Genomic DNA, 71,354 nt, shown 5'->3' on the forward strand with positions numbered 1-71,354 from the left:
CTCGATGATTGACATCAGGCTATCTCGGTTCCTCAAAGGCTGATCCGCGCTCAAACAGTCTCGTTAATTCGAGCCAGACGTCAGTCATCAGGATCGTTGCGCGTGCCCGTCCTACTTCAAAAGGGGGAAGCGTCGATCACCGAAACCATGATTTTCTAACAGTACAACGGCAAATCAACTCAAAGAAAGAGCCTATTTTTACTCCTCTGACGAGCAGGAGATGATCATGAACGCATATGAGGAATTCAAGACCATAATCATGGCGAAATCTAACGCTGCGAGGGCTAGACGAGAAGCATGGCAAAATATCGCAGACTTCGTTAAATGCGCAAGTGTTGGGAACATGTATAGGTTAATTTTAAGTGCCTCATCACCCCAATCAATCAGATGATATTTCTTTAAATGTGCTGCTGGCAGTAGGCTTAATGGAATGCATCATCCAATGAGATCTATAGCGACAATAATTATCTCAACTCTTTCAGAATAAGTAGATAAAAACAAGCCCAAAGAGTATCTAACTGATACGAATTAATATATACTTATGAGGATATATGTACTGTATGTGCTTATGTATCATGTACTATATATATATATATGTGTATATACATGTATGTGTAAATTACCATATAGAATAGGAGTTTGAATATGTGTGTGTGAATCTGTGTATGGGCGGATCAGTGTGTGTGTATTATTCATAATAAGCGGTGAAAATAAATTATGTGTAATTCTCTCTATTCTTATCATGAGTCCACCTTAATCATGTTCTACAATAATGATATCTATGGTGTACTAATAATACTGTCATATCATTATGAGTGCTTTCAACCATCATGTAGTTCAACCAGCCATCAAGAGGACACGGGAGCAAGTAAACACTAAGCACACAAACATTATTTAGAATGGTGATCAATACAACATGTGCCATGGTGATGTAATGAACACATCCATAAGTTTCTTAATCGCCAAATAAACGTTATGAACAGCACGGCATGCAGCGGCTTTCCCGATGTTCTCCACGTCACCGACACTGTACAAACATGAACCACTCGCAAAAAAGCGCGAGGCTGTGATACAGTCCGTGAGACAGTAGATGGCGTGTGGTGTTCAATGTACGGCTCGAGAAGGTCTTTAAATAAATGATTCCTTGTCGGTAGAATCGATAGCGCTCGTACAGGAAGTCATCATGATGTGATAACGGATCTTGGCGATCTCGAAGAACTCTCTCCCTATAAAACGCTAATCTGACTAATATCGCTTCCTCATCGATGGATCTCTGAGGAAGGGAGCTGACACTTTTCCCCGGGGGAGTGGCAGCTTATCCAGCGGATCTAGCTCAAGCCTGCTCTGGAGCAGGTTCAGGCTTATGGATGTGTTGCTATGGTGATTTTTCCAAACTTGCTTCGTGGAACCGAAAAGCCTCACTTATGTAATCTCATCCTGAAAATTATCCGGCTAACTCAGTTAGCCACGTACGAGGAATAGGGCCCTGGTTGAGGGCTGTTAGCATGGCCGCTCGTCTTTGTGTTTGCAGCTGCTCTGCTGCAGATACCAGCCTGCTGATAGGACGGCAGGAAAAAGAAAAAGATAGCATCCAGATCCTCCAGCAGCCTTGACAGAGACTCAGTGAACTCCTGCAGTTAGTCACAGGTGGACCTGTTGACTATTCACCCAACAGCCCTGTACACAAAACAATCCATCTGGTGTTTTGTGCCAATTTTGTGCACGCAGAGCATTGTCATACATCCATTTCTCAGAGCTGTGAGCTCTATGGAGGGACAAATAGGCGTCACTGAAGTAATACCACTTTACATTACAACATGTTACTTACATGTACTGCACTGAACCAGACAGAATGACTTAGTAACTGTGAGGAATGAGCCAGGCTAAACTTCACTGGTTCCTATGGCCCTTTTCCATAACAACTGCTTTTATATTATGAAAATTGAGGAATCAAAGTTAGTGACAAGTAGAATATATTATTGAAACATGAAACTAGTTTTTGGACAAAAAGGCTTGTTTGTCTTATTGACAGTGAACGTTGGTTTTAATCATGATTGGGATCTTTCCCAAACCATAACCACGTATTTTTTGGTAATCCAACCACACCTTAACCCAGTGTTTGTAGATACAAAAAATCAGAAGCATGCATCATTTATATTCATCCCCCCAGTTTGGAAACAAGTGCCTTAAACATATATAACCATAAAGGCAAAGCTAGCCAGGTAACAGGCTAAAGAGTTAGCTCGGTTCAAAACATGTTGCCATTTGGAAGCATACATATGCTGCCCCCTTGCCCCTGTTAACCACCTTCAACAATATTGGAGAATATGGTTATAAAACAAGCCAAGTTCAATATTATTTATACAATATTATTACACATTAAATGCAATAGGGGCCCCCTAAAGGATAATCCAGCCCTGCAGAGGTGGCAGATCAGAAAGCAAGCGTTCATGTGAATCGTTATAAATCATTTGTAACAGTTCTGGAAGGCAGTAAAGAAATGCTGATTGAGGCAAGAGGGAAACAACAAGTATCATTTTTTGTCCATTAGATTGGAGCACTTGTTGCATATATCCCAACCTTAACACATCTTACACCCACATACTGTGTGATACAGGGCTGATTATCCCACAGCCACAGGTGTGCAGGCATTGTTTTTATGAAACGCCTTGAATTCATGCATATATATGGTAACAGTAACAGCAGTGATCACAATGCATGACAGATGGAATGTCGTGTCACGAAGTCTGCATTAAAGGTATATTTGTACATTTTTATGAGACCTGCTGGAAAAATAATTGGAACAGAACACCAAAAAGGGCAACAGTATTCCTTCATCATAGATCTGTTAAGATTGTAAACAAATATAATCTGAACAAAAATGTTGCCAGTCCAACAATTCCCCATTTGGGCTGACAACAATAGCCTACTCATGGCCATGAGAATCCGATGTGAGGGGGGGGGGGGGGGGGGGGGGGGGGGGGGGGGGGCTTTATTAGAATAGCTCCGCATGGGAAGAGATGGGAGTAAAAATCACTATCTGGCTGTGACGCAGGAGAACGCTCTCCCCTCCCGTCTTATCCAGCCCACGGTCAACAGCTGTTACTATGTTGTGGAGACGGAAGAAGCACCTTCATGGCTGAGAAATCTTTTCAAAGAGCCTGTCAAGTTTGAATCTCACCTACAACTCTATAATCTGGTTCAATGTAATCCTGCAATCCAATCTACCTGTTTAACACATTTGTATTTTGATATAAATGTTTGAAAAGCTGCATTCTTTTCTGAATGATCAATGCACTACTCTTGTGAATGTCACATTACTTAGTAACTCGTTACAGTAACTAGCCGGCTTGGGTTTTCTCCGGGTCCTATTTTTCAAGATTTCATGATACATTTCAGTGTAGCCTGTTTATTTCATAATTATAGTGCACTGTAGATATCTTTCTAAAACCTAACGTTTCCACATACAAACCTGTGGCGCTAACATTAGCGGAGTACATTACAACTTGATCAGCTAGCGGTAGCACTTCTATGCTATGCTAGTTACTGAAGGTATATTGAATGTAAACACATGCTGCTTTTGCTTTTTAATGATTGTAACAGTGAATAAAGACCTCCCCAGCTTCACAGGAACACTGTTGTTCCTTAATTGTATTGTCTTCTGTCTTGATCTCCAGGTGATGTGCTGGTTTGAACTGTAAAGGTACAAAAGCAGAAATGTTCTCCAGTGCAACAGACTCACGAGTGTGAAAACAGACAATGAATCTAAGGAATCGAGTGAGACGTGTGTTGACCTATAATCTAGTAACACTTTTCATTTTAAAGTACATTTGATGTGTGTGTGAGAGAGATAGAGCTAGACCTGCAGCCCTGTAACTAAGTTTAAAGAATAGAACTTTTCCACTAAATGTGTGTTTGAGTTGAGCTTGTGTGGGAAATATAGAGGAAGATCTTAAGTACTGAGCATGATCTTTCATTATCAAAGAGTACAATAATAATGTTGTATTTTCTGTAACTAAGCAACCAATTTACTTCCCATTTATGTACAAAAAGAGCGGCTATAGTGACTGGAGGTGTGCTTTTTTTTCATATCTACGACTTTAAGAGTATTTATCATAAACGTCACCTGCTCTGCAATCTGTTTAGTGAAAAAGCAGGTATTTGGAAGTACTCACTATCTGTGGCCTTTTATGGTACAGCCTGAAGAACCAGCTGTGCCGTTACTTCCCAACAGTCCAAAATCCAAGCAATATCCTGTCCTAAACCACAGTTCTGGGCAGGCTTTAGCCAGCTGGTTGGCAGTGTTGTCACACTCCTGAGTTAAGTGCTCACAGTAGACATACCGAGAGAAATGGACACTGTGCTTTACCTTTCATATGCTTTTTAGTTACTGGGCTGTGTTGTATCAGTGAAGATGTGCAGATAATGCACCTGGTCCCAGATAAAAGCCACTACTTCCTCTAGTGCTCATACTCCTTTATCCTCAATGAAAACTGATACTTTCTTTGAATGTATTGACCCATATCAGGAGTTTATTAAAGGAAGAGTTCCCACCAAAATCAAAAACACTTATTTTTCCTCTTACCTGCAGTGCTTTTAAAGAGATGTCTGCCCTCTCTCAGATATAATGGGACTATATGATACTCATCTTGTGGTGCTCAAAGCACCAAATAAATGCATTTGAAAAATTCAACAGCCGGTCTCTGTACGACTGCAGTAGGAGCTGTGTCCGCATTCTCGGCAATAAGTCAGACACGTTCCCGGTGGGTGTTGGCCTCCGCCAGGGCTGCCCTTTGTCACTGGTCCTGTTCGTGACTTTCATGGACAGGATTTCTAGGCGCAGCCGGGAGGTGGAGAACGTCAGGTTCGGGGGTCTCGGGATCACCTCTCTGCTGTTTGCAGATGATGTGGTCCTGTTGGCCTCCTCGGATCGTGACCTCCAGCATTCATTGGGGCGGTTTTCAGCCGAGTGTGAAGCGGCGGGGATGAGAGTCAGCACCTCCAAATCCGAGGCCACGGTGCTCTGCCGGAAACCGGTGGATTGCTCCCTCCAGGTGGGGACGGAGTGCCTACCTCAAGCAAAGGAGTTTAAGTATGTCGGGGTCTTGTTCACGAGTGAGGGTAAGATGGAGCGGGAGATCGACAGGCGGATCGGTGCGGCTGCAGCAGTAAAGCAGGCGCTGCACCGGACCGTCTTGGTGAAGAGAGAGCTGAGCCGGAAGGCAAAGCTCTCAATTTACTGGTCGGTCTACGTTCCTACCCTCACCTATGGTCACGAGCTCTGGGTCGTGACCGAAAGGACAAGGTCGCGGGTACAAGCGGCCGAAATGAGTTTCCTCCGTAGGGTGGCCGGGCTCAGCCTTAGAGATAGGGTAAGGAGCTCGGACATCAGGAGGGAACTTGGAGTCTTGGAACTTGGAAGACCCAGAACACGCTGGAGGGATTATATCTCCCAGCTGGCCTGGGAACGCCTCGGGATCCCCCAGTATGAGCTGGAAAATGTTGCGGGTGAGAGGGAAGTCTGGGTCAGCCTGCTTGGCCTGCTGCCACCGCGACCCGACCCCGGATAAGCGGAGGAAAATGGATGGATGGATGGATGGAAATTCAACAGCAATGTCTCTTTCCAGAAACCCTGACCTGGTTACTCAAGATAACCCAGAGACTTTGTTGTGAGCAGTTTAATGTAGGTACTCATTTCTCTCAGTACAACTACATCCATCGACCATATAACCGTGCAGGAGGAAGCATCTACTCATGGACGAGAGACACAGCACAAGATGTAAACATCAATGGCCAGCGTTAGCTAGCTCAGAGCTGGCAGTATCGAGTAGAGATGCACGCTTCCTTCTGCGTGGTGACACGGTGGGTGGGTGTAGTTGGACATGTAGAAAATAGTTCCAACATGAAACTGCTCACAACAAAGCCTGTGGATTATGTTGAGCCTGTCACATCAAAACAATGTAGATTGATAAAAAAGCACGACAGGTAAGACGAAAAAGTGTCCCTTTAAGTGTAGCCATTTGTATTATCAGACTGCTGTCCACAGAGGGCTCAGGTGGCCTTCAAAGCTCTTGGTAAGAGATGATAACTTCAGTCATGTCAAAGTAAAATGAGTCAGCTGTCTATGGTCGCAGCGCTGCTCAACGCCAAACACAAAAGCTTGGTTTGTGTTGTGTTGTGATTGTGTTATTAAATCAATTAAATCCAAAAGTGTGCGTGTGAGCAACGTGCAAAGTGAAACGCCACCAGAGGAGGAATGGCATGGTGAGTGTTCTCCTTCAAATCAAGTCAGAACAGGAACATCACCAAGGATTCTACAGTTTTACTATTTATTACAATCTTATGTTGTCATCGTGAAATAAATAACGAACGCACACAGAATAATAAACCCCATACATTTGACATGAAAAGTAAAAATCAGTACAACTGACAAGTTGTATCAGACCCATTCAATAAGAACTCACACACGGTACTGTAATTCAGTCAAAAGTGCTATAATAAGTATAAAAATGAATGTGAACCGATGCTGTGCACCAGATAACACACTACACATACTTTGCAGGTGTCACATAAGTCACATAAATCATAAATATATGATAATCGGTGTGTTAAAATAGACAATATTGTTAGCTAACATCTCTTGTTTAGCTCTCTGTTAGAAATAGCACAGAAATCAAGCACATCTAGACGCATTATCAGCTGATCTGACCCATGTAGCTCTTTTCCGTCACAGGAACTAGAGATAAACAGCCAGAGAAGTGGACCTGCTCAGCAGCAAACAGCAGACGGACACAGTTAAGAGACGAGCTGATGAACATAGTGGAGGAGTTACTGTATATTTGTAAAGAGGACACAAACATCACTCCAAATGAATTCTAATGTTGCGTCTTAATTGCTAAATGTGCATGTCTCTGTTTTCTGACACGTTCATCACAACAACCCTCATAAACAATAAACCATTAGCATAATAATTCCTCGTTTACTCGTAATAAAACCTGACCAGGTTCTTAAAACAGGCTTATACCCACCGATAGTAATTATATATATAACCCATGTAATCTTGAGACAGGTCGTGCAGGATTGTCTGAGGAATTAAGGTGACATATTTGAAAGAGACAAAGTCCACGTAGGGAGGAGGTCAGGGTGGATGGACGGGTCAAACAAACACACAGGAGACCGCTGAGTCCTGTGTGAAACAGAAAGTCAGCGTTGACTTATTTTTGTTTAACTTAACTTACGTACTTAACTGACACCAACATTATTTAGATCTTTTTATGTTAGAAACGTACTTATTTTAAGTTAACCAAAAACCCAATATTTTCTACTAACCAAGTAGTTTTGTTGCCTAAACGGGTTCTGCACTGCGCTTTTGTTGCTTTACGTTTGTAGGAAAACGCAGGAAAAAAGAAAAAAGATGTCATATGAACCGTTGTACGAGGATATGTTGACTAATTTGCTGGAAAAGGCCTCATAGACAGCCGCAGTGAAACCTACTTGACTACTGGCAAAAAGGAAAATGACTAAAAATCCATAGCGCGTCATGTGGTACACTCCATTTGTCTAGACTGGGATGGTAAACAATGCAGTGTTGTCGTTTGTTTGACATTTAGCAGCCTTTTACAAACACCATTTTCCACAAGCCCAAGTCCATCGTGGCTTAAACATCACCAGAGTGATGGATTGAGGCCAGGGTAATGCATGTAATGACACTTTGATCCAGAAAGACAGAGGAAAGAATGGCTCAGTGAGAGATTCCATTGAGATCCAAAGGCTAGCGTAACAGCAGCTAGCCCAGAGAAGCAGTACGGACCTCAGTTGTCTGGATGTCAACCAGCAACTCTTTGTTCCCCTCCAAATCAGTTTGTGATCCCTACTTGGTAGAGAATGTACATCACAACAGTCAGTACCAGTCTTTCAAGCTGGCTGGGTCCAATACGGTAACTATAAATATTGAGCTATTTCATGAGGTCAAAGGTCACGATTTAACGGTCACCATTCTTTGAAGGGGACTCTTAGAGGTCGAGGGAGGCCCGCTGGTTGTGGTCTTTGTTTTAATCCTCCTGCGAGACGATAAAACTTTGCTTTTCCGTCGGAGGGAAGGCTGTGTTTTCTTTCTGTAGGCTTCTCTCTTTGGACTGTCAGGAGCTCCTAGGTGCTCAGAGAGTCTCTTCTGAAAAACTGCTTGGAACTGCTGAGTCTGCAAGACAAAAGATAAGAATAAGGAGTTGATTCAAGGACATGTTGTCTGGCTGTAGTAGGTAAACTTGGCCCTGTGTGGGGGCCACGTTAGGATTTACCAACTTTATTATGATGCACTTTTTGGTTTTGCGTTAGCTATTGAAGTCACCTTTGTCACATTTGGATTTGTTTTATCATATATATTAAACTTCTACTGACTTTCAAAAACTAATGTATACATTATTACTTTTCTCAAACTATAACTAGATAAGAGTTTTGTTTCCTGCGGTGGTTGTTGCTTTATGCTAAGGGTCAACGTTGCATTCTATTTTACTTCAGCCAACAGAGGAACATAACTGAATATTGGTAGTGCAGCCTTGTATTGCTGTGGGTCCCTCTAGGATCCGGTCTAATTATCACCTGATCTAATCGGACTGGGTCTGTCCTCGGGCTCCTTTCAGATTTGGTTTCTCTTTGTTAGAAAATGTATTTATGCATGTTGGGTTTGGGTAGGATTTCCATGGGTCTGTTAAAATCTGCCCAGACTTTGGCACCCATGAGAACCTCTACCGCCGTGGACTTTCAGCACCGATTCCATAGAGGTCACCCGTTGGAGCATGCAAGTACAAAGGAATGCTGAATATTTTTAGGCAACCAAAATATTATAATTAACTTTCCTGAACTGAAATACACTGGGAAAGGGTTAAAAAAAAAGAAGACAAAAACAGACAACTCCCAGATCGGACAACGTGTGTTCGCGACCCGTCAATCACAAGGTAGCCCCGCCCTAAATCATACCATGCTTTATGGTCTATTGACTCTAAATGGACCATCATTTGCTAAATGAACATCATGCTGTATTGAAGAAGACTTGAAACTAGAGATTGAGACCATAAACTCATGTTTACAATGTTTACTGAGGTAATAAATCAAGAGAGAAGTAGAGTCATTTTCTCATAGACTTCTATACAACCAGAGGAGTCGCCCCCTGATGGACATTCCAGAGAATGCAAGTTTAAGGTACTTCGGCATTGGCCTCACTTTTCAGATCCGGAGGTTGCCATCTGACACCAAAGACTGTCCTTGACAGAAACAGGGGTTACCCTCCCACTCCATGTAACACAAGTACATGTCATCATGTGACCAAAGTTCTAAACTTAGATCACGCGATGACACCTGAGTCAACTCCAGTCCCCGCTCAGGACCATAAGATAGGTTTGACAGCCCTGGGAAAAGCTAACAAATGAACTCTGAGTTAAGATTACGTTATCCAGCTACCGCTCAAAGGTCAAGACTGAACCCTCATGCTCAATCAGTCGAGGTCATACCGTGTCCAGCTGTGTAGTGGTGTGAGGTGCCGTGGTTGTGGTGTGAGGTGCCGTGGTTGTGGTGTGAGGTGCCGTGGTTGTGGTTGGGTAAGCTGTCGTCTGCTGTTGGCTCTTTGGTTTGGCACAGTACATCTCCAGAAGCTGAAGTTCACAGCCAGCCGACCGACAGCACTGGTCCACTATCCCCTTCCCCCTGGGCCGAGTGCCGTAACCAGACCACGTACCCTTACCTGCAGAGAGAGAGAAATGTCCAACATGGGAATCTTTTTTTCTTTTTCTAATAAAACCCTCTTAACTTTAAAGAAGAAAAACAGGCCAAATTCAATGTATTTGGAGGCCTTTTAAGCCAAAATATGCATGGTAGCAACAGATAAATGAAACGTTTTTAACGTTTGCATGCTAGTCCATCCCCCTCTCCCAATTGCAATCGTCATTACACCCCACAACGTGTAGGTATTGGATGAGTACAAAGCCGGTCCTGGAGATGGTGCTAGAAGAGAGACATTTGGACCAAAAGGGCCCATTCGATGTGCTCCTCTAGGGAACATGCTCAGCCAGTTTAACGACAATCCATGCATTGCATTTGAAGATACTACACTGTTTTAGGGGGAAACGTATTCCTGATGGTTGCAGTAAAGGACGGTCTAAAATGTTTTCAAAATCACCAGGGCTCATCATTTTGGGAACCATGGATATGAAAAGACCACTTCATGTCAATCTGGATGGTAGTTGTCACGATAGCTTCTGACAAACAACAATTATCGACTGATTGTCGAATGTGTTTGTTTTGCTCATTGAGCTCATTCTCATTTTTTTAGTAATAGTATTATTGATAGGCTGATATTTACACCAAAATAAGGCTATATATCATGATTTATTTGGAGAAACCAAGCAATTCTATGTAAAATCGGATATTCAGCACCCCCACACAGACGGAATGGAATGATCCTTTGTTTCCTTACCACACATTTCCACCACTGCAACGATTCGACAGAAATCGTTAGTCGAATCAGGCTCCTTTAGACCGTAACGTCAAATAATCGACTATTTGTTAACACGGTGTCAATGTGAGCATGTTAGCATATGCACGATAGCATTTAACATTCAATGCACTAAACTACCACGTCTGAAATATGTAGTTCTACCGAGGGGAATCTCATACTGTGAGTTCTCTGCTGTTTGTCCCTGTCCACACCTTCTCTTTGTTATTACTGTGAAAGCTGCGCTGCTCTCAGATAACACGTGTTTTAACAACAGAGCTATCGCTCACTGAGGCACAGTGTTCTGGTGAGCGCGCTGCCATTTTGGTGGATTGCCACCGGTCTGATAGCGTGAGGAGTAAAGTGGCCTTGGTCAGAACAGAGCAAAGGTAATCAAGTGAAAGGTCATGTGGGTAATTCTCTGTGTGCAGTACTCTAATAATTATTACCTGTATGTTAAATGAAATGCTGCAACCTGCCTTACAGTATAAGGTCCAAGGTGAAGTGACCAATCATGTCAGCTCATTTAAATGCCACACATTTGTATCCAATGATGAACCAGTATTGGATAAAACAGTAGAATCAAATGTGGCCCAGACCGAAAGACCAATCACGAGATATTAAAATTGCATAAAAAGTCTGTCCAGTTGGCTGCAGCTCAGATGAGCATTGTTGTGGCTGGTCTTTGTGTAAATAAATGAGCAGGCTGTTGTTGTGGAGCTGATAACTTGCTCAGAGTTACTGTAGTGTGGGCATGATGACCATGGCCATATCTGTTCTACCCCTCTGCTGGTGTAACTGTTACCACACAGGGTAGAATAACCTTGATAGCACTCGGTGCTGTTATCTTTTTGTATCTTTATCAAAAATAGACAATAGAATCAAGGTGCATTTCTGTCATAACAAGACAGAATCTACTAATTTATACTTTCAGTCACAGTTAATGTTTTGAATCATTTTTTTCCCTCCATATATTACATCTGTAAAACACAGAAAAACCATACCATAATAGCTACATAGCCTATAGGGACATAATGCATAGGTGCTTGTTTTGTGCGTGCAATGGGAGAAAGCCAAGATAACGTAAAGTTGGTTTGAAGTATGTATGACAAAATCAAACGCACTCTTCAGCCGCTCGTCATCGTGCAACGTGCAGCTTCAATATTGCACCGTGTCCAAAACATTATGTGTTTATATCTGAAGGTTTCCAGACAATGAACCCTAACCATTTACTAATAACTAATAACTTTTACTGCAATGGTTTAGTATATAAAAAAAACATGTTCTACATCAGATGCAAAAACAAGTGGATAACACGGATGTGGACCTACCCAAGTAGATCCCACGGTCCCCACACACGAATATGAGGTCGCTGAGGAGCTCCGTGCCACAGCGGAGTCGGGCTGCCTCCGAGGAAAGCGGCCAGCCGGCCAGACACATGGTGGAGTAGAACACACACATCCGAACACACACCACCTGGAGAGGAGAGGGGGAGCTGTTAATACACAGAGCATCACACACATGGTTGGTTCTAAGCTCATAACGAAGACACAGAGGAACCTGCTACATCGACAACACTCCTCTGTGTTGTTGAAGTGGGGACACGCAAATAACACCTGATGAGTTTTTTCTACCGATTCTGAGATTTCTTTTCCCTCATTTTAATAAGAAAGCTAGAATTAAATAGAAAAAATAAATTACGTTTTTTTGACAACAGATTAAATGGATACAATGAAAAAGAAATAACCAAATATTATTGAGACATGCTCAACAGATACATCTTTCAGAGTCAAACTTTTCAAATTGGACTTTAGGCCAACGACAGATCAGACAAAGAGATATTCCTTAAATGTTGGGCTTCAAACCCGTGTTTAGACATGTTGGTAAACTTTATAACTGGAATGATGACCAACAGTAACTTTTGGGATTGTTACTAGAACCTCAAGACGTTGTGGTCACTGAATAAATTGGTGTGCTATGAATATATTCTCCAGTTGTTTCAGAGTAGATTAGTGCTGAACTAACAACTCTCTCGTTAGTCAGTGAATGACTCTGTTCTAGGTGCACGAGCCCATCTAGCAATCACACTGCTGTCAAGCTGTGTGAGGTTATGATTATAAACTGTATACTGTTGTAAAGGAGTTCGAAATATCTCGAGAGATAGCCATCACGACTCCATCTACTGAGGAGGACGGTGAAATGTGGTTGAAAGCTCTGGAAAAAGCAAGAGCAAAAAGCCAGACCGAGAGATTTCTTGTTTTTGGTCAGAATGGTAATTTCAAAGTTGTGCAAGATGAGTACATTTATAAAATATCAATCAAATACATTTCCCATCTGCATGGTGAGTCAGACCTGGACTCAGTCAGTCTGGGACTAAAGTCCATGAGCAGGTTCCAAAAGCTACAATCTTAACAGCTCAAAATCCAAAGTGCAGTTTATAAACAGATGAAGTCGTGCTTTATTTATGGCACCATCACTTCAAAATGATTTCCTAAATTGTTTCTTGGAAACAAATATTCTTTAAATGTTGGTGAAAAATAAAGGCGCAATACTCAGACAGTTCGGATTTTATGAGCACTCTTAGATTTTCAAGGGAAGAACCGGGTCCATTTTCATCCATTGTCTATTTATTGTTGGAAACTTTAAAATCTAAAAACGTCCCATTGTTTATTTGTCTGACTTTCATTTTTCCTCTAACCTGAACCCAATAACAACCTTCCTATGAGTTTACACTTAAATAAAGTGGAAATGCAGGATTGGACCAATAACAGACCCGGTTGGCAGAGAAGACACAGGTTGAGACTCTACAACGCAGAATCAACGGGCTTACCTTCAGCATGGGAGAAGTGCGGCATGAGGAGAGCATCCTGCCTGTGTGGACGGACTGATGTGGACCTGCAGTCTTATAGTCAGCAGCAGGAGGGGCAGGTTTCCTCCCTGCTCTCCTTACGCCGGTCCACACTCAAATCTCATCTGGGACTCCTATCGGATGATTCAACACGCTGTGTTCCTACCGTGTATGTAACAGGATATTCATCTGAGTCACAGACACGATATACTTATTAACAAACAATCTGGAACCAACTTGTAACAAATACAAAAGTCCTCCAGGAAATCCTCCCCTCATGAAAAGTTCACTTTGTGTTGGAGTTTTTTTATTGAGGTATTTCTATTATTTTGTCCACCCAATTTCTATCAGTGGGTAGAATTGTTTGGTCCTCTTCATTCCATACGGCGGCCCTGAGAGAGCGACGCGCTGCAGCTTTAAGGAAACATGCAATGAGACTAAACAAAAGCAAAGGAAGACAACAGCAAACATCTGCAATAACATGTCGACACTACAACTAACTTATAATGTTTGCATGACCCGGAAGTATCATGTGGCAGCCAAGAACATTTCTCTAAAGGCGAAGGAAAGGTACTTCAATGCATCCTTGAGCGCAGGACACCCCAGACCACCCTTTACCAAAGGAAAGAGGATTCTGCCGTCACAAAGTTCCTCGCTGAAGGTTTGAAGGGATGACGTCTTCTTGTTTCGCCCCGGTTTCTTCTACACAAATCCAATAGGATTCTTCCATCAGATTCTTTATTATTGCAGAAAATAAACTGTTTACAATACTTACAAGTTTTGTTCAGCAAGATAATCTTCACAAATGTACACCAGTTATTATATTTGAAGCGTGAACTGAATCATTAAAGTAAAAAGCTAACGTTGGGCTATAAAGGAACTCCACCAGGGTCAAGCTGCAGGAGGACTAGTGTTCTAGTGAGGACGCTGGTTTTATTTATTTATTCTATGCCGGAGAACAAACTTTAACGTCTCTTCAGCTTGTGTTTCACCGTGGTGCTGTGAGTCCCGCTGCTCGACCACTATGCAACGCTGGATGCTTTCTCTTTTCAAAGCAACTTTATAAACACAAGGAAAATGAGTGCAGTGACAAACAAAGGATTCCTGTCCAAAACACAATCAGACCTTCAAAGGAGGCCGTTCTCAAAGTCTTCACAACAAACAATTAAACAGCAAAGTCAACGACAGGTGGGCTCATCGGGGTCCACGCTTCACAAACGGACATCACAGTCTCCTGGTTGAGTCACCGATACCACGGATGACTCCGCTGTGCACAACTAGTAACGCAACAAACTGCTATCATTCTAAAAATGTCTCATACAGCGTTTGGTTGTACCAGCCAAAAAAACAAACAAAAGAAGCGAAAGCCAAAAAAGAAGAGGGCGACGGCCAAAACGCTGAAGTCAAAACGTCACGTCAGGGGTCACAAAACCAGAGCACGTGTCAGGAAGGACAACTAGTTTATAAAAGGTCTTGTCATTAAGTTAACCTGCTCACTAGTATCCTGGTATTAAGATCGGATCCTGATCTCTGATAACGTTACATTGTAAACCACTAATCTGAGTCTAAACTGACAGGAAAACAAATGTTCCGTTACATTACGATGCGTTCAGGCTCTGGTCAGTATAAATGAGAATTGGGCTATGGTCAATTTTAACATAATCATGGTGCGTTCACATGTATATATACATAATGAATTATGAGCTGTTTACACTAGTTCTTATAATACATCATTACAACTACTAATGACTAGATTTGTTTCATCCATGAAGAAAAACCCATGAAAAATGACGACAACAAAGTGAAAGGAGAACATTTAGAATGTTTGATGGTTCACTGACTTCAGAGCGGTTGAAATGATTTTTGGGACGGATGAATCCTTGTAGACCAGCTTCTATAACCAAACAACAAAGAGATCTGTATCTGTTAATATGGATCATCAATGATCAGCAATTAGTGTCGACGGCAAAACAACGGGATCAGGGATCTCTCTTTTGTATTTTGTGCTGCTCCGTCATCCGACCCGAGCGTTTTAGGATCCGGTGCACCACTAGTGATTGTGCATGTTGTTGAGAGCGGCTACACGCTGCTCCAGCTTGGCCTTCATTCGAGCTATCTTCTCCTCCTCTGCCAGCTGCTTAAAGTCAAACTCCTGAGGCTTTCTGGTGGACCAGCTCTGGTTGCCACTTTGCTCTACAATACCAACCGTGTTGTCAAGTTCACCGCTGTCAACGGGTATATAATCAGCTTCTTCATCATCCGTCACCATCTCATGTTCACCACAGTTGTTGTTGGCCTCCTCCTGCTGCTGCTCCCCCTGAGGCTGAAGCCACACTGTGCCTGCTGCTTCCTCTGCAGCCTGCTGTCCATCGCCCTCCTTATGACGATGGCTGCCGGCGGACTGAGGGACGTGATGTGTGGTCGTGGTTGAGGATACGTCACTTCCCCTGTGCATAGTAACCTTCTTGTTTTCACCGGGTGCTGCTTTAGGTGTGGTGCGTCTCTCCTTGGGCCTGTTGTCATGTAGCAGCTCCTGCAGGACAAACAGTAGTATCACATAGGGATGAGATCCACAGTTGACAGCCGAGGATTCTAACTGAAGCTACATGGAAGCAGAGCACTGCAGAGACAAGACCGGGTGTATATGGAGACAGGACTGTATTCCTAATGTGAGCCCAAAGGTGCCCGAGCATTTTAGAGTGGCTTGAACTCAAGGCTTCGAAGCCGTAGTCCACAAACCGATGGATGACACAGGGACTACGTCCACTGCTTATAATCAGTGTATGGTCACAGTCATAGCGCCAGGCGTTTCCCTACTCTCTACCTAGTTAGTACTGATACCCAGCAATAGCAAAGCTGTATCTTTAAAAGATCTAATCATTTCTGTCTATCAACAATAACCTGGAGAAAGTTATCTGTCTCTAATTCAAAATTAAAGTTAAAAATGATATTAAAAAAAACAACCTATTAATCACTTATAAGGCATTAACTAGAGTGGATCTCATATTTGTGACCCACTATGCCCTCGCTTAAAGGACGCACACATGAGTGATGAGCAGATCGGCTCGAACATGGTCCACATCCAAATGTACGCATAAATCCTCCACCTAGGACTAGGAGACCTGTATGGACATGTCACTCCCTCTCTACTGCAGGGACTAGTAGAGAGGGAGTGATGTGTCCATACAGGTATAATTATTATTATGATGACACTCACCTGGTCTGTGGTGGAGTGATTATCTGGTTTGGTGAGACGATCCTTGAGCTGTTTAGAGGAGGTCTGGGGCAGAGTGACATGTGACTTCTTCCTCTGTAGTTCTGCAGGTCCTAGAGAAACCGGGGGGGAACGGCGCTGCAGGAGGACAGACACGCCTCAGATGAATGTTACTGCACACAATATCTTTCTAGAACTTCATACAGTCAAAAAACAGCTGTATATATGGGGCCATTTCCAATAAGCATGGTCAAAGTGAGGCAAAGGGAAGGTGCGGAGAAGGTTTTGAATCCCACTCGTGCCAGGATGAGTTTGTCCTGAGGACGAGGCTAGAGGAAGGCTCATGGAGTCACTCAAATCAAAAGGGTTCATGCTCTGTGGTGCATGAATGTTTCAGCTGTACTTTGTGTTACGTGCTAATTAACGAATGTAAGCATGCTAACTAAGGTTGTGACAATGGAGAACATTATACCTGCTAAACATCACCGGCAACATTGTGAGCATTTAAAGACGCTGACGAAGCACCACCGTGCCGCCTCAAGGCTGAAGCTTTACTTGTCAGCTGACCTGCTACGCGTTTCCCACATTTACTGTTGTTTTTACTAGTTTGTAGCAGTGTCTTGAATGTAGTCATTAACTGAAATGTCATGTTACCTTCTTGAGGCTTTTAGAGGATACATCTGATGTTGAAGGAATGGAAGACTGGGACGCTAGCTGTTGTTCACGTGTCTCTGGTTGAGTCCGGCTCTCATTGGGATTCCTGATGGACAGGTACACGTGTCCATTGTAGAGGATGACGGCATCTTTGTACACCCGCGGTGCAGAACCCCGAGGTAACGGGGAGGCGTGAGATGTGTGCGCGGAGACCTTTTTTCCAGGCATGGTGTCCTTCAGCGCCTTGTACACCGCGTGGTTGGCGGCGACGAAGCTCATTTGGACGGGACCCGGATTAGCCCGAAACTCTCTGCCCAGCAGCGAGGACAGGTTTTCTATCATGTTGGTTCCTGCATGGGTGGCCACTTTCTGGCCTTTCCTCCGTATGACTGCTGGACAAATCCATATGCCTTCTGGAGAGTCTGAGAGCTTCACGGAGCCCTTAGAGCCAGACCGCGGGAGGCCCATTCTTCTGAGCACCGACCTCGGTAAACTCCACAGAGGGATGCTTTTTACCTCAGCCTCCAGTGGGATGTAGATTTCAAGTTTGCCAGGGAGATCCATGCTCTAAGTTTTTCCCTGTTGACACATTAAGAGTTATAGATGCCAACAACACCAACACTTCCCATGATTTCCTCCCAGCTCAATACTGAAACATAATTTGGGGATGGGACTTGATTTATCGTATTATCTTTTATGTCTAAACTAAACAGTACTTGCATTTATTAGTTTACAAGTTGAGATGATTCTTTACTTGACGGTTTCGATAATTGATAAGCGGTTTCAGTTGACACATTACACATACACTATTTTCACACACTGTCAATGTGAAGATTTGTCATTTTTCTGGTACACATCACTAATGGAATAGCCTTTTCAAATCTTCAGACAAAGTGAAGATTCTGATTCTCAGTAAATTGGGATGGACACACCCATCAGAAGGGAGTCACTATGCTGGAACTATTATTATTATTAGGACATTCAGTTTTAATGGGAACTGGATGTGGACATAATCTGCCAGGATATTGATCACTGACAACTTTTACTTTGAAATGTATTCCTCAGTTATTATATACATTTTTACACCACGTGCTAAGCTTGTATAAGCTTTTTGTTATCAGAAAATGGTCAGATATGGTATATCTGATTAATACAATCAAATGGACAATGTTGTCAGCTTTGGTAAGTCATGTTTAACTCAAAACCCTGGAGGACTCATAGGATAGCGTCTACTAGCATGTAACTTTAGGACTCAGCATCTCTAGAATAGCAGCTAGTAGTTACCTGTGTCCCCATATGAAACGTGCTGCTCTGTGGTAACAACATATTTGGGAGAGAATGACACAATGGAGTTATATTCTATTTTAGGCATCTTGTCAGTAAGGAAATTCATGATTTTATGAGCAATACTGGTGAAGACTTCCTGTGTTGGCCTACTAGTTGGGTGTCATAATTAGCATGCAGGTGTACCGGACTGACTCGGCCTAACGTTACCTGCACCGAGCAGAATGATGTCGTACCGAAACGGAAGTTCACCTCAGGGTTTAAATGGCTTGGAAACAATATCAATGTTTCTCTATCTACAACAATAAAGATACGAGGTTAGGGCGAAGACAGCCCTTCTCTTACTCGACACCATTATGCTCGGATTCTCCACCAAAAACAACGTGAACACGCGCGCCTTCATTGGAAACGCTAGTTAACGTAAAGAGAAGTTAGCTAACGTCACCGACACTACTACTGTAGACACTACTACTGAAAATGGAGGTTGCTGTGAACCAAATGTCAACTAAAAATACCAACCGTACTTAAATAAAAAGAAGCCCGAATAGTGTTGCCCATACCTTGATCAAGCATAAACGTATCCAGCTTTAAATGCTCCGACTCGTTTTTTGTTGCAGTTTCACTTCGTCGTAAAACAGTACTTCCGGTGCCGTACAGAATAAAAGTCACCTAAATCACCTAAACAAATATGAGCGTACACATGCAGAGACTGCATATCCCATAGTGCTTATTTTACCACAAACAAACATGTAACTTTAGTGAGTAACATTTGGAAAAATATAATCAGGACTTCACAATTGCCCATGTTATACAATAGTGACACACGAGGACTAAAATGCATTGGACATTCCTTCTTTAGTTCTTAATGCATGCGTCATATTAATCCTGGCCTGTTCTTAAACCTGAATTATGTTTAAATACTCATGGTGTCCCAGGGGGGTGAATATAAATAAACACTGTGGGGCAGTGCAGTTGTACTGAGGATCACCGATCACGATCAATTAGTATGACTATCTACTATCAACTTACACTAGATCACTTTAACTATTCTTTTATTCTGAAGGCCGCCTGACGGCTAACGGACAACTCGCAGTGCTTACGACTCTATTATATACGATTTCCTAACATCTTTACTTCCGGTTTGGAGAAACTGCTCTTAATACCAAAAGTCATCTCGTCATAACATTTTATAATTAACAAAGCTAAATTATATTTTGTCTTTATTGTCAGTTGAAGAACCTCAACTGAATTGTGATACCAACTTAAAAGTCTTGCCTTATAATTTTGTATGGTTTATTTTATTACTCTTGCACGGTGCATTTTTCATTTCTATTTCTATTCTTTATCCTCTACTGTATTTTTAAAATAGAATTGTCCCCCCCCCCCCCCCCTCCTTTCTCCCTCTGTGCTTATTTCTAACATATTTCATGGCGACCACGACAGAAAGGAGATCTTGCGGTTTTAAAGGAATGGGGAAGGCAGGGTTCTGTAGAACAACAGGATCCATCATCAGATCCACAACCAGCAAAAGCCATGGACACCTGGAGAGTAGCTGTTGAGAAGCAGTGCTTTTGAGGAAAGGGTTGGACCAAAAGACCGACGACTGACCGACCTAACATCATCACCGCCAGACGTTATATAGTCTATAGTTAGTTTTGCTGTCCACAGCTGAATTTATTTGCCTTGGTGCCTTAATAAAATATAAATATAACATTAGTATTTATAAATATCACCTTTAACAAATCCTTTTTGTTAAGACAAAATGTAAAATGTTCACAAAAGGTAAAATAGAAAAAGCTTTTTAGTGACAGGACTATAAATTCATACAGTGTTTTCTGAGGCAGTTAAACGCCCATCAGGCCTTTACAGTATTTCCACAATGTCTCAATCGTCACTGATGCAGACAGATGACACCTGATGTGAGAAAAAATTAAATAAATAAAATAAAGTCACTTTTGAGTAGCTGCAACAGAAAGTATGGTATATGACGTACATTTAAACTCAGATAAACGTGGATTTAGAAGCACAGTATTAATATAAGACTGATGACGGAGAAACATCAGGTATGGACATGTAGAGCAGAAGTTTTGAAAAAACAGGTGGGTCAACTCTAAATGTCTGCAGCAGTTCTCTCATGCAGTTATACAAAACCTTGGTCACCCATTTACCAGATTAGAACCACTGAAACCAAATCACACATTTGACCACATGTACTGAAGCCACAGTGATACTTGTGTTAGTCCTTGTTAACTCCAACACAAATAAATAGAAGCAATAACATTCAATACAAAATGTATCCAATTACTTTGTTAGAATGTTAAGAGTTTGAAATGCTGCCGTTTCTTATCAGCTCTAAAGCCGTCTCTTTCTCTTGCAGAAGCTCTTTGAGTCTCGTGATCTGCTCGTGCAGGTTGAGTTCATCAGAGTCCATGGACGGCGTGGATAAACCATCACCGGCTGGATCCTCGGACGTCTTACAGCTGTGCTTGTTCTTGGCCGTCAGGCAGCTGATGCTTCCAGATGTTTTCACGTCTTTACTTGAGGCCTTTGCTCTTCCCCCTTTCTTACTCGTCCGCTCCGTCATCCACGCCCCCTTCTCTGGCTCGTCTGACTTTGCACTGGACCTCGCTGCTGGATCTTGAGTGCCGGCGATGCAACATGGACACGTCGGGCGCTTCCTTTTTCTTCCCAGTCTCCTCGTGTTCGCATTCAGATCCGCACAAGTCTGAGAATGGCCAGCTGTGTCCCGGGAGTCGGGGAAGTCATTTTCATCAGCACTGAGGAAGTCCTCTTCTATGGGCTCCCCGTAGCTAATCATTGGCTCTGTTTCAACATCACCGCATGTTCCCTTGGGCCAAGGGTTTGTGTTCACTTTGAAATGTGAACACTCCAGAGGTCCAACATCTGAGTGAGGACTAGGAGTGGAGGAGTCTTCGGACAGCTCCTGTTGAGTTAGTACTTTCACTCTATTGCCATTGGTGAGAGCATTGCAGCTTTCAGTTTCTTGTTGAGTGTAAAGGTGCTGCAAAAAAAGTTCTCCGTCTTTAAACCTGCTTGTCGTTTCCTGATGCTCCTCCACTGACCTAATGCACTCACTCTCTAGAGACCCGACTGAGGCTTCCTCAATCCTCTGCAGGCAAATTTTCACATCAGCCGTGATCCCAAATATTCGTCTCAGCAGATCATCAGCTCTTTGACAGGATTCGGGCGCCAGCGAAGATGTCCGACTGGTCATGGAGCTCTGCAGGAACAAAAAAAAACTTTATAAAATACAAACAATACATAAACAAGACTACAAATTAAAAGTACTGCTAGTGGCTCTGACAATGCAGTGCTTTGAGCTAAATGCTAACATGCATGGAAATCAAAAGCCTTCCTATCTCCAGGCCATGGTCAAGCCCTACACCTCCGCCAGACCACTTCGCTCTGCTGCCTCGGGGCGATTGGTTCCCCCGTCGCTCAGAGGTCCATGCGGCTGATCGACCCGGTCACGGCTGTTTTCTGTCCTGGCCCCACAGTGGTGGAATGAACTCCCTACTGACGTCAGGACAGTGGAGTCACTGCCCATCTCTCGGCGCAGGATGAAAACTCACCTCTTCAAGAAGTGCTACCCAGAGCCTTCCTCTTAGCACTTATTAAATTCATATTAGTTTGTTTCTGCACTGTACATTTGCTTCTGGTGACTAGTAGTTCTCTTGAATACCCATGTTGAATACACTTTGGATAAAAGCGTCTGCTAAATGACTGTAATGTAAAAGCCCAATTTCATTTCCACATGTGTCTTCATCTGGGGCCAAGCAAGAATGTTGGGTTGGAAACCACTTTTTCTATTTTTCAAGACATTTTCTGACATAATGCATCCTATAGGACAATCACATCAATGGTAATCAAGTCATCATTTGTATCACCTGCATCGTCTTGCTACCTGTGTGTGCTTTACATATTATGGCACCATCTTTGGTTAAATTAAAATACATCCGTCCAGCCAAAAGAACAAACTAACTGTATCAAAACTCAAATAATAAGAGCTGACCTTAACATATAAAGTACCATCTCAAGTCTAGCTCTTCACTCAGTCCATGTAGTGGTAGTGTGTTTAGTTCATGTATGTCGAGGGACAGATTACTTGTGCCCCTAGTGGGTGGTGTATTTGTTAAAAGCATCCATGTGGTTGGATGTATGAGGGAAAGACAAAATGAGGCGAGCATTTGATTCAGCACAATGTGGTTGAAATCCGACCCGTATTTTCGCTAACTGAAGGTCCGTCTCCGGGAGCCTCCTCCTGCCAAAGTAGTCTGCTGGCGTCAGCAAGGACAATACGTAAATAGTACTTGTTTTCTTGTTTCTGCCACTTTGGATTTGTATGGACCCGGTAGTAGAAGTGATATGCTGACATGTGGCCAGAGCTTACATACTGCAACATTACGGTATGGTCACAATACGCTTCCGTTTAACAAAATTTCCCGCACTCACCACCGAAACAGGACACGTGGCGTGTCTGATGCAGGTAAGAGATGAATCTCGATCAGAGCGATCACAGACTGTCTAGTACTGTGACCACTAGACATGGTGATGAAATGCGCTCCAGTAGCCTTGTTTCCACTAACATCTGTTTTGGGGCATTTTTAAGTATTGCATTAAAAAAACTGAATGAAAACGGCAAAATTCGATTAAACTCCCTCAATCGCGGAAAAAAGTCTTTACGCTCACTTGATGTGCTTTTTGCCTTTGTAGATAAAAAAAAAGAGGATGCGCTAAATGAATTATGGAAAGGTCTTTGCCGAATAAATTCTGAAGTAGCAAACAGTTAACTTACATGACTTATCAGCTGTTTCTGATGTGGGTGTGTTCTAAAGCCTTTCCACAACTGCAAATGCTTTTCTTCGTCTCTGGACAGCATGAAACACGGCCAATACTAGCTGACATGAAAGAACTATTTCAACTTGCCATATTGAAATAAATTCCTGAGGACCTTTCCATGTTTGCAACCTCTACTTCTTCTACACTGTTTACTGGCGGATTAAAACCATGTGTAGCCTGTAGCGCTAACCTCTGACCAAAGTGTGCTGTATCAAAGTTAAAAAAAACTGTAATTGGAAACGTGCCAAATTTGCAATTCTTTTTTTGCATCATTTTAAAAGTTTGTTTAAAATTCACTTGACAAGTGAATGGAAATATGGCTACTGACAGCGTCTACATTTGTGCATCAACGTTTCTAAATGAAGTGCCGACTAAATGTACATTCATCAATGCAGTTAAATGCGTTAAAATATCTTAAAATCACACGTTGTAACAGTTGTTACACGACTCCCATCAAAAACATTTTTTTCCAAAGTAATGAAGCAATAGAAGTGCCCTCACCTCCACGCTGTGGGTGTCCTTATTTATTTCAAAGCATATTCCATTGCTGCTGGGATCGACTTCCATGCTCTCCAACTGTTGGGCGGAGGTGCTCTGCTGACTGTTAACAATCAAGCAATCATCATCATGCATGTTCATCCCTGCATGTGTATGATTTATGACCGGGTTGACTAACATGCTCTGGCCAAGTTTTCTTCTTCCGAGAGCACCAGGTGTCTCATCTAAGCTCTTTTGTACCGTCACATTGTTCGAGCTGCTTGTGGCCGCCTGGTCTGTTTCCTTCACACGTGCCATTTGTGTTATTATTCTCAAATCTTGAGACTCAGATCTGGGTGGAGTATATGACACAAATATTACATTGTCTTCATTCGCAAGAGTGACTGCTGACATATGAACGGATGCTGCTCGTTGAGACCAGTCATTTGGAGTATCGTCATCACAAAGGTCAATCACTTGGCTCAACTCGTTTCGATTGAGAATTTTCTGAGGTGCAACTGACGCAAGTGACTGTTGGGTTGAAGCTACAATTTGTCTTGTTGCGATGAGTGCGTCACTTTTTCCAGTTTTATATGGTAGGCTGGAATTCTTGGCCAAAAAAAAAAGCTTCCCGTCACACATGACCAAGGGGTTTTTCTGTCCTTGTCCACTTTTTCCCTGACTCGACCCAGAAACTGGATTTGTAGTGACGTTGCAGTGCTTCCAAGTATTTTCTCTCTCTGCAGCAACTCTGAGAATCTCTGAGGTAACAAAAGAATCTATAGGATCAAGAGTTGGAGCTGTTGAGTTGTCGTCTTCTTCTTCAATTGACCACTTTATAGGGCTGTTGGGCCTTTGTGGAAAATTTGGAATTAATTTTAAATGTGGTTCTGATCCTTTTGATCGAGGTCCCCATGAAGTTTTATTTGATGTCTTGCAAAGCAACTTGAGCGTGTCAAGTGCAGAATCTCTTTGTGGAGTAACGCCTCGATTGACACTTGTGATAGGTGACATGTAGACCACACTGGGTAAGCCTGAACTTGGAGAGGAGTTGGCTGATGGAGTAAAAGTCTGTTTCTTGATACCTGGAGGTAGTTCAGATTCTGAGACTGTTCGGACTTGTACCTTCGGGGGAATCTGAAGGCCCTGTCCTCTGGGGAGTGCTGGAGATTTCACTGTGACTTGGAGATCACTTGGAGGTCTTCCGGACTTTCCACTTTTTGGTAGAGGTGTTGTCATAAGAGGAACTATGGCCATTACATGTACACTCTGTTGCTGTTGTGGTTGCTTCGTGTTTTCCTGTTCTTCTCCACTTTTGCCCTGACTCAACCCAGTAACAGATTTAGTACTGACCTCACACTGCTTCCCAGCATTTTCTCTCTCTGCAGCAACTCGAAGAATCTCTGAAGTAACGGAGGAATTTATAGGATCAAGAGTTGGACCTGGTTTTGTAATGACCTTACAGTGCTTCCCAGTATTTTCTCTCTCTGCCGCAACTCGAAGAATCTTTGAAGTAACAGAAGAATCTATAGGATCATGAGTTGGAGCCATTGAGTTGTCCTCTTCTTCAATTGACCACTTTATGGGGCTGTTGGGCCTTTGTGGAACATTTGGAATTAAATTTAAATGTGGTTTTGATCCTTTTGATGGAGGTCCGCATAAGGTTGTATTTGTTATCTTGCAAAGCAACTTGAACGCGTCGAGTCCAGAATCACATTGTGGAGTAACACCTCGATTGACAATAGGTGACAAGAAGGTCACACTGGGTAAGCCTGAACTTGGAGAGGAGTTGGCTGATGGAGTAAAAGTATGTTTCTTGATACCTGCAGGTAGTTCAGATGCTGGGACTATTTGGACTTGTGGCTTAGGGAAAATCGGAAGGCACTGTGTTCTGGGGGGTGCTGGAGATTTCAATGTGACTGGGAGCTGACGCGGAGGTACAGTTGGCAACAAATTCACACACTGTTGTATTTGCTGTAGTGGATGCTTGTTTAGTGAATTACCAAGATCCGAACCTACTTGATAAGGGAGGGCATTCACGAGGGAAACCTGCTTCCTGAAAATGTGCTCGGTTGCAGAAGGACTCAAGGCTGCCTTTTTTCCCATGCCAACTGGTGGTGAGGTAATATCGACGGCTAAAGCTTTCGGTGGTGTATTATCAGTTTTCAGCTGGCTTATTTGAGATTTGACAAAGTGTTTGTTGACCATTCGTACTGGAATCAGTTTCATGATGTTTCGTCCATCGGCACCAACAGCCGGTATTGCCTGGTAGAAGACACCGGTCCCACTGAGAGACAAAACAACACAGAAACATGTCAGTTAAGAACAGTAAAGATTAAAAAAGGTACACATTTTACGAGAATTCATTTTGCAGATGGTTGACAGATTTGATGTCTGATTTGATCTATGTTCTCAAAAGGCAGCTTTTCCAGATCTTTAAAATGCTGCAGTTGAGATGTGAAGGTTGATATCAAAAGGCGTTTTACACAGCAGACATTTTGACTCGTCACAGTGGGAAAAGCACAGATGTAAAGAATGAAAATAAGGAAGATAATTCCAATGTCCCCCCCCTATTGCCTTAAGCCCTGACTTAACTGTCATCACATGGTAAATGGTTGAGTGCGAGAGGCTGCAAGGGCTTGAAATGGTATAAATATGAATGGCACAGCACTTTGCGGCGACATATCCCGTTACCCTGATGGCACCAAAACATGTTATCTACAATTGTGGGTGTTTATTTTACATTTTTACTCCCTAATTTGAGCGTCTTTCAGTCTCTTAACAGACGAGAGGTAATTGTCAAATCTATTAACTAATTTGTGTCAAAACTGCTAGAATAAGCATAACTAAAAGAAATGGTTGGTGAATAATCCAGGTGTGTAATATAGGCAATGCTTTCATGTGTTTTTATGTACCATCTTAAATCCTTAATGATAATTCTGTGTAAATTTCACATGCCAGACTGAACACATGCCGCCCTCTTTGTTTACCTGTTTTAATGCATTTGACTTTCCGTTGGTAACCCAATGTTTAACGTCACAACGCTATGATTTGTGGGTAATTCTCCCAGGTAAAGTCTGCAGAAATGCAAACATAAGGAATGTTTACATAAAGAGCTCAAAATGTCTGAGAGCCCTCAAGCACTTGATGATTTGACAGTGAGACAGCCCTACACCCTCACACACTTTGTTTAGGAACGCGCCTTGAAGTCAGTGAGTCCGCTAGAGTAGCCAATGGATTGTAAGAACTGGCCCACTGCCACTGTTAATGGTATTAGTAACACCTGGGATTTTAAACTATCATTTCTTTCGTTGATATCACAGACTGTACATAAGAAGTGGACATAGTCATCGTGATGTCACCCATTGGTTTTTGGACAGCCGTTATGAAGCCTTTAGTTCAGCAGGGACGTAGAGACGCCGTATACGGCTCCGGTAGTGGTAGAGACCTGTCAATCACAGTAAGCCCTAAAGCATACTCCTCTTTATGGTCTGTTTGACTCTAAATGGACCATCATTTAATAAATGAACATCATGCTGTATTGAAGAAGACTTGAAACTAGAGATTGAGACCATAAACTCATGTTTACAATGTTTACTGAGGTAATAAATCAAGAGAGAAGTAGAGTCATTTTCTCATAGACTTCTATACAACCAGAGGAGTCGCCCCCTGATGGACACTAGAGAGAATGCAAGTTTGGAGACTCTTTTGCATTGGCTTCACTCTGCAGAACTGGAGGTTGCCGCCTGGTTAATACCAGTCTACGGTAAATGTAGTGAAGTTAATCATTTTAGTAAACCCAGAGCGTTGTGGTCTGCTCCACAGTTATATTTCACACATTATATTTGCTGTATTCTGTATTTGAGCAGTAAAGTTACTGTGAGGGATTAACAGTTCTGGAAATCCATTTATCTTTGTTTGGACTCTGTTTAGTCAATGAGGCTTCTAATACTAAATTACCGCAACTTAATATTAACGGCAGGCTCGCAACCGCCCAAGCACCTTGGATAAAAAGGTTGAAATACAACATGTGAACGCCCCTTGTTTCATGACGCTGTGTTTGTACAGAACATGGTTAGACTAGCTTATCATAAAGACTGGCAGCCTGCTAATCTACTCCAAACCTGTCCTGACTCCAACTCAAGTAACTTTATTTCACAAAATGTTCAATTACTCCTTTAAGCATAACAATTCTAATCGGAAGTATTCCTGTCATTATTTGTGGTAGCTATTGGTATTACACTCTTTGCCATGATGTTAGCACTGTTTCATTACGATCCTACAACGCTTTTGCAGGCATATAGTTACACCGGAGGGGAGGATCTCGATGCCACATTAATGGGTTAGTGAGCTATGTTGATCCTAGAGCTAGAGTTTCTAATGCCACTCTTTTAACCTGCTGGATCGCGATGGTAACTTATATCCAGCCTGGGTTATAAGAGAGACACCTTTGTGACATTGAAAACTCACTTTAAACTCAACATTTACCATTAATCTTACGTGGTAACGGTAGCACCGCCCCGCCCCCCTCTCGCGGAAAACACTACAAGTAACCGTAAAGGGGACTGTGGATGTCCCGAAAGTTCTACCAGTCCAAGATTCTTGTAATTTGCTTTAATGAACGTTACGTGCCCTTCATTGTAAACGGGATGACATCAAACGCATTCAACTTTGGTATACATCCAACGTTACCTGTGAACCGGACCCCTTTCCGTCATTGCGGGATACATGACTCTTGAAACTTCCCTTGTAGTTTTCGCGTCCAGTCATTCAGCGTAACTAAAACATCCGTTTTGGCTAATTAATGAATCTCGAGGCAGACAGAATATGCTAACGTTAACGTTGGTCATATGTGTTTACACCAAAGTCCAGAAGAGCAAAAGCCACGCTAACGCTACTTATTCACGTCGTCATATCCCTCCCTAAAATATATATATATATATATACGCCATGGTAAATCAGACTAAATAAACCACCGATTTAATCGCATGTATCGTCAACATTTCACTTCTCGCTTTCCGTTCTTTCCGCATCCGTTACATCAGGCTTCCGGTTTGTTACATGGGTCGTATTCAATGCAGCAATTGTTTTTGTTTTGCTGTGATGTTAACTTGCCAAACTATGTTCTTTTTTTCTTTCACCACAACAATCGGTTTAGGATGAATATAGTTCTCTTTGGTTTTTGCCAATGTGCAATTCTATTTATTGACGCCATACACAAATGCGTACCAGCGTGGTTACCAACCAAACCCTGGTAGCTTTTGAACCCTCCCTTCTACTACCGTCCCCTCATGTTCAGGTCCCACTCTAGTGAGGGGTTTTATACATATATCTATATATATCTATACAAGTTGGTATATGTATATATAGCAATCACACAATCTCTATTCAGTACATATTTCAATTTAATTTGGATTTAATATTATATTAAACAAAAGAACGCTAGACATACCACTTAGGAAAGGAAAACAGTGTCTTTACAGTCTAATTCTGGAACGCTACCTTCACAAAATGTCCATCAATCAACCGTCATATCTGAAACTCCAACATCATTAACCGTTTAATTACAAAATAACTAAATAAAAATGATTTGCATTAACCATATTTATTATGTCACATTATGAATTATCTCAATATAGGACAGATTAGAAGCATGTGATCAGCACTAAGCTAAATACATTATGGTTCACCCGTTTGTTAGAATAGCATGCTTGTAGCTGTATGAACTGGAATGAATAGGATGTAAAGATAAATGCCTCTAAAAAAGGTCTTGAAAGCTGGCTCAGAACGTCAGTGTGAGAGAAGGCACATTTTCCTATAAAACATTTCTTTTGGTGTTTATGTTTTAGTATGTATGATGAGGGAGGACTCAGCTCACAAAATTCACTACGAGAAGAACATTGAAACAACAAACTCAATGGTGGGAGATCTTCTCAGTCGCTTAAAAACAAGACGTCTGACGGGTGTAATCCGACCAAGAAATGTATCCCACATTATTTGAAAAGGAGTGCAATTATCTTTATAAAACTGATTAATGTGGTTTGATTATACTGGTATTGTGATTTAGTGAACAGACAAATCAGATTCAATCCCGTCATTACAACATTGACGTCAGAACGCTCAGTCCTTGTTTGCCAGAAGATCATCCAGCATTCGCTCGCACATGTACAGGCAGCGAGGCACATGGAAGAACCCTGAGGAAGAGGAGAGAAACACGATTATCTTACTGAACACGTAGAGCGGGAAGCTGCCCCGGGGCCCCAGGCCCTCGGGGGACGCGACGGCTCCAAGTTCACCGTGTGGCAACTAGTTTGTCTGTTTGGTAATACTTATGCATCACGAAAGCACAGCATAAACAGAGACAATAAAGGCCTTAAAGGGGAAATAAAGTATGTTATGTTGCCAGGTGTACAGTATGAAGCCTTTAGTGTCTCCAGAGGTAGCTGTCTGAAGTTTGATAAATATTACTTATGTTCTTACCTTTAAAGGGGCCTCCCTTAAAATCCAACGCCACTTTCCCTTCTCGAGTCAAATAGCCAAACCACTCGCCGCTCTTAGGATCAGGAAACTGCACAGAATCAGGCACACGTACACTTTTATAAGGCCTATGGTGCATGTATTATATATATTCACAAAACATTAGACAAGCTTCAAACGGTTTCATCTCTGTGGAGTCATCCACATAAAGCACATGTGATTTTCAATGTTACGTAATTTGCATCGAATTTATTTCGCTGATGCTTTCATCCAAAGCGGCTTACAATAAGTGCATTAAACCATGTGGATACAACCCAAACATGACAACTTTAAATCTGCTGAAGGGCTTTCATGTGCTACATTTATGATTTATGGTTAAAATGGTAATTGGTAATAATTGGTAAACGTTAATGAGCTGGTTTGCACAACTGTGGATGGTTAAAGGAATATTTCAAAAATCTTCTTTCTGAGAAAGATGTTTAGATGGATCTCAAATCTCATGTCTGTGGGCAGTGGCGGCTGATGGAAAATGTTCTAGGTAGGGCCATCCAATCAATTTCAGCTAACATCCCAGTATGATTTAATACAAAAAAAAGTGAAGGTATCAAACACGCATTACTACTTTGCAATTAAATATTTAACATTTATTCCAACACACCCAAAAAAGCAGTAAATAACACTTTGATAAACACCTCAGGACATCTTATTTTTGTCAACCTCACAGGGAATTAAGTAGAATATATATATATCTATCATATAATAATATAAAACACACACATACATACATATATATAGATATAAGCTATGATGAGTTTTCACTGTTAATTTACCATCTCTATTAAATGGTGATGCCTCCATGACCAAGTTAAGCAGATGAGACTGAGGACAACTATGTACAATAAAAGATGTTCACTTTGCTTAATATGTAGCTTGACAGAGTTCTCATGTGTGCCCTGGTGTTCTCATGTTTCCTTACCTCCTCATCCCTCACTCCCTAACTGCTAAAGTTATTAGCATGACTGCATCCAGCTAGCTAGCCAAACCTGTCTGGTGTACAGCTACTAGAGAAGCTTCGCATGCACTGCTTCACTTTCCCGCTAGTCTGCTGTCTGATTGTGAGGTCAGGCTGATCTGGGATCAGCTCTTTGGCCTGCAGAATCTCCGCCAAAGTTCTCCTCTCAAACGGGTCTTGGAGGAGTAGTGCTCGCGCTGGCCTGTAGAGACTTCTCCTGACGAGGACGCGCAATCTATTTGAGGACGCTGATTGGCTAAATTGTATGTCACTCATTTATATCTTTACTCAGCAATTGTCTAAACTGCTTCATAGACCCGCCTCCTGTGGGCCATTTCTTCATGGCCCCAGCGCTGCTGAGACACGCAGACAGGCGGAGAGGACGAGAGGGAAAAGCATATATTTTGCGCAGATATCATATTTTACAAATATTACTGGGTACATTCCATTAAAAAAAAGCACTTACAGGATTATTATTTCGTTGGAATGATGCAGCTGCAGGTCTATACATTTCCCAAATCATAGCACAATATGCGATCAGTCTCTCTGCAAAGTTTGACTTTGATAAAGTGAAGCAGAACAAAATTAGAGAGGTTTTAGTACAGAGGGTTCAGGCGAGGTCTCCAAAATGGTCATTTTGGCAACATGTGTGCCATTTGAATTTTCTCATGTACCAAACTATATATTTCACTTGTATATCACTAATGGATCAATAAATCCAAATACAGCAGTTTGAGCTTTATTTTGAAAGGCAGAATCCTCTCCGAGTCTCTCTGCATACTGGAGTTTGTCTCGATGTCAGCCTGCTGTGAGTACGCAGGGCTTTATCTCAGCAACCCATCGGTCGATTTCAGTGATTGACACCTCATTTGAAGCGTTAGAGCCAATAGAATTTAGCTATAGCGACCAAAATGAGATTGACAGCACTGTTAGCCAATCAGAATCAGCAGGGCGCCGTCCTGTGAGACATGCTGCTTGTGACGCAAGGTAATTCTCAGACTTCCTGCTTGGACTCACAGCAATGTGGAAATGCCCGGAATGATTTTAGTGTAACACAGGACGTAGGTCTAATGTATTTCAGTCTGGAATTACCGGGAAAATAAACATATCATGGAAAAACAGCAAAGGTGAGAGACATTTTACAACAATTGTTTGATCTCGCTGATGCTTTGTTGTAGCTGGACTTGATATTGTGGATTGTATATATCCGGAATCTGTGGAATGTCTGCTTTCTTTTGAGATATTGTGTGTGCATATTGCATAAAACACCACAGCGGTAGAGCCAGAAATGTGGCGACTGGGTTGACTAGGTGGCGCTATATGGATTTTGATAGTTGGTAATTCATTTAGTTGTTGTTTATGTTGTTTGGAGCATGTAAAGACGGCTTACATATTATTGTAGCCCAGGTTCTGCTGTTTAATCTGATGTGCAACATCATTATATTCGTTGGTGAGAAGTGCATTTTTTCCGAAGGTATATGCTAAACTTTCTCCACAGCCCCCAAAAAAGGGGGCGCTCGGACTTAAGTGGAACAGTAGTAAGGATGTGGTTAGCCTATCTTAGCTTGAAGAGCAGAGGGAAACAGCTAGCCTGGCTATAATCTGGTCACAAAACAGAAATTTGTAGTTTTAGGAGGGGGTTATTTGCTGGAATTACTTCAGCCGCCCAGCTCTTTTGTGCAGTGTCTCAGCTAAAATCTGAAAAACTCATTTTGGACTGCAGGAACGCAATGACTTAACCCAGTGGTTCTCAAACTGTGGGGCGCGCCCCGGTATTGCAGGTGGGGCGCGAGGGGAAATGCAGAATTGTATTCATACCTGCAAACATGACGCTTTACGGCGAAATTTGCCGTTTTGAATCAAAATATATCATCCACGTGAATCGTGTAGATCTGTAGAGTTCTTTTATTTTTGGGGGGGGGGGGTCAACTGGCCAGCCAACGTTTCTCACGTTGGAGTGAGACGAGGAGAAAAGGTGACGTAGTGATCTTCACAATAAAACATCTTTGATGTGACGTGTCGAGTCTTGGCCAATCAGCGTTAAGATGTCTACATCTTAACCCCCCCCCCCCTGGGCCTGGATAAAGGTGGAGCTGGGTCTGGATAAAGGTGGAGCTGGGTCTGGATAAAGGTGGAGCTGGGTCTGGATAAAGGTGGAGCTGGGCCTGGATAAAGGTGGAGCTGGGCCTGGATAAAGGTGGAGCTGGGCCTGGATAAAGGTGGAGCTGGGTCTGGATAAAGGTGGAGGTGGGCCTGGATAAAGGTGGAGCTGGGTCTGGATAGAGGTGGAGGTGGGTCTGGATAAAGGTGGAGCTGGGTCTGGATAAAGGTGGAGCTGGGCCTGGATAAAGGTGGCGCTGGGTCTGGATAAAGGTGGAGGTGGGCCTGGATAAAGGTGGAGCTGGGTCTGGATAGAGGTGGAGGTGGGCCTGGATAAAGGTGGAGCTGGGTCTGGATAAAGGTGGAGCTGGGTCTGGATAGAGGTGGAGGTGGGTCTGGATAAAGGTGGAGCTGGGTCTGGATAAAGGTGGAGCTGGGTCTGGATAAAGGTGGAGGTGGGCCTGGATAAAGGTGGAGCTGGGTCTGGATAAAGGTGGAGCTGGGTCTGGATAAAGGTGGAGCTGGGTCTGGATAAAGGTGGAGGTGGGCCTGGATAAAGGTGGAGCTGGGTCTGGATACAGGTGGAGCTGGGTCTGGATAAAGGTGGAGCTGGGTCTGGATACAGGTGGAGGTCTAAACAGACGTGAGTACAGCTTCTTGCTGTCACAGTGTTTTAAAGACATTGATAGACAGGGTATGCTGAATGCAGCCTCTGCTCCAGGAGATGAAGTACAGCAACAAGGGCTCACTGTCCTCTCATCACACTGCAGACACTGTTCACTGTGATGACCACAGCCAGAGTAGATTATCATTTTCATTTAAATAATTGAACTGAATTGAATGCATATTAATTGCAAAGAGAAGATTGGCCACAATCCTAACAGCTGTACAGTAACAGTAGAAGTTAATATGAAGACATACAGTAATGAAAACTAATCACTTTATTTGTACAGGCGATGGTTCTCGCTACTCTTGCTATCTTTGTTTTTATATGACAAACTTTTAAAGGTTAATAATAATAGAGCTGAAATACTGATTAATAACTGAATAATAAATTAGTTTTTTGCTTAAAGTAAATGTTTTATCACTTAATTTTCTTCTCAGAGTTCACCAGAATGCTACATTTTAAAGCTCGTATTTAAAATAAAATGCTCCTGGTATGTGTGAGCATATGGCGTCACAAAATGTTATTTCAATAATAGTTCAACATGGACCATTTTGTTACATTTTTGTTGGGGCGGGAGGGCATGAACATTTCTCTTCCTCCAAAGTGGGGCGTGACAGAAAACGTTTGAGAACCACTGCCTTAAGGTGTAGTCATCGTCACAGAGTCTGCTTTTCTCTTCTTGGCCGTTGTTGGGCAATAACGCGCAGCACAGAGAGGCAGCCAGGAGCTAACCAGTGCCGCTACGCTCACATGCACTAACGTGCACTAACAAGTCGACAAAGCACAGAGAAGCTCTGATAACAACACAAACATTACTCCTCTATATCTTTACAATGATAATAGTTGTTCGATGCTATATTAATGTGCTGAATGTCAAACTGAGCACTTTTAAACCCAGTTACACTTTACATTTTGTTTTTAGTGCCAGGTGGGTGTAAGTTAAGATGACGTGAGCGCGTGGGGAGCCAGTAAACATCTTCACATCGTGTCGAGTTGAACTCGAGTGAACCTTCAGGAGAGTATTGCCTCGGCAGTAGATGACCACTTGCTTGCATTCGCTGACGTGTCATCATCTTGTCTCAGTCAAAGATGCGGCGAACATTGCCTTCTTTGTCAACTTTGTGCGAGCAACAAATTGCTTTCAACCGCAAATAAAATACAACATCCAATGTGTGGTCTGATGTGGGTATGGGTAATACCAGTTAATAAGGAAAGTCAAGTAATATTATTGGTTTAAAAGAAATAAGTAAAAATGTATTACACTTCCTGAGTAACTGGCCCAGCACTGCTCTCAGCAGGGAAGAAAAGCAACAGCTGTTTTGCAACACGTCAATTAATAATGCAGGACATACGTACGTTAAGAGAAGTGCAAGGAAGTTTGTTTCAGTTTTAGTGGTGTATACGTACAGTGGCTTCACCATTTCAATGACATATATATATATATATTGTGAAAAACACTAGAAATGCACATTATATCTGAGAACCAACACCACATGGGTGTTTAAAAAGTTAGATTAAGGAAAGCTCATAGTAGGGGGGTTGTTTAGTTGCCAGTGTGGAGAAGAAACTCATTGATGCTGCACACAGCGCCTGCATGTTGTTCATCAAGAAAACAGCGCATAGCTTTCTCTAAAAACATAAACAGTTTCCAGTCTTTATGCTAAGCTAACCGCGTCCTGACTCCAGGTCTGCACTTAAAGTAGCACACGTGCATTAGACTGAAAAGTAAGAGAAAAATGCTCATCAAAATGAACTATATTTTGACATAAGTAATCAAACACTACAGCGCCAAAAACTCACATGGTTCAAGGTGTATTCGTAAACCTCAGAGAATCTCTCCAGCAGCTCGGGTTTCTTGGTCTGACTGTAGGCCATCAGGAAGGCGATGAGAGCCTCACAGTGGGGCCACCACAGCTTCATATTCCACTCCAACTGGTCAAACGTACAAGCAGCAGCACACAGCCTCATTTCATGCTTTTTTTTTTATAAAACTCAGTGATCAGACAAATGCAAACAATATCTTCTATCACAAGCTGCAACTCTCAACTGTCTAACGCGAAACACCATCATGTGTATGGGTGATTGGTTCACCTGTGTGGGGCAGTGACCATCCACATCCAGGAAGTAGAAGAGGCCGCCGTGCTCTTTGTCCCAGCCGTCCTGATAAGGCAGCTGCACAAACTTGTTGATGGCGGTCCTCCGGAGCTCCTCGTCCTCCTGCTCTGCACTGACCTGAAGTAGGAACCAGCCCGCTTCCAGGGCATGGCCTGAGTCAGCACGGGTCGACATGTGGGGGAAGACCAAAGACACGATGGAAAATGTTGAGGTCGGCAACAAAGGACAGGATAAGAGCCCACCCCGAGCTCCCCCATGCAACTCACTGTGCTCGCCATCATCTGACTGACTGGTCAGCAGGTGGTGCAGTGTTTACCTGGGTTCTGCAGTCGGCCCTGGCAACCTGGCAGCTCTGCTCCCTCCAGTGACACACTCTCTAGAATAGCGGTGCCATCTCTCTGTACCAAGTTACAAGAGGAGAAAAAAAGAAATGTTATATTCCGCATATTAAATGCAGGGTTGGTAATCTTGAGCAGCAAGAGTATGCTAGATTTTAAGTGATTTAACCATAAACCCAGCTCAGTGTTGCCAACTCTTTCCCAACAAAATAATTACTGAAAATATAAGGTGGCAACCATATTTTCAGTAAAAGATAGCGTTGAACTGCCCTAAATCTCACCACTTTATGGGGTGATTTCAATCACGAAGCATACCTGGATGTGTTGTAGAATCTGCTGAACACACCAGCTGACCAGCTCTTTGTACTTCTGAGCAACCTCCCGACCCCGGCCTTCCGTTAGCTGTTGCACCAGACACAGCAGCATCATGGGGACCGCCATGCTGTTGGTGGGAACGTCTCCGGGAAGCTGGGGCCGGCCCAGGCCCGACGAGTCCACCCGAACCCAGTGGATCAACTGCTCCATCATCTGCTCAGCCTCCAGCTGGTGACACACGACAGAGCAGAGGCTCATCAGAGTGATGGTGTAAACATGTGGGAATGTGAGGGCGGTTGTAGGAGGATCACGGTGTTCATGCACATTCACCTTCCGTTTCACTAAACCTCATGTATGTTGAGTCACTGATGCTGACTCTGTAATGCATCATTTTACTATTACACTATAGAGTTGCAAAATAAAATAAAATAAATAGGGGAACTAGTTTTACCATAGCTTGATGAGTTTCAACGTCTGTTTCTGTTGCACAATCAGCGCAAATACAATACATGTGGCAACTATAGTCACCACACAGAGCTAGGGATCAAATGGCTGTGATTTTACTCCTGAGACATTCATCTTTCAGAAACATTGTCATGGACCAGGAGTTTCCAACATATGTATTATAGACAATCTGGTTTTGATTATTGCTTTGTACCTGCATGTCCTTGTCACCAGTGACCCTGCTCAGTTCATCCATGGCCATGATGTAGAAACACTCACTGAATATGGTCCTCTGAATCTTGAGTGCTTTACCATCTCTTGTTAAGCAGAAGGCACACTTCCACTGGCCACTGCTGCCGCTGGAGACACGTGCAAACTTTCTCAGGAAAGCTCCCCCTAAGATGCAAACAGAACAATATAACATTAGCTTATGATTCGTGAGCAATACGTATAAAGTCCTTTTTTACACACATGAATACGTCAAATTGCTGGCTTCATCTATCAGTTCAATTAGTTGACAATGTTCACTTCGGCTTTGTGCTGATATGACTTTAAAGGGGACATACTGTATTGTGCTAATTTCTTTAGGTTCATAATTGGGTTTTTACTAGAACACATTTACATGCTTTTATGTAAAAAAAACACATTGTTTGTCGCATACTGTCTGTGTGAATATACCGCTCCGTATTAGCGCCCATCTCTTGGCCTCCTAAAAAAAGCTCAGTCTGCTCTGATTGGCATGCTGTATTAATGGATATATTGGCTGGAATTGATCAATTGCATTACCTTGTTATACATCCACGGGCTGTGTGCTGTAAAGCCTGTACCGTGGTGAATGCGTTAACATATCTGTTCCCAAACAACCGGCCAGTAGCACAACATATACAGAAATTAACGCAGAATTATTAATTGTAGATTATTTACGAACATGCTGGACAAAAGTAAGGCCTCTTATATACATCTGTGGTCTATTGTGGAGGTCCTAGACAATAGATCACAGCTCCTCTGGGAAGCGGGGGGAAATGTATTAAAGAGATAGTTAAGTAAGTAAATAATTGTAATAGAATGCATATTGTTCAATACAGGCCAATTTGATAGAGGCATTAAATATATCACAACACAATAGAACAAATTTAGTTTTACTTTTTGTACAGCACTCTGTAGGCAGACGTTCCACTGGTGCACTTTGCCACTACTGTGGCTGCTTTCAGTCCAAATTGGCGGAGGCGTAGCTCTGCTGCTGCATGCTGATGTTGCAATGAAACGACCATTTAGCTATCCCTTCTCATTAATGTATGTTTTTTTGGATGGGGGGGTAATCTAATGAGCATGCGTGTGACATAGGAAGGGGAGGCAAATCTGAATGGCTTGTTGAATCACATGTTTTCTGACATAGGCAGCCGGATTATTTTCAATAATGATGTCTTATTTCACAGTTTGTGGGTTGGTAGGCACTCCAGACACCCAAACGTATGTGCACAAACATTGAAAAAGTCAGCTCTTCATGCTATGTCCCCTTTAAGAGCTGTAATGCTCGCATGTTTGTGCTGGAGAACAGTGGTCAGCTGGAATTGTGATGACATGAAGGAAGACCAGTGTTTGCTGTTCTTTCGCAAGCTGCCCCAGTGATTGATTTGAAAAACACATCAATGATCACAAACTGGGCCTAGAAAGGTTTGTTTCTTAGTTTCCATAAAGATGACATTTTTGCGGCTCCAAGGTTTCCTTCCAACAGTGACGACATGTTACATGTTACATGTTACATGCCATAATGATGATTAGCAGAGAGTGCACAGCAAACACTATCATGACTGTCATGAATCACCAGAGTCTACAAAAGCACAGTGTTCTATCTGTTGCAAAGATTTAGCTGTGCATGTGTGAAACTCTGAGGTCACGTTAAACTAATGTTCATGTGTAAATGTCGACAACATGTGAACAGCCAGACTTTTAGGGTAATAACGTACTACAAAGAACTAATTTGTGTCGAATTTGCACTGTGTTTTGCTTCATTTTAAATGTACATACATGTTATATTTACACATGTTGAGTATGATCCAGTAATCTGTAAAAACTATTAAATAATATATTGGGAAGTAAGAAGTATCACCTGAGATTTAAAAAAGCTCTGCTAAGCAGCTTCTTGAGGCTTCCATCTTTGCTAAATCCAACAACGCGTACTGGTGAAAGTAAAAAATAACACACATAAGTATGGTTTGCATTTTGTACTACCATGTCATTTGAAAGTGCCTTCATCATTTCTAGTGTTAATTGTGAAATTAAATGTTATTTGTACTGTAGGAACAACAGCGATGAATTTGCTCTTCTTCCAGAGGCTCGCCAGTGCTGAGGCTAAACATTATCTGGGTTCATTAAAACTAAAGGGTTCATCCTCTGGGGAGTGAGTTACTGAGTTCATGGGTGAGGGTAAAATGGAGATGGATAGGCTGTTCGGTCAGAGGGGCGGTGACGCAAGCCTTGTACCAGACCTATGTAGTGAAGAGGGAGCTGACCCGGAAGGCAAAGCTCTCGATTGACCAGTCCTTCTACATTCTGACCCTCACCTATAACCATGAGCTTTGGGTAGTGACCGGAAGAACGAGATTACAGATACAAGAGGCCGAAATGAGCTTCTTTTATATGGTGGCTGGGCTCAGCCTTAGAGATAGGATGGGCAGCTCAGACATCCAGCAGGAGCTCAGAGTAGAGCCGCTGCTCCTTTGCGTTGAAAGAAAGCCAGTCTAGAATGCCCTTCTAAGCCTGCTGGCCCCACAACGTGGCCCCAGATAAGAGGGAAAAGATAATACATGGATGGTTCATCCTCTGGCGAACATGAGTGTGAAAAATACATGCAAACAACTAGCATTGCTGTAGGGATGGCAATGTTGGCATTTTTTGCTCTCTTTGTTTTCTTTGATGCCCTCTTTCCCGGTTTTCAATTTCCAAAGACAGCCTGTTCAAATATCCCACATTATATGTTGTGAAGCTATGAATTATAATTAATTAATTAATACCAAAGATTCAACCAAAGAGAGAACAGAAAACTCTCTCCTGACACTTCAGTAGTGCTAACGCTAAGAGCTTTACATTCCAACACACACACACACACCCACCGGCTTTTGCTGCTTCCAGGATTTCAGGCTTGCGGAAGCGTTCCATGGTTCGGTACAGGCGGCAATACATCCACACCTGAGAAAGAGACAAGCCAAAATATATTCATCTAACATCTGATGACCACAGTGGATTACTTGTTCCGCACTGCCAGTATCATGAGAGAGACTCACCTGTCTACCCTGCAGCCAGACATACTTCAGCTCATCATAAACCTTCCCATCCCTCCCGATACAAGTGAAGAAGCCTCTGAAACACCGAGCAGGAAGTTTATCACAAGGAAACACAAACTGCATGCACAGTACAAACAGCTGTACACAACTGCTCAGCATGCAAGTTACGAGTTGGAACTTTTTGGTACAGTACCCATGTGTCGTATCATGAGAGTATTTGAGCCAGAAGGCCACTGCGTTGTCCAGTTCTTTACGAATCCGCTGTCGCCACTCCTCCAGCTTCACCACAGACATGATTCCCTTCAAACATGAAAATTAGTTTGTACTATAAAAGGTAGAATGTATGACCATCCCTGTTTACTTTTGACTTAATCACAACAACACTTATCATCTTACTAGTGGTGGTGCAACGGATCATAAAACTCGGTTCGGATCGGATCAGAGTCACAGATTGGATCACAGACCACAAAAGAAAAAAGAACTTTAGATCCCTCTTCACGTTTTTTGTGATCTGGGATCCGGCTCTTGTGTGGCTTTGACAATGACATTTAAAGAAGGAAAGGTAGATGATGGTTGTATATAAAGAACATTGTTTATGTTATATTTATATTGTTGCTTAATAAATACAAATGAATTGTTGCCTGTGTCACTTGGTCTTCTTTGTCCTGTAAGTGGAAACTGATGATGTGTTACTATGATTAAGTATTTAGTTGCTACACATTTAAAACACGTTTAAAACACGGTGACGTTTAAAAGTGGTTCAAAAGTGAACGTTTTTTCAACGGATTTGCAATATTGGCTTTCAACTGAGAAATGTGGATCTGGTTTCTTAGTAAGCCTCTAAAATGATGATATATTATTATTAGCACAATGTAGAGGATAAAGAATGGTAGTCTTGCAAATCCCGTTGAAATCTGGTCTACGCGTGAACGTTGAATCAACAACTTCAAATAGTCTTTCACTTTCGAACTTTAATGTCTTTTCAACGGAAAAATGCTCACCGGGTGGTGCTGATTCAGCACTGTGGTCTGAGTGAGTGAGGGACCAAAAGAAGGAAACGCTATCTGCCTACAGAGTACCTCAAAGAAACACTATCTGCCTACAGAGTACCTCAAAGAAACACTATCTGCCTACAGATTACATCAAAGAAACACTATCTGCCTACAGAGTACCTCAAAGAAACACTATCTGCCTACAGATTACATCAAAGAAACACTATCTGCCTACAGAGTACCTCAAAGAAACACTATCTGCCTACAGAGTACCTCAAAGAAATACTATCTGCCTACAGATTACATCAAAGAAACACTATCTGCCTACAGAGTACCTCAAAGAAATACTATCTGCCTACAGATTACATCAAAGAAACACTATCTGCCTACAGAGTACCTCAAAGAAATACTATCTGCCTACAGATTACATCAAAGAAACACTATCTGCCTACAGAGTACCTCAAAGAAACACTATCTGCCTACAGAGTACCTCAAAGAAACACTATCTGCCTACAGATTACCTCAAAGAAACACTATCTGTCTACAGAGTACCTCAAAGAAATATTATCTGCCTACAGAGTACCTCAAAGTAACACTATCTGCCTACAGAGTACCTCAAAGAAACACTATCTGCCTACAGAGTACCTCAAAGAAACACTATCTGCCTACAGATTACCTCAAAGAAACACTATCTGTCTACAGAGTACCTCAAAGAAATATTATCTGCCTACAGAGTACCTCAAAGAAACACTATCTGCCTACAGAGTACCTCAAAGTAACACTATCTGCCTACGGAGTACCTCAAAGAAATATTATCTGCCTACAGAGTACCTCAAAGTAACACTATCTGTCTACAGAGTACCTCAAAGAAACACTATCTGCCTACAGATTACCTCAAAGAAACACTATCTGTCTACAGAGTACCTCAAAGAAACACTATCTGCCTACAGATTACCTCAAAGAAACACTATCTGCCTACAGAGTACCTCAAAGAAACACTATCTGCCTACAGATTACCTCAAAGAAACACTATCTGTCTACAGAGTACCTCAAAGAAATATTATCTGCCTACAGAGTACCTCAAAGTAACACTATCTGCCTACAGAGTACCTCAAAGAAACACTATCTGCCTACAGAGTACCTCAAAGAAACACTATCTGCCTACAGATTACCTCAAAGAAACACTATCTGTCTACAGAGTACCTCAAAGAAATATTATCTGCCTACAGAGTACCTCAAAGAAACACTATCTGCCTACAGAGTACCTCAAAGTAACACTATCTGCCTACGGAGTACCTCAAAGAAATATTATCTGCCTACAGAGTACCTCAAAGTAACACTATCTGTCTACAGAGTACCTCAAAGAATCACTATCTGCCTACAGAGTACCTCAAAGAATCACTATCTGCCTACAGAGTACCTCAAAGAATCACTATCTGCCTACAGAGTACCTCAAAGAATCACTATCTGCCTACAGAGTACCTCAAAGAATCACTATCTGCCTACAGAGTACCTCAAAGAAACACTATCTGCCTACAGATTACCTCAAAGAAACACTATCTGTCTACAGAGTACCTCAAAGAAATATTATCTGCCTACAGAGTACCTCAAAGAAACACTATCTGCCTACAGAGTACCTCAAAGAAACACTATCTGCCTACAGAGTACCTCAAAGTAACACTATCTGCCTACGGAGTACCTCAAAGAAATATTATCTGCCTACAGAGTACCTCAAAGTAACACTATCTGCCTACAGAGTACCTCAAAGAATCACTATCTGCCTACAGAGTACCTCAAAGAATCACTATCTGCCTACAGAGTACCTCAAAGAATCACTATCTGCCTACAGAGTACCTCAAAGAAACAACAACGTACCAGAGTTGTGAGGCGTTCAAGTGTCTTTTCTGACAAAACACTTAAAGAGACAGGCACTGTACTGCAGCAATGGAAACATATTTTGAACATTAAAACATGTCAACACTTTCTAGTAAAGCCACGAAATTTAAAAAGCACGAACCTGAAACTGAGCTAAATCTGTCCCCTTTACCGTTAAACGTTCTATACTCACAAACACAAAATGTGTCATCTTGTTTTTTCTAGCTCGGCACCTTTCGCCATCAAAAGTCTGGAGCCAACAACAAGCTATTATCCGAACAATAACTTGTTATTAATCTCGCTAGAAAGAGAGAAAAACAGTTCCTCTGCTGTCGGCACACATTGCAGCCGCCGTTAGTGTTTCTCGTGTAATATGTCAGTGCTTCGTTTCAGCAGCGGTTCGAAGAAAGAAGACAGAGCACCGCGGGTTAACCGTTCTTACCTTAGGCTCCAGGTACGGACAGACAGTGAAGAGACACGCCGTTCTGCAGCGGCGCTCTACTCACTCCCAACATCCGTCACATGACCTGGCATCAGCGCTGCTACAGCGGCTCTGGAAGAGGAAGTGGAAGCGGGTCACGGAGCGGTTTCAACACGGAGCGCTACTCAAGTAAATGGAACTGTGCTATCAAAAGGGCTGGAATGTGCACATGCGGCATAAAAAGTAGATTACTCTGTTGTTCTCACGAGCTCGTAGGACAGAGGCCAGGAAGCAGGGGGAACATTGTGCAATAATGTTGAAAATGAAAGAAAGCATATACACTGTTCTTATTATTATTTCTCTTTAAATGTCAGAAAATAGGAGAAAAATATATAAAAACATGCTCTTTTAGACTCACCACGTGATTTTAAGAAAGTACTATGTGATTTAGTTAAAACGATTAATTTATATACAAATATGTCAATGTCTGAAGGTATGAAAAGTGATTAGTTTTTATGAGTGGTTGTATTTAGTGTGCGCTGTCCTCTTCATACATGTTTATTAAGTGAACAGTGTTTGTTCACAAACCAGCAGATGGCAGCATGGGGTCGTCCACTGTACCAGCATTCAAATTTCCTTAACTACCTGTCATTTGTTCATTTATAAGAGACACTGCACACCACAGGAAAATATAAAAACATTTCCACAAACTTCCATTTGTCATTAGTAACTGTGTCATGGAAACTAAACCTTTGTCCCAGATGGCAACATCCGGGTCTGAAAAGTAAAGCCAATAGAGAAGTGTCTTAAACTTGCATTCTTTCTAATGGTCAGCAGGGGGCAACTACTCTGTTTGCAAAAAGTGTCAATGTTCATGTAATAATGTATGGCCCCATATACAGTAAAATAGATGATAAAGCAGGATATGCTTAAGGACGGGGCTACCTTGTGATTGTTTTCAGTTCATTAAACATTTTGTTCGCTGATAAATGTCTTGTTCAGCATTTGGTTGTAGCCTACCGGACGTCCCAGTTTGTCCAGGATTGTCCCAGTTTCAAGCAAAATGCAAAATGCTGATAAAACAGATCACATTAAGACGGACAGATGTACAATATACAGTGGCTGGCAGAGAATGTGTCACAGGGGTCCATTATGCTGCGCTTGTGCACACTGACAAATAACTTGTTTAGTTCTTTAGTTTACTATTGTTACACAGTTATCAAGATTCTCTGAGGCACTGTCCATGGTGCTGAAAGGTGTCTTAGCTAGCTAGCTAGGTGAGCTAAACGCTGGAATACTCATCCCCCATCCTGATGAAAATGTCTATGGTGCGTGCATAAGGCCATACATCTGCATGCCTGATGGTGCAGTACACTTAAGGTCTCGGTTTGGGAGTTTGAAAATATGGTCACGCTGTACTCAGCTTCACACTTTCGTGTCACTTCCAGTTGTGAACATAAACAAGATGGCAACGACTAAACTAGAGGCTTCAAAACCAAAGTTGACAAATCAACGGTGACGGTGAAAACATCCACTTCTTAGTCTGCCTTGTGCCCAGACAGCAGACAGACACAGAGACTAGCTGGGGAACTTTTCAATGTGATCATCTATCTGTTTGTTGTGTTTACAATTTGTTCTTCTGCTCACAAATAGTCAAAAAAAATGGCAGATTTAATTCATATCCTGGGAAGTGGGTAAAGTTTGGACCAACAGCAGCCCAAATGTGGTGGTCAGATGACTGATGAATCACCAATTCAAAAGGCAAAACTAGTCTATGTGACCATGATTCTCAGCCCCAAATCCCCATCTGATGAAGCAGTCATACACTGTGAGTGAGAAGCAGGTTCAGTTGGCAAACAGGAGTCACATGCTTGTAGTTGTATTGGTCACGGCTGCCAACAAGACACCACTTACACGTGTTGAGTGACATGCTGGTCGCTTTTATACTTCTATTAAACGTGACATTCATCCAACAACACACGTGGGATTCTTACCACATAGTAACACTAAACCATTTATTAAAATGGCAGACAGTAAATATGGTGTACTGTACAGTAAATAGGGAGTGATGTTAGACACAGCCAAAGGGTTCATGAAGCTGTATGACTGACAGGATGTAACCCCGATGCATTACCTCTGCAGGCCTGCTATTGGCTGATTGAGTGATCAAGGGAACATTGTGTGTTCACAGAATTACTCTGTAAACAAAAGGACAACATTTTCCAGTTAACTTTGTACTGTAATGAAGCAGCCTGAGACATTGTATTCCAATCCATTCCATCCATTTTATTTACAAATGTAACAAAGTAAACTAGTCAAACAAAGTTAACTAACCAGACATATATTTTCAAAGACCAGTAAAAAGTAAACATATAAGTGAATATGGAATCAGTCCTTCATCGCAGTGGTCCATAATCAAAAGAAATAATACAGTTATATTAGAATAGAAACTACAGTATTACTCAACAACATCACGTTGCAGTTTATTCTAAAACCCAACAGAGGGCACTCCATCACCCCAAATGGCCACCAACTAATTATAAAATGGGGAGATCGTCTCTTTTTTGGTGATATAAAACTCTTTGGCATTAGATAAATGGAGAACTACAACTAAATTACATTTATGTGCTAACAGGAACAAGCCAAAGAAGATATATTTTCATATTTTTACACATGTTCTTAAAGGAAGACTCCACCATTAAAGTGACCAATATTGTATGATCTATTACTCACCGCATGTTACCCAGAATTCTTGAAGAAAACATTGTTTTGAATGGTGAACGGGCGAAAACGAAGCGGATCCTTGCTGAATTTAAGTGAATTGCTGCCACGTTTAACAACAGCAAAACTGATCTGATCACAAACTCTCACACAACTCGTGTAGTATAATCCAAGTCTCATTGACCCAGCCGTGTGTTCACTACTACCCAAACACGTGCATTTTTGCTAAAATCATATTATTTAAAACACTTCCTCCGCTGTAGTACGAGTGGAGGAAGTGTCTCAGAAACGCATGTGTTCATCAAGGATTTACTCCATTCAGGGAGGCATGCGAGAAAAAGTAAATTTTCTTTCAGAATTCAAGGTAACACAGGGTGAATAACTGATACACAAATGGTCATTTTGCAGGTGAAGTATTCCTTTAATGATGGCCATGGTCTTAATCAGCGTCCACATCTATTTACAGACCAGAAGTTAGATCTGCCACACTCTTCTTCTTCTAAAAAAGGCAACAGAGAAGGTGATACATCCCAAAAGATCTTTCCCAAAGACAGATATTCTGAACTGACATCCTCAACAGGCCTCAACTCAAGTCCTGTTCACCCTGTACACAAATGAATGCAAATGCAGCACTGCTAACAATTACATGATAACGTTTTCTGATGATACATCCATCCTGGATCTCATGTCTGACACATCGGATATAGCTGTATACAAACATGATATTCAGAACTTTGTCCAGTGGTGCGACAAACACTTCCTCATCCTCAAAATCAGGAATACAGAGGAGATGGTATTCGACCCAAAATACATTGGAGACCACTCACCAGTGGTTATTCATGACCAGAACATAGCACAGGTTATACCTGGGTATACATATTGATCACAAACTGACATGGAGTGTTCAGGTAGAAAATGTCTGCACTAGGGTACAACAGCGGCTACACTTCCTTCGTAGGCTGAGGGTCTTTGGTGTCAACCAGAAGGTCTTGCTTCTCTTCTACCACGCCATAGTTGAGAGCGTCCTGCGGTTTGGCATCTCAGCCTGGTTTGGCAACCTCAGTGTAAAGCTGAAAGCCCAGATCACCCGGCTAACACAAAGAGCCATGAAAATCATGGGAGTGAGACAGCATCCCACGCTCCAGGCCGTCTTTGATGAAACTATCATCAGACAGGCCCGGAAGATCATCTCAGACCCCACTAATGTCTCCACCCTGAATATCAGCTTCTTCCCTCAGGCAGACGCTTCAGAGTCCCCCAGTGCAGACTCAACCGCTTTAAGAACTCCTTTGTCCCCTTGTCCATCAAAGCCCTAAATGGCAAGCTAGCCAATTTTTATTTATTTGTATTATCTTACCTATACACTACAGGTGTGTTGTACAATGGGCAGTGTGAAATGTATTTGTTGGCCAGTGGCAGTCTTTTGCATGTACTGTAGGTACTGTGTGTGCGGGTATGTGGACTGCCGACAGTCTGTGTATGTAATGTATGTATGCAACATGTTATTTGTATTGTTTTAACAGCAGACACTGTATGTATGTTTCCAAGACAAATTTCCTTCGGGACAATAAAGTCTATCTTATCTCTTATCTTAATTATGTTGTATAATTATTGGTGTGTGATGTTCTCTATATTAGATTGAACTTGTGGTTTTCATGAGACGTTACACCCCATTTGGACATGGTTTGTGGTTCACTTGTGTTAAATTAGGTTGCTTTGATCGCTTGTAATATAAACGATTTCACGATTCAATTCCCTTTATTGAGAGAAGTCTTCATTTTAGTTGATGTATATCAGCTACATGACGTCATGTGAAATCTTTTATTTTCACTATTAAATATATTCAACTGGATGCTTGTTGCAACTGCACTGCTTGCACTTTCGATATTTATGGCACTTAGATCAACTACATCATCCTCGCCGATCACTTGAAGACAAGTATGGTGGCATGACATTATATGCTGGTACAATTTCTTTTCAGATAAAAGTGTCATTGAGCATGCATCCAAACTCACCGGCACCACTCAGACCCAACTCTCAGTCCTTTACAGCAGTAAAAAGAAGAGCAGACATCATCACGAGGACCCTTCACCAATCCTTCCAGCTGCTCCCATCAGATTGCCGATTCAGAGCACCTCTGACCAAAAAGAGAACCAACAAAAATATCCTTCATTCCCACTGAAATATCCATTTTAAACAAGGCCAAACACTGTCACTACTGTTTAATGCAGGGGTCCCCAAACTTTTTCCTGTGAGGGCCACATCACTGAACATATCGTTTGACCTAGGGCCCGATTATTGGGGGGGGGGGGGGGGGGGGGGGCGACTGTTGCATCGTGCGCGCGGATCGGGGCGGAACACCGCCGTGCGCGATAAAGAGAGCAGGGGAATTGAAAACGCGCGACCATGTATTGACAGACATGACATGCCGGCGTGTAAATAAATTAAGCACAAGTACTCGTCCTTCAAGCTCCGGTCTCTCGGCTCTTCTACTTCTTCTACTCTTCTACTTCTACAGGGTGCGCGCATGACAGCTCTCATCTCGTTCGCCCCCTGGTGGTTGGCTGATTCAGGAAGCGTTTGATTTGATATGTAGCAGAGCACGTATTTTAAACGTTAATATCGCAGACGATCATGCTCATTTAATCGTGGCAGCCAAAATCGTGATCGCGATTAAAATTCGATTAACTGTGCAGACTGAAAAAAAATCATAATGCGTCTCTGGTATTGTTCAGGGGGCCGGACCAAATGTGGAGGCGGGCCGCATCCGGCCCGCGGGCCGTAGTTTGGCGACCACTGGTTTAATGCATCTTTGCACACTCATTCTTATTTATTTATGGGACTGTGTGTGTGTTAATGTAAGACTGTAAGTCTTTCATGGCTGTATGATTTTTATGTTGTTTGTGAGCCCCAAATCTAAGCCAATATTCCATCATGATGGGATAGACAATAAAGATTTTTGAATCTTACAGACCATGAAACTCATTGATTTGTTTTCGTAGTGTTTTTTTCAGCCTGCATTCTCTTCCTGTCCACTAAGTGGAGATCATTCTGCAGCTAACAACATCTACATCTCTCCTTTGTTAATAACAGAGAGGAAAGTTTTAATATTTTCAAATGAATTCTCTTTTAGTGTATAATTAGCCAACTGCCAACTGTAAATGACAAGGAGAGAGAGGAGGAAGAGCAGCAGACATCCATCATCACAGTGTTTTCTAATAGACATAATTGAGCTCTGGGATCAGCGCTAGCCTGGCAGCATCTGCTTCCTCTGCCAGCCATGCTCTCTGAGGAGGGGGAAAACCCGATTATCCGAAATGACAGCAGTGTAAGTGAACTGGCTGCTTGTCGACAGGACAGAAAAATTGCCACCTGAGTGTGTTGGGACTGACTGTTTGGATATAAACACTTTTGAGTGCTGGCAGCTGGTCTGGCTGAGAGAAGGCTCCAGAAAATCATTAATGTGTTGAGTTTAGCTGCTAACGCTTCTTTAAAGAGCATCTGCTTGGTTTTTAGCAGGGTGTGCTGACTGCACATACTTGTTTGCCTTTAGCAAAGTCTAATCTTTACACACAGTCTCTCTTCTGTTCTGCATTCAAAAGTTTCTCGCAGGTTTCCGTGGATCCTGGTTATATCTGAACCCTGGTCTTGTCTCCTGCCGTGGTTCTGTCATATGCATTGAATGTGTTGTAACTCTGTTATGTTGTTCATTCTGTACACATGACATCTATCACACTTCTGTCCATCCTGATAGAGGATCCTCCTCTGTTGCTCTCCCTCAGGTCTCTTCCTCTTTTCTCCCCGTTAAAGGTGTTTTGGGGAGTTTTTCCTGGTCTGATGTGAGGGTCCTGTAATTTGTGACTTTGGGCTATACGAAAATAAATTGAATTGAAGTTGATACAATACATTCATCAACATCTGAAAAAGGAAGCGTGGGGATTAAGAGCAGCGGACTTTGAGACGATCACTGCTCCACGGCCGACCAACCAGCCAGACCTGCCGGACCAAACGCCAACAAACTGCCCCATGGAGGAGAGCAAAGATGGAAGCTAAGCTAACCCAGCTAGGACCTACGACTGCTCCACTACCCAGCATGCTAATGGCTGTCTGATGTCGGCCATATTATCTGAAAATAGTTTTTGTTGCTGCTGTTTACATTCCTTTCCAATTTAAAAAAAATGCACTACAGGAATGTACTACTGTTTAGTTTGTTGTGTTTGTTGTGTTGCAAATGGGCTACAACTGGCTTTGGTTGTGCATCACTGTGTTGCATAATGACAGTAAATTACCCTTGAAAAATTTTAATGTAGTTACCAATTCTTTTGACATTGGTCTTGGAGCCCCCGGTGTTTGTAGCTCTGCTTGTCTCCTCTGGCAATCAAGCTCGAGGAAACATGCATATGTTGCTGCTGCTGAGAATGCTCATTGAAGCTATAGTCCAAGCATATAATTGAGGTGTGTGGCAATAAAGGTCTGTTGCCTGTGTTCTTACTTTTGAAAATACAAAAATGTAACATTGCATAAAAACACAGTAAGTTAAGCACTATAAGTAGGTTCAAAGACTGATGTGCTCTCAAGGCTCCTCAGCTTCAATTAAATGAACTAACAAGCACAGGTAACTTGTTAAACTGATCACCATAGTGATCCCGCTTGAAATTGCTGTACCATTATTTTCAACGCAACACTTGCTGAATCCTCCCTCCGCAACCTGAAAATCTGTGTTGAGTCGATAAAAATTCACCATTGGAGGAATCTTGGCTATTTAAAAATGCCAGGTTTGTGCAGGATGTCCCGTTTTGCACTAGTGAGGATTCTCTCTGACCAATCAGGGGTCTACTGTGTTTTAGCTCCACCTTTTAGTATCGTCTCAGCTCACTAGCCCTCGAAGTGGTACCAAAAACCGAAACCAGGTACCACATAATATCCCCAACTGTTGCTAACAGAAAACCAAAAAAAAGACTAAATCGAGTTGAGAAGCGTTATGCGTTAAACCAGTGGTTCTCAAACGTTTTCTGTCACGCCCCACTTTGCAGGAAGAAAAATGTTCACGCCCCCCCCCCCGCCTCAACAAAATTGTTACAAAATGGTCCATGTTGAACTATTATTGAAATAACATTTTGTGACGCAGAGAATTATATTTTAAATATGAGAATTATATTTTAAATATGAGCTTTAAAATGTAGCATTCTGGTGAACTCTGAGAAGAAAATTAAGTGATAAAACATTTACTTTAAGCAAAAAACTAATTTATTATTCAGTTATTAATCAGTATTTCAGCTCTATTATTATTAACCTTTAAAAGTTTGTCATATAAAAACAAAGATAGCAAGAGTAGCGAGAACCATCGCCTGTACAAATAAAGTGATTAGTTTTCATTACTGTATGTCTTCATATTAACTTCTACTGTTACTGTACAGCTGTTAGGATTGTGGCCAATCTTCTCTTTGCAATTAATATGCATTCAATCCAGTTCAATTATTTAAATGAAAATGATAATCTACTCTGGCTAAAGTAGCTTATCAAGAGTAAAATAATAGCTGTGATTTAACTGCACGTGGGATTGTTGGTCCTCTGGCTGTGGTCATCACAGTGAACAGTGTCTGCAGTGTGATGAGAGGACAGTGAGCCCTTGTTGCTGTACTTCATCTCCTGGAGCAGAGGCTGCATTCAGCATACCCTGTCTATCAATGTATTTAAAACACTGTGACAGCAGGAAGCTGTACTCACGTCTGTTTAGACCTCCACCTGTATCCAGACCCAGCTCCACCTTTATCCAGACCCAGCTGCACCTTTATCCAGACCCAGCTCCACCTTTATCCAGACCCAGCTCCACCTTTATCTAGACCCACCTCCACCTTTATCCAGACCCACCTCCACCTTTATCCAGACCCAGCTCCACCTTTATCCAGACCCAGCTCCACCTTTATCCAGGCCCAGCTCCACCTTTATCTAGACCCACCTCCACCTTTATCCAGACCCACCTCCACCTTTATCCAGACCCAGCTCCACCTTTATCCAGACCCAGCTCCACCTTTATCTAGACCCACCTCCACCTTTATCCAGGCCCAGCTCCACCTTTATCCAGACCCAGCTCCACCTTTATCTAGACCCACCTCCACCTTTATCCAGGCCCAGCTCCACCTTTATCCAGACCCAGCTCCACCTTTATCTAGACCCACCTCCACCTTTATCCAGACCCAGCTCCACCTTTATCCAGGCCCAGCTCCACCTTTATCTAGACCCACCTCCACCTTTATCCAGGCCCACCTCCACCTTTATCCAGGCCCAGCTCCACCTTTATCCAGGGCCAGCTCCACCTTTATCCAGGCCCACCTCCACCTTTATCCAGGCCCAGCTCCACCTCTATCCAGACTCAGCTCCTTCACATCTCAGCCCTGCGTCAAGCTGCGCTACACAAACAGCCTCCTCTTCCTGAAGCTCTTTGACCTCATCATCTCATCAGTATCTGGGCCTTTCATTCTACTTTGAGTTAAAACAAACAACCTGCAACCAGATCTGCCGGTGTTCCGGTTTAACGTTAACGAGTGACCGCGTGAACTGAACCCGGAACACGGGGGGGCTGCATGTTTCATCACGTTACGTTTTTTCCTCCTAAATTGCGATAATGACAAACGTTAACAGTCCACAGAGTTCCGCATGCAGTGGACGTTAACTTAACCCAGTAAGTCTGAACTGTAACGAAACATAACGTAACTTAAACTTTAACGGAGGTAAATGAAGACGCTGTAGACATCTTAACGCTGATTGGCCAAGACTCGACACGTCACATCAAAGATGATTGTGAAGATCACTACGTCACCTTTTCTCCTCGTCTCACTCCAATCTGAGAAACGTTGGCTGACCAGTTGACCCCCCCCAAAAAATAAAAAAACTCTACGGATCACGTGGATGATATATTTTGATTCAAAATGGCAAATTTCGCCAAAAAGCGACAAGTTTTCAGGTATGAATACAATTCTGCATTTCCCCTCGCGTCCCACCTGCAATACCGCCGCGCCCCAGTAGAGGGGCGCGCCCCACAGTTTGTGAACCACTGCGTTAAACCATGCAGTGGAAATGTGTCATAAGACTAAAGAGTTTGGTTAAGGAAAAGACTTATAAGAATTACATTTTTGTAAAGATCCATCCATCCAACTTGAGGTGGTCCTGATTGCAGTGGCATCAGGCTAAGCATGGCAGCCCAGATGTCTTGATGCACATGTCCAGGAAACCTCTAAAGGGAGGGGTTAAGGAGGCATCCTTATCAGATAACCAATCAGTGACGTGCGGTGAGGTTCGTGGCTGGTGAGGCAGATTTACAAATATATGAACCCACGCTCCCCCTTCATTGAGGCAGAGGTACTGTTTGCCTCCCCTCTGTGCTTTTTCACTGCAGTTTTATGTCAGATCAGCAAGACTAAATATGTTCTACACATACGTGAAATACATGACATATTCTATGAAAAGAAAGGACATATAATACAAGCTTCTACAAATATTACAGAGGTGACAAACAATGAGAAAGCAAAAGGCACGTGCTCAACCCAGTTTGTGAGGGATTGCACAATCTGAGATGAGGCACAGCTCGTCGCTGCCTCACCTCGCGTGGCTCCTCTCTGAACAGGCGCAAATTCAGCGATTTTGATTATAAAAATGCTTGAAATGCTTGGAATCATACATAAATTATTATTTATAGTACAGATCAGTAGCGAAATATTAATTTTTATTCTATTTGATCATTATTTGTTTTTTACTTTTCATGATGACAGGTGAGGCTCTTCCTCAGCCCTGTCTGGATTTCCACACCCTTCTCTAGGTTTAGTCCTAACACCGAGAAGGAAGCCAACATGGTACAGACGAATCAGCATGTCAAGCACAAATCACAGTCTCTGTTGCTCATGTCAAAAGCTTTGTACTTCCGACCAACAATTACTTGGATTTTGGTTTAAGTATTTGCTTAAGGTTTGGCCTAAGTAATGGAGTAAACAACAGATTTAGAGACCTCAGCCTAGAGCTACATGTGATTGCACAGCTATCTCATTAGTTAGGGTAGAGCGGGTTGTCCCTGAACCACAAGGTTGGCGGTTTGATCCCTCCCTCCTGTCCGCATGTCGAAGTCTCCTTGAGCGAGACACCGAGACCCTGCTTCAAAGCAGCCCACTCAGAGCTGATCCAATTCGGTGCCCTGAGCTAGATTTTAGCCAGTGCCCCTTGAATCGCAGCCAATACCACCACTGATCATTGTGTTCATAATCAAAAGGAAACTGTACAGCTTTATGTCTTTGAGTAATGCAGATCACACTCAAAAGAAAAATTGTATTCCTCATAATTCTGTGGTAGGTTATTCCCTAAGCACCTAAACAGTCTTTCCATCTGCAAGCGAACCCAGAAAATTGGACCAATTTAATAGGTTAGTTATACATGTTGTTATATTCTGAAATAAGAGTATTTAAATAGTACTAAATGTAATATAAAAATGTAAACGAAGGCCGGCACTGAGCCCACTGCTCCTAAAGGGCTTAGGATGGTTAAATACAGAGGTCCAATTTTATGTACGTACCTTTGTGTATGACACAATTGAAATAATTATCTAACTGCTAGTTCTAAAGACTTTTCATCCAGATACAACCTCACAGTCAATCACTTAACATCCGCAACAACCAGAGGTTGGAACACGTCTGCTCACCTCCCATTCATTCCATATAAAAACTTTGCTCTAGCACTGTTTCAGAGCCGTGCCAAGTTTGAGGTTTATTTACAGCTAGCCTTGGAGACAGACTAGACTAGAGACAGAGAAACATGGCATCAGAGACAGCAGCCTATTGTGTAGCTGTTGTGGGAGGTTTAAAAGCCTATGATAATAGACACTGACATTTTCTTGACAGCGCCATATATCACCAGAGAGCAGCATGTGAGTGTGATGCCAACTGTTACTTCTTTTCTGTGTGTTTTTACTCAACTACCTAAAGATGTTTGAATAAATGAGCTTTTTGTTGCAGGAACTATCAGCACATGATAGTTAAATAGGAGCAGATTTTAGATTTTAGATATTAATAAAATGACAATTTTTACACTTTGTGGCCAACTTCGTCAGGTCTGAGGACCGCAACGTTGATCTGTCCATCCATTTGTCTCAACCAGCCCTCCAACCTTCACAACAAAATAGTTTGTCATTGGCTGAAATACAACCATAGACGGTGTGAAGTAAACGTAGTCGCTGTGAAAATGTTGACACCCTTCCCCTACTTTGGAAGCTTTGTTTCCTCAAAAGCTGACATCAACTCAGAGATGAATCGTTGCGCCAGTGGAGCCTGCGGCAGACTCAGGAGTCTTTGAAGACCGAGACCTACAGGCCCAAACAAAACTCCTGTTATACAGAGCCGTTGTCCTCCCCACGCTGCTATATGGAGCGGAATCATGGACCACCTTCAGGCACCTGAGAGCCTTGGAACAACACCACCAAAGATCCTTAGGAAAGACTTTGGAGGATAGATCAGCACCAAGATCAGCATTCTAAAGGACGCCAACATGACCACCACAATAGTGCAGTATCAAATCGGATGGACCCGGAATGTCATTGGCATGTCCAACAAACATCTCCCCAAAAACATCCTGTCGTCCCAGCTGAAGGAACATCAGTGAGCGCCCTGTGGGGCAAAAGAAACGTTTCAAGAACAATATCAAGTCCAGCCTGAAGAAATTCCACATAATATCGAGCAACTGAGAGCCTGTTGCATTGAACAGGCCCCTACTGGAAGACATCCGTTCAAAGGGAGGAGGCCAAAGTCATGAAAATAAACTCCACCGTGCAGCAGAGACAAAGCAACAGCACCGCAAGGAGAGAAAGTGTTTGGATCGCAGATCGGCCCCTACAGCCATCTGAAGACCCACAAGCAGACGAGAGAGGACAGTCATACTCGCCTCGAGTGACCGCTGATGATAATGATGATGTACGATGTGTGTGTAATTTATCTGGCTTTATGCAGGGGGCTAGACACAATTAATCTAAAGGTAAACTTGCCATTACCACCATGTTTCCCTCACCTTATTCCATTGTGATGATCGCCTAAGTCTATCTTTGTGTATGGCAGTTGTGAATGGGGAACATGTTTGTGTTTATTTTCCTTTGCATATTTAAAATGCTGTACTTGTAAGTGTTATCAGTGACCTGCAACGTTAACATAGGTTACGAATAGGGTCTTTTATTATTGTTACTATTATTTTTATTTTCCTCGCTTGTATAAAATGTGACGGGGGAGAAAGGAGGTGAGAGGAGTATGGAGCGCACAGACAGGTGAAGCAGTCGGAGTTTAGTGGGCTCAAAGAGTAGGATTTCCAGGCGACTGTACAGCAAAGGAGCAGAATCCAACGTTGTGGATTATAAATGGGAAACCTCACTGGACTACTGCAAGAAAGAGCCACCATCTAAACAGACTGGGGATAGCGTGGCTTCTACAGATTACGGAACAGCGGTGTCTCGCCACATTTCTACCTGTTGATTTTATTTTTGGCCTCTGTGATTTATTTATCGTTGGATTAGACCTGTTCTGTAATGAGGGTTCATGGAGGTAAAAGGTCTCCGGAGATATTTGGAGCCTGATGCAGATTTACAAACGATAAGCCTGTCTCGATGTCCAGCACAGTTCTAACTGGTTTGTAATGTCCGAGAGGAAGAAGCCGCTCCTTGTTAGTGTCGATGATGCTCTGATGTCCTGCCGATGGACCCACTACAACTCCCAGAGGACAAACATGCATGAAGATCCATTTTGGTAAATAATCAAATGGTAATTATATAAAATTAAACCACAGAATATAGCAACCACGCAAGATTTGTACATTATTTGCTTTCAATAAATACATATTTAAAGAAGCATGAAGGAAAACAATTTTACAATATGCCTCGCCAAATGATACAACAAAAGTGTCGTTCAGATAAACTGATGTTTTTGGTAACAAAACAGGTCTACCTCTTAATGACGATGTATTCAACAAGTTACACATTCACGTGGCACTCTTACGTGTTATACCACAATTTCTCCTTTTGCCCTGTAAAACCTTGCGATATATGTTAAAGTGACTACTGCCTAATAATGAACTCCTGAGTATAGCCTACAAACTGGTGTGTTTTTGCTATATTGGATAGAAATATCAGGTAAAGTTTCAACCACCTTATGCTGCACTTCAACAACCCTAGACGAATTACCAGCAGTAATCTGTACATTCGATATACTTTAGATGATCAATTCTGTAGGACAACTACACCTAATAATGATTTTCATATTAAAGTATTCAAACAACCTCATAAACAAAACAGATATTTCCCACATTTTATTAGCATCAGTACAAGTTTTAATTTAATTAAAAGTGATATTTACAAGATTCGACTGATACAATCCAACATGTTATTGACCATGGCCTGATGACCATGAGAGAGAGAATGAAAGTTAAAGGCACTTCAGCATCGGCTTCACTTCTCAGAGCCGTTGGTTGACGCTTGGTCTCCACATGTTGCAGAGGGACATCCTGCCAGGACAGATGTTGAGAACCTGGACAGTCCACCAGCAGTGTGTAGTTTCAGGCTCAGTGGCTCTAGCTGTAGTTCCTCAGGTACACCAGTCTGTGAGGCTGGAACTTCTCCCGACACAGGGGGCACTCGGCCTGAGGGACGTCCAACACAAACACACATGCGACATTTACATTTGTGTGCACAAAATCAGGGTTGTTGCTCATGATTGACATGAGCCAGACTGATATAAATATTTGATTTAATTCCTTTAAAAGATACTCTTGAATATCTTCAGTTTAAAGTAAATGTATAAAACGATTCAAGCATCTTATTCCAACTCGTCTGCTGTTGAAGGGACAGTGACTTGTGTTTGTGTTGTAATGCAAAAAGAAAAGAACAATTTGGGTAGAGATTCATGAAGACAAGGAGGATGAAATGACACGTTGCAGATCCAGAGTGTTGGGATCCTGTTGTGAGGAAAACTAAATATTCTCAATTTGATGTGAACTTATTGTGTAAGACGTTTTGCAGGCCTGTTGTACTGGACTGCATTTGATTAGCAGATGTGTAGTTTAGGAACAGACCGTTTAGGAATGGATTCTGGATGTAATTTGTGAAAACATTTTTTTATATTATGTGAGAGTTTGAATGAGGGATCCTATTGAAGCTGCATGAAACCAGCAGGTTGCTCTTCAGGTTTTCCCAAAACACATGCAGTTTATTTGAGGAACAGTTATCAAATTCATCGACTTATATAATCCTTTCCAATAGTCACTATCACACACATATTTACACTCTGACTCTACACTTTGTGTTGAAAAACATTCCCGTCGTTCCTGTGAAATAGTACGGATGGACAAACTACTGAAAAACGTAATACCTTTTTTTAACACATACGAACATATTCATAGATAAAATGCATTTAGATTCAGATACCGTCCCATCGCAGGCCTGAGTGGTGCGTTGGCGTTTCCTTCTGGCCCGCTTCACAGTTCAGTGGCGTCCACTACTGCTGAAGGTGTACCTGCTTGTTGTGTACACACTCTGCCTCGCTTGTAATAGCTTGCAGTGGAGCGTTCTTTGGTGTACGTAGAACCCTCGGGTGCACCAGCCTGCTGTGAAGGATGTGCCTGGTCCTCTCTCGTGAGAAGGGTTTTGGTCTCTGAAGCGCCTACCTTTGCAGACATAGGAGGGGGCGACTGTGGCTGAGTGGAGAACAGGGCCGTCTTTCAATCAGAGGGTTGGTGGCTCCGGCACCACTAGTTGCAAGTCGATGTGTCCTTGAGCAAGACACTTAACCCCGAAAATTGCTCCTGTAGCTGTGCCTACGGTATGATAGCATCTAAAATGTAAGTCGCTTTGGATAAAAGCGTCAGCTAAATGACTGTAATGTAATGTAATAGGAGCCTTGCGACCCACCGTAACCTCACCAGGTGCTTTTAAAATAGATCGGTAGGGTGGTGTCCAAAGTTTGTTCTGCTGTGACTTATAAAATACTAGACTTTTACCTCACCAAACAAAACCTTACGTGAGTGTTCTTTCAGAAGGGTGCAGTGGGGTGGAGGTGGTTTTCTCGGGACAGGGCCCCTTACCAGTCTGCCGGGTGGCACATGAAGGTGTACTTGCTTTCTGTTGCACGCACTCAGGTGCACCAGCCTGCTGTGAAGCTTGTAGTGGAGGGCTGTGGTAGGGTGGAAGTGTTTTCCAATTCCAAGGGCATTTCCTCTAGACAGGACAACTTAGCAGTTTCGTGGCCTCACCAGCTTGCTGTGTAGCACCTGAAGGTGTACCTGCATGTAGAAGTAGACCCTCAGACGTCGGAGCTTGCTGAGCAGCTTGTGGTGGGTCCCTTCCCTGTGCCAGGATCTTTTTGATGAGGTGGGTTTTGTTTGGAGTCTTGGGAGGATTCAGAAGTCAGTTCTTCATGTGAGGAGTGGAGCTCACGTTATCCCAGGGTGTGAAGGACATTTTTTAAGTCCTCAGGCAGAATGTGGTTTTTCTTCACTTTGCCTTTTTTGCTTCGAGTGTTTTTGGTTTTCTTCAACAGGAAACTGAACTTTCTGTTGTCTGAGTCGGTCTCTACGTGCCTTTGTAAGGACGGAGTACTGTAATACAGGACAGTATACTGGTTGTGATGTTGTAATCTCTGGTTAAAAAATTCTGTATCTGATTAAAGCCAATATAACGGAATGTGTTCTATGAGGTCATTCATCGTCGTATCGTTACGAAATCATATATCGAGATATCGTGATACACAATTATGACGTCTGAATTGATGCTAAGAAGCACATACCGACATTTTGGGGAATATCATTTTGAAGATGGCGGTTTTGTTTTTACATCATATTTAGCATTATTGTAATGTATTGTCTGACTGATTACTCTGTAATTGCATGTTTGCAGCTGGAAATATTTATTGTTCTCTATAATTTCACATGAAACTGTTTGTTATTGCAGCCTACATTAAGGGCACAGGGAGACAGATTCTGTCCACCTTAAAGCAGAAAGTATCAGCACACTGGATTACAGCTTCCAAATCTGACATCGGCCGCCGAACGCAACCAGCCTGTTTCCAGCTGACCACGAGAAGGCAGACTGAATGAAATGAGAAGCAGGAGGTATGAAATGTGGATCACATGTATCTGCTGGCTGACACACCTTGTTCTTCACAAGCTTAATGGTTGAAATACTGGAGGTCGTGGTTCAGAACGGTTCGTTTAATAAATCACTGATATGATAAGCACATGTTTCACTGCGAGATTCTCCTGAAAACTTGATCCGCTATATCGCCACGCCTTTCTTGGCTGAACACAGAGAGCAGCGTGCAGAGAGCTCATTAACCGGGAAATAGCCAAGTGTCAATTTACAAGTTCTGGAATTAATGTTAATTAGCAACATCTGAGATAATCTACTGCTGCTGATGAAATGTGATCCTTTTGAAAGTAATGTGTTTGTTTGGTGCCAATCTGACACTTTCAGTATTCAACCTGTGTAGAGCAATGCAGCCTTGACTTTCAAAGGCGGTTTCATCTAGGACCGTATAGCATTCTATTTTACAGATAAAATAAATAAAACAATAAGTTGATTGTGGTGAATTTCTATTATAAGGATTATGATGAATATTCTCAAAGGATTGACCTGAAACAGCTATCTATCTCGTTATGTAGAGAAATGAAAAATAGAGCCCGAGTATGCACACATCATTACCAACAAACACTTACAATGCTGCTAGTTTGATTTAGTTATCCTTCAGTAGGATTCATGATTGTTTTGCACTTAAAAGGATGTTCACTTAGAAAAGATGTGTGTCCTTTCTGTGATGCAATACTAGTATTTGCTTCTTAACTAAATGTATGCATCTTTTAGTGGCCTATAAAAAATGCATAGTTTCATTATGCTGAGTGTTAACATCCACTTCATGTCGATCACCTGATACAAACAATAAGAAACAGAAAGCTTCTCCGAAATGCTTTCTCAAAACATGATCCCTTTCAAATCGGACACAAAAGGTTTCAGTGAGTAGCAACAAGATGAAAAGTCATGACATGAGGCTGACCTTGGTGTTGCACCACTCTGTGATGCACTCCCAGCAGAAGAGGTGTCCACAGGGAGTGGAGGTGGAGTGCCTCCTCTCCTCCAGGCAGAGGATGCAGCTGGCTGCTCTGGGGCCGGATCTGTGTGTGCGCTGAGGACTGGAGACAGACGGGTCAAGGAGTTTAGCACTAAAACTCAAGTCATGCGTTTCATTCTTTTTACTGCTACACAACGCTTTTATGACAAAGAAACAGTCCAGCAGGTTTTTAGAGATGGGTGATGTACAATCGGCATCTGCCATCTGTTCACGAATGACTCTCTGAGGTGCTTGCAGACCTAAAGAGATGATCTGACCGTCATTTAGGGATGGGAATCCAGAACCCATTCTACTCTGAGTCTGATGTTGTTAGGCAAACACTCTCCTCCTATTGACACTCTTGTGTATATGTGTCTACATGTAGGAAGGTATATGTACATACATACATACATACATGTTTGTGTGTGTGTGTGTGTGTGTGTATGCATATGTGCATGTATGTGTATATTTGTTTCGATATGTACTCTCTACTAGCTGAAATATTAGTACTAATATTACTGCTATTATTCTTATGTCCATCTTTTGAGGTCATATGTTAGGGACTGTTCTATTTTGTTCGAAATGTAAAAATAAAAAGTTAAAAAATGAAAAATAAATACTAACAAAACACTGTTCACTTTAACTGCGAAATATCTAACTGAACTCTAAAATTCTGCCCTGACATAAAGACCAGATGAAGATGGGACCCTGCTCCTGTACCTGAGGTCCCTGCACCTGAGGTTCCTGTACCTGAGGTCCCTGCACCTGAGGTTCCTGTACCTGAGGCCCCTGTACCTGAGGTCCCTGTACCTGAGGTTCCTGTACCTGAGGTTCCTGTACCTGAGGCCCCTGTACCTGAGGCCCCTGTACCTGAGGTCCCTGTACCTGAGGTTCCTGTACCTGAGGCCCCTGTACCTGAGGTTCCTGTACCTGAGGTTCCTGTAGAGCTTCCACTCCTGCCTGGCTCTCTGTTTCTGTCTGAAGCGATTGAGCTGCAGACACACGGTGACAAACAGCTGGAGGAGGGACAGCGCCCCCAGCAGCCTGTAGCTGCTCCTGATGGTCCCGTCGTCGCTGCTGAGGCCCATCACACGCAGCTACACACACAGGATAGAGGAGGATTTACTAACAAACATTTCGGAAGAATATTAGACTGTTAGCTTTAGCTAGGTGTACCTAATAACTGGTAACTTAGTATATTTTGACATCGCAAAAAAATCGGAGAGTTCTTGCAATAAACTGTGAAATGATGTGCAGCAAACTCTTCTGGACAGAGTTATTCATTACTGCGTGTCCCATACTGGCACTCTGCCTGCTCAACCAATGATAAACTCACTAACTAACTACCTTCTAACATGGTTAGGAAATATGTGACAACATGTTGAAAGGCTGGAAAACAACTAACAGGATGTGTTAAGGTGAAACAGACAAAATGAAATTACAAAAAATGACAAAATTATAAGAGTTTGGTAAAATCTGCAGATTTACTGTATGACATTGACATGCCTGAGTTTGTCGTGGTCTTCTTAATCTTTTGACATAATTATATGTATGCACGTTGTCCCTGTGGTCAAGTACCTACTCAAGTGATGGCGGAACATTGCCATAGTCATTAAAGATCGGATTAAATGGGCACTTGTGTGTCACAAATGTGTAACTGAAATAAAAACATATTTTTACACTACAGTATTTTTATATAACGTCACAAAAAAAATCCCCTACATAGCTGATACCAGCCGCCCTCTTGGACAGGTGATAGAAAGAGCCGCTGATGTAGAACAGAGTGGCGTGGAGTCGGTGTAGGAGGGTCAGACCCTGGTGGAGGACGAACACGGCTGGCACGCACGCTCTCCTCTGGGGCTCCGACAGCAGCCCCACCGCCCTCTGCATCCACCTCCTCAGCCACAACTCCAGGCTCCACCACGGCCCGGACGCCGCCCGCCGCTGCCCAGCACCGCTGTGCCTCTCCTGCCCGCATTCCAGCTCGTTCTCCAGGCACACCAGGACCTTGTCCACGAGGTAAGGGAAGTAGGCGTGGCAGAGGACAAAGAGGCCCCGCCTGGCCCGGGAGGGGACCCGACGCTTAGTGGGGTCCACCTGGACGATGTTGACGTACTCCTCGCCCAGGGTTTGGTAACCTACAAGTAATAATGAATTCTTCATAAGACAGCTGATTAAACATACATGAAGTTAAGTCAGATTTCATGTTGGTTTGGTCGGTAACTACCTGAGAATGTCGTTAAACCATAGTATGCAATGTCTGACAGCAGCTCTATCTCTCTCCTCCAGTCCAGCCATCTTTTGGATCCTACAGAAAGAAACATTGAGAACAAGTGCTGGATTGACTACACAGACCACAGCTATACAGCGTCAGACTGTGACATACTACAGAAGGTTGTATTTATGATATGATATCCGGTTCATCTTTTGCTTGTAAACAGTAACGTTAGTAAGTTAATTAAATAAACCCCTTGTGAAACAATAGTGTGAGACGGAGCAGATGTACAGCATTAGGGTTTGGGTCTCACAAAGATCAACGCATGCGCAGAGGTAATTAACTCCGTTCATACATTCACTACGTCCAATATATGCGTTTCAATTTACGTAGCCTTACCAGTTCGAACCAATGCATGACCTTTTTTAGTAATCAGGAGCTTTTACTCTTCAACTCTGTATTTACACAATGACAAAAACAATGTTTACCTGAATAGATACCAGTTGTTAAAAACATGTTGGGCTATTATTTCTCCAGTTTGAAGTCCACTGAAACACTACGTGGACAGCAGGAGCCATGTTAACGTTAACTGAGTAGATAACGTTACTGACCGGTGTATTCAATGTACGCAGAATTGATAGAAAAAAAGAGACCCCACCTAGGTAGCTCTAACGCTAACGTGACATGTTAAAGTGAAGTACGCTAGCTGCAAAAGACGAATACTACTTTCCAGCGTGTTGAACAAACTCACCAGCGAGTGTTTGAAATGCTTCGTTGGCGTTGTTTCTCAGGAAGGTTTGATAATATTCGTCCTTCTGAATGGACCGAATCAACTGAGACTGGTTTGCGGGAGCGAGCGGCATTGTAAGCTAACACAAATCTAACGTTAGTTTTTACTGGACAGTATGCTGAATGCTAAAGACTGTCAAACGTTCAAGATGCCACTGGGCTGCGAAAAGTACACATCAAGAGAAGCAGCACACCGACAACTACAAGCTAACCTAGCTAACTGTCTTGTGTCCGTGGTGCGACACTCAGTCCTGATGCAGTGCATGGTCGGAATATGCATTAATATTCCCTAGTTATGATTGTTACGGTTGTAGCTAACTCCAACATTTTCTCCGTTAATCCAGAAAACAAATAGGAAGTTGATGCCCTGAAAACACACCAAACAGACTGATAATGAAGCTCATAAATCACAGTGCCACCTACTGGCGGAAAGAGGCATTATAGGCTCACTCTCAACTAGAAACAGTGGTTTGCAGGACTTGGTGAGAACTCCCTTTTAACTTTTGGATATGAATAGAAATGGAACTTTGGTGTCATTATCAATCTTAGTGCTTTACTTATTAATACATATTGTAATGTTTCTTTTGTCTTCATAGCAATGTTGGTTGTTTTTATTGTGATTGTAGTAGGGCTGCCCCCTCTTAGTCGATTAGTTGACTAATCAATACATTTTGTCTTATCGACTAAGATTTCTTTAGTTGATTTGTCATTTTGTCATGCTTTTCTCATGCTGAATGACTTGTTTCCAAGAAAGTTATGAAAACATCTCTGGTAAACACACAATTTGTAGTAGTGCTTTGTGGAGAAGCTCAGCTGTACAGATCTGTGGATTAAATCAACTAATCGATCGGTCAATCAAGTCGTAGGATTGTTAGCTGACTAAGAATTTCTCTGCCTGAGTACAGCCCTATCATCTAGCCCATTACAGGCAATTTTCTGTTACCACTGGGGTTTTATTCTGAGGTCATAAGACAGGCCTTTGTGTAAAAATACCATATTAAGAACAATGTAATTTAGCCACAAGTCACAATAAAACACCGTCAGGCTCATAGCCAGGGTTTTAAAGGTCACACGTTCCTCCAACACAACTGTTTTCAACCAGAAGGTCTCAAAATGATTTTTTTATATTTGATTCATTAAGTTACCCATTTAATCATACTATGTGCACATTTTATTTCCCAACATGAAGGTTGCTGATTAAATGGTTAAGTGTTGCACATTTGATGGATGATAAATGTGCAGGCAGTATAACAACACAACCCTTATGGATATCCTAACTCATGACTAATATCCATGCAGGCTATGCAAATATGACATCATTGTAATTGTATTGCTGCTACAAACACATGTTATGAGCCACTGTGCAAGTTGCTACAAGGCGCTCTTGTACCTGTGTAAGTAGGTTCGGTACACTCATTCATTCATTCACTTCACAGCTCAGGCAGCTCTGCTGGGATCTGCCCGGAAAGTTGTAGAACCAGTTTTCTTTGTCTCTGCAGTGCATGCTCCCAGAGCCAGCCAGGTATACTATAACCACTACGGAGAACATCCCATTATAAGCCCACTGCTATCCTTTTACAGTGACAACCGTATCAACAGTCCGTCTCACCAGGAAGCTGAACTTTGCTCCCAGTGAGGAGGAGGAGGAGTTGGGCTTTTCCTTTTTCCTCTTAAGTTGGGAGCTACTTGTAACTTGTTGCAGATGGGAGGTGGACGGGGAGCACCCTGACGCTTGGACTAAACCACTAAAGAGCACACAGGGAGAGTCTGGGATTGTGACAGGTAAGACACTAATTTGACCGGCTGCTTGCACCGTGTAACTCAACACCAAACTGAGTTTGTCGTGTGAGCTGGTTTCAAGGCATCGGCCCAGGCAGGACAGGACTCGGAAGGCTGAGAACAACGTTGCTGCTTGTACTTTGTTGTTAACATTCATAAGTTGGACCTGTTATGGTGCTAAAAAGTCTTCAGAACGTTGATTGTGTTTGGACCATGCACCCTCAGGTCAGGTGAAGGTCTGCACTATGTGTGTTCTACATCGGATGAATCAGGTGCATTATGTTCACCGATGTTCATCGGAGCAGAGCAGATTAGAATCTCAGAGGGCCAATGATAACAGATAAACGGGGTGATGATAACAGATAAACGGGGTGATGATAACAGATAAACGGGGTAATGATAACAGATAAACGGGTGATGATAACAGATAAACGGGGTGATGATAACAGATAAACGGGGTAATGATAACAGATAAACGGGTGATGATAACAGATAAACGGGGTGATGATAACAGATAAACGGGGTAATGATAACAGATAAACGGGGTGATGATAACAGATAAACGGGGTGATGATAACAGATAAACGGGGTAATGATAACAGATAAACGGGTGATGATAACAGATAAACGGGGTGATGATAACAGATAAACGGGGTAATGATAACAGATAAACTTCAGCATATTGTGCGGAGTTATCACAAGTTTTCGACTTCCAATACACAACTGCTGAGGTTCCGTATCTCTCCAGTCTTATTAGATCTTTTCGCCGTATCATTTATTGCTGATATTTTATACTTTCAACTTCTCTGTTTTTGTGCAAGGAATTCAAATAAATAGTATTTATTATATATTTAAGATGTGTATTCTTTCACGTCATGAAACATTTCAAATTTTCCCTGACAATACGATTGTAGTGAACATGTTATTGTATTCATGTTGAGTTGAAAGCAAAGTCACTCAACTACATGTTTTGTTTTGTGATCAGTTGTTCACTTTGATTATGCAAAACACAATTGTAGATCGCCGAGCACACACGGAACAAGTCTGAGCAGGTTGGTGTGCAAGAATGGAAAAAATAAAGAATAATAATGCTAATGAAGACTGAATAAATCATTACAAAATGCAAGAAGGAAAAGTCGAGGAGCAAAATAAAGCCAGAATAATATTAACCAAATAAAAAGACATAAAAACAATAATAAGTCTAAATGCACACAAAGATCAAACAACCTAAACACAGAACAGCATTTAAATATTAGTGAATCCATCCAACCTTAAACAACGACAACAGAAACTAAACATTCGCATTACAAACATACAGATAAAGTAAAAACAGATGGGGCCCATAGAACTAAATAGAGAGGGTTATGTGAATGTTACATTTCATACACAACCGTTCAAAAGCTTGGAATCAGCTGTTACATTGATGTTGTTCTTCTGTCCTTCATAAATATATTAACAGAGTCAGAAACAGTTTCATTCAGACACCAAATCTATTTTTTTGGCCCCAAAAGAAGAAGAACGAATGGATTCAAACCTCCAATTAGTTGATGACCCCACACTGTAGCGCAGTTGCCCTTTGATATTGAGTTTGTTTAGTCCAGAAAAGCATAAGTGGCCCTCGACTATTATTCAACCATGATGGTGCATTTTGGCTCCAAATATTAAGGGTAGCTGTTTTTCTTCGGGCCCTCTGCGGTCTACACACTGGTTAGATTGAAGGGACTTAAACAGTGATGTGTGAGTCCAGAGTCTGTTCAGCCGATATAAGAAGTTTAAAGAAAGGCTTTGCTTCAGCAACACGTTGCCTCTTACTTCCACCATATTCTAAGATGCATTATTGTGAAACAGGAAGCTGTTCCTGATGACATCTGCACACATTTTGATGCTAAGCTACTAGTTTCTTCTTACCAATGACTGCAGATTTCTCCTACAGTATTCTTATTCAGCTGTTGCTCAGGGATCTTTGTCTGGTTGAACCGCTCCCCACATACTAAACTAAATAACATGTGAAAATATACAAAAACAACACGTGCTTATCTGTGAATTAGCCCACATGCAAGCACATATACAACTGTATCATAGCAGAGATTGATAGCACTGTCTAGGCCTTTATTATGGTAATCACAATTGAACCTGTGTTAGTGAAGCTAAACTGAATACACAAGTACACAATAACAATAGAGCGTACAGGAGCTGTTGTAGAGCGTACGTGGGTGTCAGGAAGTTTGTAAAGACACATCCTTTGAGGACCCTGTAGACACACACTCACAGACAATCACACACACACACACACACACACACACACATTCACACACAACTGGAAGGCAGCAAATGAACTGAGACGACACCTGCTGAGGAGACACAAAGCAAGTTATTTCCATAATTACCTCAGGCAACATCTGTTTCAGCTGTGGTATCAAACACATGTCAAGTCTGGGATTCACACTGAACTACAAACACACACACACACACTCACACACACACACACGCACACACATACACACACACACACACACACACACACACACACACACACACACACACACACACACACACACACTCATTTCCTCTTGCAAACACAAAGCGCTGGTTGTCTTAGATGCATTTAGGTTTTGTGGACTTGCAGGGACTCCCCAGGTGGTCCCCTGAAGGCCTGAGGTGCTCCTACAGCAGGGCTCACCAACCCTTTTGAAACGGAGAGCTAGTTCAAGGGTACTGAGTAGTACGAAGGGCTACTTGTTTCATACAAACTTCCTGAATAACAAAGTTGCACAGATCACCTTTTAATGATATTAATAATATATGTGAAGGGACTGCCTGATCACATGTCAATGTTAATTATTCCTCACAACAATTATTAACAATGATTCTGTATGTTGTTCAAAATCACACCTGTTATATTTTTGTACAAATTATCACTTCTAACATTTCTTCAAATCATGTCTTGTTTGTACTAACCACTACCTTAGTACTTAGTATGTTTACAGATGCCTTCAAACTGATGGATCTGTTACTCAAACTGGACTTTCTGGATTATACTTCATACGTTACCTGAAGCAGCACACCCCCAGGCCACTTAATCAAAGCAAAGCTTAACCATAAAGTTGGCAGATCTGAAAAAACTAATATGATTTTTTTGGAGGGCACCGATGAATGATGTCATCCTACTGATAGGGCTGTCAGACCAGAAAATTAGTTGTTTCGGCAAGACAATTACAAATTAGGTATATCTTTCATTCATTTTGGTGGACTTAATGGGAATTTCAAATTCATACTTTTTCATTCAGTGGTGGCCTCAGCAGTAGACTCTCCATGTACATTATACTTTAATGCTCAAGTTCCTCAGTATACTCCAAACAAAGCCAGATTGCAGAATCAGCCCCATTCTGAAGGCGGAGAACAGACAATCACACCCTCTTCAGGACTTTGTCAGGTTTTTGGTTTTTGGTCTGTGTGTGTGTAACTCAGAGAGACGGTCTAAAAGTGTGCACAGCTATCAACATTTATGATTCATCCTCCCTTCTTTATGGCAGCAGGAGTATTTGTGGTGGTGTGCAGATACAGGCACATGAAGTGAATTATCTTAAGGATGCTGTTTCTTTTTTACAACTTGACATAATTATGTTATACTGTAAACTCATGATTTCCTCACCTTGCATGGATTTTTTTAAATCCTGGGTGTAGGAGCCAGGTATAGTCTGTAACATTTTTGTCACTTCCGGTAATTGAGTCACGTGGTGTTGGGGATATCAGCTGTTCAGTAGATTAGTTGGATGAATGGAAGGAGAGGGGGTGAGAGAGGGAGTCTTATTTTTTGCTCACCGCTATTTACACTATCACTATTATTGTTTGACGATGATCTTTGTACATCAAGAGAAACTATCTTGAACGTTTTTCAATGTGTATTATTCAGCACAAGAGTTTGTTTGTTGTATACAAATAAAACTACAAACTCAGGCACTGGATCCGTGATTCATTTCCTGCCACGCGTCCGCGGGTTAGTCTCCCCTACTCAGCCTCCCGGTGACTCATTTTAAGTTGCCGATAGTCATCTACACCGGGCTTAATGCGAGCAGTCTGAGTGACTTCAGAGCATGAGAGGAGCACCGCCACATTCTCTGGTTGGAGTCAGAGAAGATGTATTTTACCAAATGACTTTTTATGAGGCTAAAGGTGAAACAAACAGGGGTTTGTTTGGTGGTGCACACTCACAGTGACTGTATGAATACATCGTCCAAAAATGGCCTGCGTCAGACAAAACACTACAGGCTAAAAGGAGGAAATCTTTTAGATACTCAATATACCCATTCATGCATTATAAATTCAATGTTTTTTTTTTTTTTAAAGCTGCGTTTTATGGATTTTCTTCATGTCTTAAGACAATTTACTCATCATGGAGAGTGACACACAGCCTGTAAACATATTTTAAACAACAGTAGAAAATGACGACCCGTGGACTGGGAGACCACATATTTTGAAATTTCTTATTGTCAACAAATCCCTTGTGCAGACCAAATGTAGTCCTGTCCAAATTGTTTGTCCTCCATCACCCCGGAGCCACGTGGTAAATCTTTAATCTTTAAACATGAAGTCATAGTTTTTTAGTTACTCAAACCTGAGGATATGGTGCATTTTTGGGGACTATTTTCACCGGCGGATTTATCCACATTTGGTGCTCTAGTTTTTGTGGCAGCAGGACGATGTATGTGGAACCGAGTCACAATAAACTAGTGAGTGTTTATGGTGATGAAGGAACATGTCACCTAGTGCAACAGAGTGGCTCAATGATGTGTTTTTATTGGAGCTCTATGGCACAGAGGAAGAAGATCTGTCAGGCCTTGTTACATGTATTGATTTTTCTTTTTCTCACA

At 42.3% G+C, this 71,354-nt stretch overlaps 5 protein-coding genes across 8 annotated transcripts; all 5 read right to left on the reverse strand.

Annotated features, from left to right (window-relative positions):
* Positions 1-7,975: 7,975 nt before the first annotated feature.
* igf3 (insulin-like growth factor 3) lies at positions 7,976-13,352 on the reverse strand (the record flags this gene model as incomplete). Its single annotated transcript, XM_079177048.1, has 4 exons — positions 7,976-8,197; positions 9,507-9,736; positions 11,818-11,962; positions 13,317-13,352. 4 exons carry the CDS (start codon positions 13,350-13,352, stop codon positions 7,976-7,978), a joined length of 633 nt encoding a protein of 210 aa, XP_079033174.1.
* A 500-nt stretch (positions 13,353-13,852) lies between these two features.
* On the reverse strand, positions 13,853-19,097 carry LOC306711470 (uncharacterized protein). The gene is made up of 4 exons (XM_079180433.1): positions 19,047-19,097; positions 17,203-17,781; positions 16,552-16,686; positions 13,853-15,867 (listed from the first exon to the last, which is right to left on the reverse strand). The coding sequence occupies exons 2-4, from the start codon at positions 17,764-17,766 to the stop codon at positions 15,385-15,387; spliced, it is 1,182 nt and encodes a 393-aa protein (XP_079036559.1). The 5' UTR covers positions 17,767-17,781; positions 19,047-19,097; the 3' UTR covers positions 13,853-15,384.
* Positions 19,098-20,331: 1,234 nt separating this feature from the next.
* lrif1 (ligand dependent nuclear receptor interacting factor 1) lies at positions 20,332-28,816 on the reverse strand. Its single transcript, XM_079174635.1, has 3 exons — positions 28,516-28,816; positions 23,848-26,110; positions 20,332-21,727 (listed from the first exon to the last, which is right to left on the reverse strand). The coding sequence occupies exons 1-3, from the start codon at positions 28,551-28,553 to the stop codon at positions 20,804-20,806; spliced, it is 3,225 nt and encodes a 1,074-aa protein (XP_079030761.1). The 5' UTR covers positions 28,554-28,816; the 3' UTR covers positions 20,332-20,803.
* A 411-nt stretch (positions 28,817-29,227) lies between these two features.
* renbp (renin binding protein) lies at positions 29,228-43,903 on the reverse strand. Of its 3 annotated transcripts, none has more exons than XM_079174290.1 (11): positions 43,885-43,903; positions 40,769-40,875; positions 40,576-40,651; positions 40,405-40,480; positions 37,506-37,687; positions 36,848-37,075; positions 36,511-36,592; positions 36,171-36,346; positions 35,880-36,011; positions 30,304-30,391; positions 29,228-30,017 (listed from the first exon to the last, which is right to left on the reverse strand). In XM_079174290.1, exons 2-11 carry the CDS (start codon positions 40,867-40,869, stop codon positions 29,944-29,946), a joined length of 1,215 nt encoding a protein of 404 aa, XP_079030416.1. In that variant the 5' UTR covers positions 40,870-40,875; positions 43,885-43,903; the 3' UTR covers positions 29,228-29,943. The 3 variants fall into 3 exon arrangements, with proteins under 3 accessions (XP_079030416.1, XP_079030414.1, XP_079030415.1); XM_079174288.1 differs by lacking the exon at positions 43,885-43,903 and adding an exon at positions 43,636-43,668; XM_079174289.1 differs by lacking the exon at positions 43,885-43,903 and adding an exon at positions 41,577-41,681.
* A 14,027-nt stretch (positions 43,904-57,930) lies between these two features.
* On the reverse strand, positions 57,931-65,075 carry pex10 (peroxisomal biogenesis factor 10). 2 transcript variants are annotated; one of them, XM_079182575.1, is made up of 6 exons: positions 64,667-65,075; positions 63,928-64,008; positions 63,423-63,838; positions 62,631-62,797; positions 61,647-61,782; positions 57,931-58,242 (listed from the first exon to the last, which is right to left on the reverse strand). In XM_079182575.1, exons 1-6 carry the CDS (start codon positions 64,776-64,778, stop codon positions 58,174-58,176), a joined length of 981 nt encoding a protein of 326 aa, XP_079038701.1. In that variant the 5' UTR covers positions 64,779-65,075; the 3' UTR covers positions 57,931-58,173. The 2 variants fall into 2 exon arrangements, with proteins under 2 accessions (XP_079038701.1, XP_079038700.1); XM_079182574.1 differs by lacking the exons at positions 57,931-58,242; positions 61,647-61,782 and having other exon boundaries at positions 62,028-62,797.
* Between the last annotated feature and the right edge of the window lie 6,279 nt (positions 65,076-71,354).

This window comes from Pholis gunnellus (assembly GCF_910591455.1).
Source record: "Pholis gunnellus genome assembly, chromosome: 2".
Classification (NCBI taxonomy): domain Eukaryota; kingdom Metazoa; phylum Chordata; class Actinopteri; order Perciformes; family Pholidae; genus Pholis; species Pholis gunnellus.

What these genes read in the sequence shown, in the direction of transcription:
- renbp (XM_079174288.1), bottom strand. An exon ending in TCTGGCTGCAGGGTAGACAG is followed by an intron (nt 40,481 to 40,575) that starts GTGAGTCTCTCT and finishes TCTCTTTCTCAG; the next exon opens with GTGTGGATGTATTGCCGCCT. An exon ending in AGATTCTACAACACATCCAG is followed by an intron (nt 36,593 to 36,847) that starts GTATGCTTCGTG and finishes AACTTGGTACAG; the next exon opens with AGAGATGGCACCGCTATTCT.
- pex10 (XM_079182574.1), bottom strand. Translation starts at nt 64,778, where the DNA reads ATGCCGCTCGCTCCCGCAAACCAGTCTCAGTTGATTCGGTCCATTCAG. An exon ending in AGCATTTCAAACACTCGCTG is followed by an intron (nt 64,009 to 64,666) that starts GTGAGTTTGTTC and finishes TTCTTTCTGTAG; the next exon opens with GATCCAAAAGATGGCTGGAC. An exon ending in TGGTTTAACGACATTCTCAG is followed by an intron (nt 63,839 to 63,927) that starts GTAGTTACCGAC and finishes TATTACTTGTAG; the next exon opens with GTTACCAAACCCTGGGCGAG.
- lrif1 (XM_079174635.1), bottom strand. Translation starts at nt 28,553, where the DNA reads ATGTATCCCGCAATGACGGAAAGGGGTCCGGTTCACAG. An exon ending in GAAAGGGGTCCGGTTCACAG is followed by an intron (nt 26,111 to 28,515) that starts GTAACGTTGGAT and finishes TTTGTCTCTCAG; the next exon opens with TGGGACCGGTGTCTTCTACC. An exon ending in AGGACACCCACAGCGTGGAG is followed by an intron (nt 21,728 to 23,847) that starts GTGAGGGCACTT and finishes TTGTTCCTGCAG; the next exon opens with AGCTCCATGACCAGTCGGAC.
- LOC306711470 (XM_079180433.1), bottom strand. Translation starts at nt 17,766, where the DNA reads ATGGATCTCCCTGGCAAACTTGAAATCTACATCCCACTGGAGGCTGAG. An exon ending in CCTCTAAAAGCCTCAAGAAG is followed by an intron (nt 16,687 to 17,202) that starts GTAACATGACAT and finishes GTCCTCCTGCAG; the next exon opens with CGCCGTTCCCCCCCGGTTTC. An exon ending in ATCACTCCACCACAGACCAG is followed by an intron (nt 15,868 to 16,551) that starts GTGAGTGTCATC and finishes TTTGTCCTGCAG; the next exon opens with GAGCTGCTACATGACAACAG.